Consider the following 72,089-nt stretch of genomic DNA (forward strand, 5'->3'; position numbering starts at 1 on the left):
AATTATTTTATTCTCTAAAGAAATCAAGAAAAAAAGAGACAAGGGAAAGAAATTATCAGTAAAACTATGAAAACTTGTGTTTACTAATAATTATTACCACCATGATAATGAAAGCACCTGTAAGAATCATGACATAAAAATTAACTGAACATAATCTACAATTACTAATGACATGTATCTGAAATAACATTTTATCGTCACAACAACTGAATGAATGATGGAGCTAAAAGAAGAAAGTAAATGTTAATTTTTGTTGAGTACCACCATAGGGAAAAACAAATATTTCTCTCTTTCCTAAACTATCTAGATTTTTTTTTTTAGTATACGATCTTATTTTTATTCTTATATTAGCTTTGATTCAGGCTTATTGAATCTTGAACATTATCAAAATTAGATTAGGATTTTCTTAAATTTTCATTTCCTACTCTAAGCATTCCACTCATCTTGTGGAAAATTATTCATTCTTTATTTAAAATAGCCACTTGTGACTTCCTATACAAATAGGATACATTAGGTAATAGGAAGCCAATACTTCTGCTGATAACAACTAGAAAAAAGCTGGATAAATTTAAAAAATAAATAATTTGAAGGCACCAAAGACTATTTCATACCCACACAGCATCTCTAATTCAGTCCTATCACCTAACAGAAGAAGGATACCTACTCTTGGAATACAGCATCATCTGGAGCCTCTATGATTTTTTTCTAACAAATTTATTGACATAAAGTAAAAAATTATTAGACATGTTAAAATATAAGACAGTAAGACTGATAACCTAGAGAAGGCAACAGACAATAGAGGCAAACCAAAAGGTAATTCAGACATTAGAATTAATAGAAAAAAGTAACAACTGATATGTTCCAGAAAATGCAAAAAAATAGAAAAAAGTATTTGAAATTATGGAAAAATTCATTGGAGAATTGAAATCTATAAGAGAGCATTAAATGAAAGTTTAGGAAGTGGAAAATCAAATACGTGATTGAAAATGTAGCATATGGATTACACAATACATTTGACAGAGCAGAAAACTTAATCATTGTGAAAAGGAACATAGGTGGATAAAAACAGTCAAATTGAAACAGAGAAACAAAGAATGTTAATAGAAAAATAGAGCATAAAATATACATGAGATGCACTGGAAACGTCTAATATATGTCTGCCTTGAGTCCCAGAGACAGAATGGAATGGAGATGAAGCAATATTTGAAGAAATACTTGCCAAGAATTTTTCAAAGCTAATGCAAGACATCAATCCACATATTGAAATGAATCACAAGCAGAACATATATAAAGAAAATTATAACAAAATATATCATAAATGAAACCAAAGGCAAATAGGAAGCCTTTAAAGTAGTTAGTGAAAGAAGACACGTTAATTTCAGAAGAGTAATAAGTCTGAGATCTGACTTCTCAACAAAACTGATTCAAAGACAAGGACTATGGAGTACTATCTTTAACCTGCTGAAAGAAAATAGCTCTAAACTAGAATTCTATACCCAGAAAAAAACTTTAAATAAATTTGAAGATGTATTGTAAAACAAGAAAAAATACTGAGGTAGTTTCTCACTACACAAACCTGCAATAAAAATAACATAAAATTGATTTCTGTAGTCAAAATGGAAAAGTTCAAGATGTAAACATGGAGATACAAGAAAAAACAAGTAACAGTGGAAAGGGGAAAATATGGATAAATATAAATGAATATTGTCCATACAAAACAGTATTTAAAAAGACTTTGTAATTTGAAATAAATTTGGAACCAAAATGCATGACAACATCAATGTAAAAGTCTGGAGGGGGAAGTGGTAATAAAGTCAGTCAGCTATATAGCAGATTCCATGTCTCAGAATATGATTGCTCGACCACTCCCATTAGAAAATCATCCCTTCCATAAAACTCAAGGAGAGAGCAAGAATGTGCAGTTATTTTCATTCTGTACCAATACTGTCTCTTTAATTAACTAAGAAAACTAAGTGATTGGTAGACCCACAGAAAACTAAGCTTCATTACTGTAGAGATGGAGGGACCCAGATTCCCACCATGGTCAGATATCTTCAATAGCTCTGCTCCCTGAGTTACAAAGCTACTCTAAAGAAATGGCCATGTTGAGCATTAGTAGGAGAGTATTATGTAAAATCTGTTTCATTCCATATTCTTCACATAACTACAGTTGTGTTGTCACAAACTAATTGATTAGTTCTTGCGATGGTTAGATTTATGTGGCAACTTAGCAAAACTGAGGTTTCTTTGAGGAAGAAGAAATTCTGCCTCAAGTCCATGGTGTCAACTGTCTGAGTTTCTAGCCTGTGAGCCAGCCATACACATTTCAACTTGCTTAGCTCATTATTGGGTAAGCCAACTTTTTGAAATAAATCTCTGTCTCTCTCTCTCTGTTTCTCTCCTCCCCATATATATGTGTATGTATGTGTATATGTAATATATACATATACACATACATACACATATATAATCTCCTCCTCTTTCTATTCCTATGGAGAATCCTGTGGATATATGTTTCTATTTTATTTTCCTTATGAATTTGATGTAATTTAGCATATGTTCCTATAAGTTCTCTAATAACTGAATGGATATTTTTACATCCAACTCAGATATATTTCCACAATAGTCTATTTGCTTTGTTATAGGTGGTGACAAATTAGAGAAAAATTGTGAATAAGTTCTCAACATAGCTTAAGAATATATCACCTAAATTTTGAGGGCATGGACTACTTAACTCTTGCTTTAAGTGAATCCAATGGTAGTCATGGGCAACTCTGTAAGAAAATGTTGGACTTACCTCCCCAACTATACCATACTTACATACTTACTTTTAAGCAAAAGGTCTACCAGTTATTTTGATGAGTACTGATTGTATTTTCAGTGTTCAGTGGATTTAATAAAAACTCATGATTCTAGTAGAATTAAATGAATTTTAATTCTAATAGAGACGTTTAGTTAATATGATTAGTACAGCATCTAGTGTGGTATAAAACAGGCCTAGAATATAGTTCTAATTGTTCACATTAGAGATCTACTGCAATTTCTCCTCACCACGAATGATGATGCGTTCTTTTAAGACACGTTTTTAAGTTCTACTGCTAAACGAGATACCTAAATTTGTAATCATTTTATGCACTTGGCATAGGTTGAATGCCAAGTGCATAAAAAATATAGGCAAATAAAAAATAGGCAATTGTTTTTATTGGATTACAATGTTTGTTTCTGCTGTACAGCAGAATGAATCAGTTATAAATATACATGTATCCCCTCTTTTTTAGATTCTTTTCCCATATAGGCCATTGCAGAGTATTGAGTAGAGCTCCCTGTGCTATGCAGTAGGTCCTTATTAGTTATCTGTTTTATATATATTGGATTGGCCAAAAAGTTCGTTCGGGTTTTTCCGTAAGATGCTACAGAAAAACCCGAACGAATTTTTGGCCAACCCAATAGTACTGTGTATATGTCAATCCCAATCTCCCAATTTATCCCACCCCTGCTTCCCCCTTGGTAACCATAAGTTTGTTTTCTACATCTGTGACTCAATTTCTGTTTCATACATAAATTCATTTGTACCATTTTTTAGATTCCACATATAAGCAATATCATATGATATTTGTCTTTCTCTGTCTGACTTACTTCACTCAGAATGGCAGTCTCTAGGCCCATCCGTGTCGCTGCAAATGGCATTATTACATTGTTTTTCATAGCTGAGTAATATTCCATTGTATATATGTACCACATCTTCTTTAGCCATTCCTCTGTTGATGGACATTTAGGTTGTTTCCTTGTCCTGGCTATTGTAAATAGTGCTGCAGTGAACACTGGGCGGCATGTATCTTTTCGACTTACGCTTTTCTCCAGATATATACCCAGGAGTGGGATTGCTGGATCATATGGTAGCTCTATATTTTAGTTTTTTTAAGGAACCTCCATACTATTCTCCATAGTGGCTGTACCAATATACGTTCCCACCAACAGTATAAGAGGGTTCCCTTTTCTCCATATCCTCTCCAGCATTTCTTGTTTGTGGATTTTTTGATGATGGCCTTTCTGACAGGTGTGAGGTGATACCTCATTGAGGTTTTCATTTGAATTTCTCTAATAATTAGTGATGTTGAGCATAAATTTAAGTATGTGGGAATGTTTTGTAGGCTTCTTGAAAAAGTGGAAAATCATGTGCTCGAGGCATGATTACACATATGTAGAATATCTTTTCTGCCCTCACATGGAGAAAAACGTGAATAGCTTCCCTTTACAAGATATTATATAATTACTCTTATAGTGAAATTAATCAAAAAGATAATACATTAAATATGGTAAAATATATAAATGGAATATCGTTTTTAGATCATGATAAATGTACCCCCAACATATGTCTAACACATCTATTCAACTTGTTTTTGTTTGGAACTGGTATTTCCCTATGGTGATAAATTTTATACAGAAAGCCATTCTCAAAACCAAATTTATTATATCACTATTAATATCTTCCTGACTTTATTTCTTCTAAAACAGTTACAATTCAGAAAAGCCATTATCCTGAATTTTTCAATGATTACTCCTACAGCGTCTTTCCAATAACTTTTTCTAAAAAGAATATCTCTACACCCTCTTCAATTGCAGCTCTCTGTATAAGAAATATGTTGTTCTTTTGGGATAGCATAACATTAGATTTAGCAATTTTTGCTTGGCACATCTCACCCCTTTCCTGATTTGCTCTGTTGGTATGATTTGTGCTATTTTGGTTTTATTGTCACAACATACTGTCTAAAAGCTTTGCATAATGTCTTTCAAGTGGTTAGATGTAGTAAACACTACAGACTTTTTCTTTTTTGCGGTACGCGGGCCTCTCACTGTTGTGGCCTCTCCCATTGTGGAGCACAGGCTCCGGACGCGCAGGCTCAGCGGCCATGGCTCACAGGCCCAGCCACTCTGCGGCATGTGTGATCCTCCCGGACCAGGGCATGAACCCGTGTCCCCTGCATCGGCAGGTGGACTCTCAACCACAGTGCCACCAGGGAAGCCCAACACTACAGACTTTATTCAAGGTGACTGTATCTAATGGGAGTAAAATTCATTGTCCATTTTTTAAACCCATTTTGTTAAGTAGTTAATAAAAACAAATGCATTTACTTGAACACACTATCTTGGTTTTAAAAGTTAAAAAAATTAAGTCCCCTAAGATGCTGTAGCTTCAAACCATACATTAATAAATTGGGTAATACAGGAAATTCAACAAAAATTCCATTTTCACTGGCACCTAAAAACCAAAGAGTCAAAAGAAAGAATGAATAATATTTCAGAACTTGGATAAATAAATATGTATACAATTATAAATTTATGCCAAAAATTTTAAGCTTTTCATTTTATACAATCAATTAAACTATACTTTTTTCTTAAAAATGTTTTCTTTTATGGATGGGTAACAATAACAAACTTGATTATTAATGTTGAGGTGCTTTCTTTTTTCTTTACTTAATCAGAAAAGAAGCCAGAATTATTAGTCAATAGTCACATGTTCATGCACACATATTTTTATAATCTTCACATATCATGTAACCTTTGGGACAAAAAAGTTAAGTATCATATTATAACAAGAGCTTGAATTGAGGTCTCACAACTCACATTGTAGTCCATTAGTCTCAGATAAAGCTTACAATAGCAGACGTGATTACTTAAACAGTTCAGGAATATATGAGATATTATTCAGTCATCTAGTATAAGTAATCATAAAGACATGCCATAATTTATTACAGTTGGATCAGGCAGTGCATCCTGAAGCACCAGCAAAATTATTCCCCTTTATATGTATACTCAACTAATCTTTACATGCAGAGTCTCATGAAGAAAAGAACCACTGAGAGTAAAGCAGACCAACAGGGGGAGATGACATGGATATCTGCTGCTATATCCATGTAAGCTATAATTTAAGGTCAGCAAAACCAGAGTTGACTTTCTGTTTTCCCCTATGAAGAAGTAAGATGCCAAAACATCTTAGAAGTTGGCTTTGATTCACCTGCAGGTGTGAAGAGTTGAATGTGAGTAGCCATGGTGATTGAATAAATAAAAATGTAATCTGAAAAAAAGTATACCTTTGAGATTAAAAATTTTACATCAGCCAAAATATGCTGTAATATTTTTAAGAGAGATTTTTAAAAAATCAGAATGAAGGATACTAAAACTTACATGTGAAATTGTTTGATTTCACAAAGTAGTAGTTTATATATTTTTTGGTAAATAGTCATGCAAAACCCTTTTATTTTTCTAAAGCCATGAGATTTTTAATGTGCTTTAAAAATTGTGTTTTCTGGGACACTTAAATCCCTGAGCTACATTTATTTTCTAAGTAATAGCTAAGGAATGATGATAGATATTCAAATATTTTCTGCAGAGTGAGATTGCAGACAGTGATTAAAATGCAATGACTGGTTTATAGGAAATTATCTTTATAACCATTTAATCGAGTCCAGTTTATAGAAATCTCTGTTTATTACCAAGTATGAACACATCTAAGTGTAAACCATTATTTCACTGTTGTTTTCCGTATAGTCAACTGCTGATTGCCAGAAAATATAATACCTGTAATATGGATTTTCCTAAACAATTTACATTAAAACATAACTTCTCCTTGCTATCTAATTTGCTTCTAAGGTTTTTCTATCACCAGGGAATTTCTTATGGGATATAAACTTATTTTATTTAAAATTAATACTTCAGATAATAAATTTGCCAGTTATGCATAGTTAAGATAACCCTGCTCTATACTGATCAAATGTTTTCAAACACAAAGAAGGAGGTATAAGTCAACATAACTTTGTATAGAGGGGAATTTAACTCTACAGTTACCTCTTTTTTTTTTTTGGTCTATCTGGGAGTCTTTATTTTGCATTTATTTGTTTATTTATTTATTTATTAACATCTTTATTGGAGTATAACTGCTTTACAATGGTGTGTTATTTTCTGCTTTATAACAAAGTGAATCAGTTATACATATACATATATCTCAATATCTCTTCCCTCTTGCGTCTCCCTCCCTCCCACCCTCCCTATCCCACCCCTCTAGGTGGTCACAAAGCACTGAGCTGATCTCCCTGCACTATGTGGCTGCTTCCCACTAGCTATCTATTTTACGTTTGGTAGTGTATATATGTCCATGCCACTCTCTCACTTTGTCCCAGCTTACCCTTCCCCCTCGCCATATACACAAGTCCATTCTCTAGTAGGTCTGCATCTTTATTCCTGTCTTGGCCCAAGCTTCTTCAGAACTTTCTTTTTTTTATATTCCATATATGTGTGTTAGCATACAGTATTTGTTTTTCTCTTTCTGACTTCACTCTGTATGACAGACTCTACGTCCATCCACCTCACTAAATAACTCAATTTCGTTTCTTTTTATGGCTGAGTAATATTCCATTGTATATATGTGCCACATCTTTTTAATCTATTCTACTGTTGATGGACACTTAGGTTGTTTCCATGTCCTGGCTATTGTAAATAGAGTTTCAATGAACATTGTGGTACATGACTTTTTTTTTTTTTTTTACATCTTTATTGGAGTATAATTGCTTTACAATGGTGTGCTAGTTTCTGCTTTATAACAAAGTGAATCAGTTATACATATACATATGTTCCCATATCTCTTCCCTCTTGCGTCTCCCTCCCTCCCACCCTCCCTATCCCACCCCTCTAGGCGGTCACAAACCACCGAGCTGATCTCCCTGTGCTATGCGGCTGCTTCCCACTAGCTATCTATTTTACATTTGGTAGTGTATATATGTACATATTACTCAGCCATAAAAAGAAATGAAATTGAGCTATTTGTAGTGAGGTGGATGGACCTAGAGTCTGCCATACAGTGTGAAGTAAGTCAGAAAGAGAAAGACAAATACCGTATGGTAACACGTATATATGGAATTTAAGAAAAAACAAATGCCATGAAGAACCGAGGGGTAAGACAGGAATAAAGACACAGACCTACTAGAGAATGGACTTGAGGATATGGGGAGGGGGAAGGGTAAGCTGTGATATGACTCTTTTTGAATTATGGTTTCCTCAGGGTATATGCCCAGTAGTGGGAATTACTGGGTCGTATGGTAGTTCTATTTTTAGTTTTTCAAGGAACCTCCATACTATTCTACATAGTGGCTGTATCAATTTACATTATCACCAAGAGTGCAAGAGGGTTCCCTTTTCTCCCCACCCTCTCCAGCATTTATTGTTTGTAGATTATTTGAAGATGGCTATTCTGACCTGTGTGAGATGATACCTCATTGTAGTTTTGATTTGCATTTCTCTAATGATTAGTGATGCTGAGCATTCTTTCATGTGTTTGTTGGGAATCTGTATATCTACTTTGGAGAAATGTCTATGTAGGTCTTCTGTCCATTTATCGATTGGGTTGTTTGTTCTTTTGATATTCAGCTGCATGAGCTGCTGGTAAATTTTGGAGATTAATCCTTTGTCATTTGCTTCATTTGCAAATATTTTCTCCCATTCTGAGGGTTGTCTTGTCGTCTTGTTTATGGTGTCCTTTGCTGTGCCAAAGCTTTTAAATTTCATTAGGTCCCATTTGTTTATTTTTATTTCCATTTCTCTAGGAGGTGGGTCAAAAAGGATCTTGCTGTGATTTATGTCATAGAGTGTTCTACCTATGTTTTCCTCTAACATTTTTATAGTGTCAGGCCTTACATTTAGGTCTTTAATCCATTTTGAGTTTATTTTTGTGTATGGTATTAGGGAGTGTTCTAATTTCATTATTTTACATGTAACTGTCCAGTTTTCCCAGCACTACCTATTGAAGAGGCTGTCTTTTCCATTGTGTAATCTTGCCTCCTTTATCAAAACTAATATGACCATATGTGCGTGGGTTTACCTCTGGGTTTCTATCCTGTTCCATTGATCTATATTTGTGTTTTTGTGCCAGTACCATACTGTCTTGATTACTGTAGCTTTGCAGTATACACTGAACTCAGGGAGCCTGATTCCTCCAGCTCTGTTCTTTCTCAAGATTGCGTTTGCTATTTGGGGTCTTTTGTGTTTCCGTACAAATTGTGAAATTTTTTGTTCTAGTTCTGTGAAAAATGCCAGTGGTAGTTTGATAGGGATTGCATTGAATCTGTACATTGCTTTGGGTAGTTTGGTCATTTTCACAATGTTGATTCTTCCAATCCAAGAACATGGTATATCTCTCCTATATATCTATTTGTATCATCTTTAATTTCTTTCATCAGTGTCTTATAGTTTTCTGCATACAGGACTTTTGTCTCCTTATGTAGGTTTATTCCTAGATATTTTATTCATTTTGCTGCAGTGGTAAATGGGAGTGTTTTCGTAATTTCTCTTTCAGATTTTTCATCATTGGTGTATAGGAATGAAAGAGATTTCTGTGAATTTATTTTGTATCCTGCTACTTCACCAAACACATTAATTAGCACTAGTACTTTTCTGGTAGCATCTTTAGGATTCTCGATGTACAGTATCATGTCATCTGCAAAGAGTGACAGCTTTACTTCTTCTTTTCCGATTTGGATTCCTTTTATTTCTTTTTCTTCTCTGATTGCTGTGGCTAAAACTTCCAAAACTATGTTGAATAATAGTGGTGAGAGTGGGCAACCTTGTTCCTGATCTTAGTGGAAATGGTTTCAGTTTTTCACCATTGAGGATGATGTTGGCTGTGGGTTTGTCACATATGGCCTTTATTATGTTGAGGAAACTTCCCTCTATGCCCACTTTCCTGAGGGTTTCTATCATAAATGGGTGTTAAATTTTGTCGAAAGCTTTCTCTGCATCTATTGAGATGATCATATGGTTTTTCTCCTTCCATTTGTTAATATGGTGTATCACATTGATTGATTTGCATATATTGAAGAATCCTTGCAGTCCTTGGATAAACCCCACTTGATCAGGGTGTATGATCCTTTTAATGTGCTGTTGGATTCTGTTTGCTAGTATTTTGTTGAGGAGTTTTGCATCTATGTTCATCAGTAATATTGGCCAGTAGTTTTCTTTCTTTGTGACATCTTTGTCTGGTTTTGGTATCAGGGTGACAGTGTCTTCTAGAATGAGTATGGAAGTGTTCTTCCCTCTGCTGTATTTTGGAAGAGTTTGAGAAGGATAGCTGTTAGCTCTTCTCAAAATGTTTGATACAATTTGCCTGTGAAGCCATCTGGTCCTGGGCATTTGATTGTTGGAAGAGTTTTAATCACAGTATCAATTTCATTTCCTGTGATTGGTCTGTTTATATTTTCTATTTCTTCCTGGTTCAGTCTTGGAAAGTTGTGGTTTTCTAAGAATGTGTCCATGTCTTCCTGGTTGTCCATTTCAATGGCATATTGTTGCTTGTAGTAATCTCTCATGATCCTTTGTATCTGTGCAGTGTCAGTTGTTACTTCTCCTTTTTCATTTCTAATTCTATTGATTTGAGTCTTCTCCCTTTCTTTCTTGATGAGTCTGGCTAATGTTTTATCAGTTTTGTTTATCTTCTCAAAGAACCAGCTTTTAGTTTTATTGATCTTAGCTATTGTTTCCTTCATTTCTTTTTCACTTATTTCGGATCTGATCTTTATGATTTCTTTCCTTCAGCTAACTTTGGGGTTTTTTGTTCTTCTTTCTCTAATTGCTTTAGGTGTAAGGTTAGGTTGTTTATTTGAGATGTTTCTTGTTTCTTGAGGTAGGATTGTATTGCTATAAACTTCCCTCTTAGAACTACTTTTGCTGCATCCCATAGGTTTTGGGTTGTAGTGTTTTCATTGTCATTTGTTTCTAGGTATTTTTTGATTTCCTCTTTGATTTCTTCAGTGATCTCTTGGTTATTCAGTAGCATATTGTTTAGCCTCCATGTGTTTGTTTCCTTTACATTTTTTTTCCTGTAATTGCTATCTAGTCTTATAATGTTGTGGTCAGAAAAGATACTTGGTACAACTTCAATTTTCTTAAATTTACCAGTGTTTGATATGTGACCCAAGATATGCTCTATCCTGGAGAGTGTTCTATGATCACTTGAGAAGAAAGTGTATTCTGTTGTGTTTGGATGGAATATCCTAGAAATATCAAATAAGTCCATCTTGTTTAATGTGTCATTTAAAGCTTGTGTTTCCTTATTCATCTTCATTTTGGATGATCTATCCATTGGTGAAAGTGGGCTGTTAAAGTCCCCTACTATGATTGTGTTACTACCAATCTCCCCTTTTATGGTTGTTAGCATTTGCTTTATGTATTGAGGTGTTCCTGTGTTGGGTGCAAAAATATTTACAATGGTTATATCTTCTTGGATTGATCGCTTGATCATTAGATAGTGTCCTTTTTTGTCTCGTGTAATAGTCTTTACCTTAAAGTCTATTTTGTCTGATATGAGAATTGCTACTCCACCTTTCTTTTGATTTCCATTTGCATGGAATATCATTTTTCATCCCCTCACTTTCAGTCTGTATGTGTCCCTAGGTCTGAAGTGGGTGTCTTGTAGACAGCATATATATGGGTGTTGTTTTGTATCCATTCAGCCAGTCTATGTCTTTTGCTTGGAGCATTTAATCCATTTACATTTAACGTAATTATCGATATGTATGTTCCTGTTACCATTTTCTTAATTGTTTTGGTTTTGTTATTGCAGGTCTTTTCCTTCTCTTGTGTTTCCTGCCATAGAAGTGCCTTTAGTATTTGTTGTAAAGCTGGTTTGGTGGTGCTGAATTCTCTTTGTTTTTGCTTGTCTGTAAAGGTTTTAATTTCTCTGTCAAATCTGAATGAGATCCTTGTTGGGTAGAGTAATCTTGGTTGTAGGTTTTTCCCTTTCATCACTTTAAATATGTCTTGCCACTCTCTTCCGGCCTGCAGCAATTCTGCTGAAAGGTCAGTTGTTAACCTTATAGGAGTTCCCTTGTATGTTATTTGTTGTTTTCCCCTTGCTGCTTTTAATATGTTTTCTTTGTATTTAATTTTTGATAGTTTGATTAATATGTGTGTTGGGCGTGTTTCTCCTTGTATTTATCCTGTATGGGACTCTCTGTGTTTCCTAGGCTTGATCAACTATTTCCTTTCCCATATTAGGGAAGTTTTCAACTATAATCTTTTCAAATATTTTCACAGTTCCTTTCTTTTCTTCTTCTTCTTCTGGCACCCCTGTAATTCGAATGTTGGTGCGTTTAATGTTGTCCCAGAGGTCTCTGAGACTGTCTTTAAATCTTTTCATTCTTTTTTCTTTATTCTTCCCTGCAGTAGTTATTTCCACTATTTTATCTTCCAGGTCACTTATCCGTTCTTCTGCCTCAGTTATTCTGCTATTGATTCCTTCTAGAGAATTTTTAATTTCATTTATTGTGTTGTTCATAATTGTTTGTTTGCTCTTTAGTTCTTCTAAGTCCTTGTTATGTTTTTCTTATTTTTTCTGTATTCTATTTCCAAAATTTTGTATCATCTTTACTATCATTACTCTGAATTCTTTTTCAGGTAGTATGCTTATTTCCCCCTCACTACAAAAACTACCATCACTACTTACAACACAAACAGGACTATCATTAATAAGCCCAATTGTGTCGAAAAATTAAGATACTCATAAGAAAAGAAATCCTGTGCTGTTTCTCAACTATCCATCTCTGTTAAGAGGAAATACTTTCTATCGAGGATGTGTTTGGGTAGAGACATAAAAGTTTAGGAAGAAAGCATCGAAAAGATTGCCAGACTAAACAGAGTAGTAAATGTTGTAGGTAATATTGAAGGTAATATTGAAGACTCATTTATTATGCTCTGTTGTAGGATTTTTTTCCTAGCAGTGATCACTAGCATGCTATAAGCATATAGACAGGCTTTATATTTATTCAGAGATTTTTTTTTATTCCAGGATATGAAAAAGAAAAAGGATATTGGTATTTAGAAGATCTGAAAGACAACAGTTCAAAGAATGGGGCTTGCACTTGAAGAAAAGTAAGCTTTGACAGACGACAGTACTGATAAGGAAGAAAATAGAAGAGTCTATAGATTAAATAGCCTGAGAAAATATAGGAGTAAAAAGTAGTAAAACTCAGTGGAATAAGCATCAAAGAAGCAGGGGTTTTATTAAAGGAAAAACCATTTCCTTGAAGCTGCTTCATGGTTGAGGTGAGATAATGTGTGAGCTATAGGAAATGGTTATTCTCAAAGGATACTGTACTGGAGGCTAAGGGCAGGAGATAGCAAGATTATCAATCATGGAATGATTGGAGTTTCAGAGGACGCAATGGGAAAATTTGAAAGAGGGGAGAAAGTGTCAACTTAAGTCACTGGAGAAGAAGCTTACAGTATTATGTGTCTATAGGTAATCAATCAAAGTTTATATAATATTATCATTTTAGGTATGAAGTCAGGGGAATGGTATAACCCTCATGGTGAACGTTATTGACTGATGAGAGGCTATATATTAAATCACATTGGTCCCCGGTGTCACACTGAATGCTGAGAACTAAGTAAATGCCTTCTCCACAGGTCTGATGGCTGTGGTGTGGTCAGAATAAGTCATCACACCAGGTGGCTGAGAGCAAATAATTGAGTTCATCTGGCACTTGTTGCTTTCCCATAGAGCCCTTGAAGTGGGCACAGTGATAGGCAGAGAAGCCTGGGCTGGCACATCAGGATTTGCAGCTTGTGTCAAATCATATCACGTTTTGCATGTGGCCTTCTCTGCTTTTCAGTGCTCTAGGACATTTTCCTTGGAGTAAAATGTCCAAGGATCAAATTTTTTCTTCCAAAATGTGTTAGAATGGTGATAAAGTATTTCTAACAGTTGTATTTTTTACTTTCAAGAGTTTGGATTTGGAAAAATAAAGAACTTATTTCTGTGGTTCTTTATTTGTCACATTATAATGAGTGAAAAAGGGAAAGGAAGTGAGTAGTGGCAAAGTTGACCTCTTTTGCTTGGTTAAGCAACCAAACTCATGTAATAAAGACTTATTTCCTTAATTTAATTTAACTTTCATTAATACTAATATATTATGCCCTGGTGTTTATATCTTTCTACAAAATGCATGCAGACTGTTTATATATCTGGACTAAATTTGAAAGCATTATGACCTCTGGCTCTTCTAGGTACCCAGTGGTTGACAGAATTATTTCTGAAAATTTAAACAGCAGAGCCAGAGAAGACATTGTAAAATCTTCTGAGATTGAGAAGGAGATTATTTCACCATTTGACGATGTCTTAAGGATAGTTACATAAGAGGATTTCTAGAGAATTTCTTTTGTAACCATGATTTAAAATGAATGTTCCCAAGGCACAATTCTGGGAAATTATATTAATAACACCTATTTGTTTGATAATTTAATTGACAAATTTTCATTGACTATTACCAATTCTAAAGTGACTTCTTCAGATTATATGGGAATTGACTTATTTAATTTCCACACTTACCACATGTTTACTAAACCTCTTTTGAAGTGATGAGATTCTGAACTTACAAAGGCTAAGCTGAAAGTATATAGCTCTTATTCTATGAGTACTATTTAGCTGTGCACATAACTTTGTTATTATTCTTTTTCTACCAGACTATATGATTAACAGATTCAACCAGGTATATCTCTCCTATGCTTAGGTTAAAGTGAGACTCGCCCATATCTCAAATTATTGATTTAAAAGGATTTATCAGAAGCCATAAACAAAAAAAGATAAGGGAGAAAACACACACTAAATGACTCCTTTTCTGGCTTCTCACCCCACTCACCTTTCCATTGTAAACATAAAATTTTCTTTCTTACTCCTATAATTCCTATGCTTAAAATCGTTCCACTACCCCCAATTTCCAGGATTATCACTTCTAGTGCAGTGTTTTTGAAACTGAGATAATGGATTAGAGGATCATAACCCATTAGTGGGGTTGTGAAATCAATTTAGGGGTTAAAATTGAATAAAATAGGATTGAAAATATGAGTGCATCAAACACAATAGGGATATGTATGATTTCATGAAACTTTAGTTTCTGTAATTATTATGAGTGTGTGTCTACGTGTTCATATGTGTGTGTGTCTGAGTTATAGGCTGTTTTGTAGTGTAGGTTGTATTTGTAACTCTGGTGCATGTTCAAAAACATTTGATAGCAATATCCTAGAAAACGGATACTCGTCTTTCAGGACATGATTTTTACGAAACCATGACGATGAAGCTTTGTGTGCTACCGGTCACCTTTGCTGGAAAGAACTGATTGCACTATTTAGCACCACATTGTAGCCTGTAATGCCATGTTGCCTTTATTTCTATGCCTGCATTTCTTTGATGAGCTGTATTGTATACTTTGATAAAACAAACTGACTTGTTAATTCATCTTCACAACCACAAACTTGAATTGTCCGGTATATAACAGACACTTAGCTCATGTGTTTGAATAATTGTATAAACTGGTGTGTAATTAATTAAAGCATGTTCAATTTTGAATAAATTATTACTTCTTTAAGTAGATACAATTCATAACTTAAAGTCAAATAGAATTCTGCAGTTATAATCTAAGCTTTATTTACTTTGGACATAGAAAGCATGTTTCCTGGTGCAACTCTACCAAGTGATACTCCTAAAATGAATAGATGCTATTACTTAATTTTAAAAAAAGTTAGGTGAAACAGTTTTAATTGTAATCACCTGGAAACTTTCCAGCCCCAATTAAACTACAAAACGAAGAGAGGACTCATTTGAAATGCAGGTGTAACATATATCTGTGTCACAGTGTCTGCAAACAAGTTAGCTGCCCTGGAGAAGCCTTTATAATATCATTGCTAATATTTGCTCATTTCAGTGATCTGCTGTGTTTTCTCAAGAGGTCAGATGCTAACCTTCACAAAGCCAGTTGCTTAGGTACTACCACACTCTTTCAGCCCTTCTTAGGCCCACTAGCAATTAGTTTTGTGAACAGAGAAATAATGACTTTTTTTTCTGATGTTGCTAAAACAACTTTTACTTGAGCTGCTTCATTGATGTTTTCTTTAATTGTATACCACTAAGTCATAATTATTATGCTCATAAAATAAATGCAAAAACAGAAGATGAAGTCATCTTGAAAATGCCTGCAGTAAATTGGATTGATTTATTGGTATTCTTGTGACCATCTCTTTCTAACAGCCTCACACCCACACAGTGAAACTACTCTCTAGTAATTACTGATGGAATTATGATATTTTATACATTATAAAAGTGCTACATAAAGTTTACATATATAGTAGAAAATATGACATTATAAAATAATACAATTATTTTATTGGGGACAAATATATATTTAAAAATATACACAATATCAAGAAACACTTTTCCCTCTCTAGTACACTATTAATATGAAAGATTATTTTTCAAAGGATGCCAAGAGGAGAGTATATCATTCTTTTGTAATTTCCTATATGTAATTTATAGACTTAAAGAAAGAATTGAGAAAAAGTAATTAATAGTTTTCAAAATTATTAGTTAAATTTTGGAGGAAAAATTACACTAATTTCATTATTTCATTGTCTATAAAACTAGTAACCTTTGTGTAATTACACATATTGCTCATACTTATATAATGATTGCTCAACAATCATAAGATGGTTGGTCATATTTTTATTACTGATATGTTTTTAACAGGGAAAAGTGAAGGCTCCTCCACTGAAACAACTTCACAGGTATAACAAAGAATCCATAATCAGGAAAAAAAAATGATTTAATCTTTTCGGAACATGACACAGTTAAAAATTGTAGTCACAATATTGCCTGCATAATTTCAAACAATCCAAGAGAAGATAGTACTTTCATATGAAGTCGAATGATTCTTTTTAGAGACATCTTGTTCGTTTTGTTCCTTTCTAAAACTAAGATGCAACTTTATTGTTGTTATCTCTAACAAAATAAAATAACATTTATTTTTACATTTTAAGAACTAATTATTTTTTAAAAAATTTGTCCTAAGGATAAAACAATGGTGTCCCTCTTTCAACCTTATCTTTCAGCAGGCATGGAAAAAAACGAAGTGTGTATGTAAAAATTTGTTAATCTTCAGAAGTTAATGCATAAATATTACAAAAAATAACAAGACTTTTTAAATTTTAACTTGGCAACTAACATTATATTTATGTATATATAGCTTCTATTACATTAATCCTAAAATAATCTGGCAAACCATGTTATGTTATTGTCACTAAATTCAACTAGATAGGAGAAAGAATGTCATCAGCAAAGTACAGGCAGATTGCTTTGTTATTTCAAACATGATCAAACTTAGCAAGTTGTACCATCCTTCTCTTTCATCATTTTGGTGGCAAATGGTGAATGCTAAATATCAGTTCTGCCACAATGTTTAGCAAAATCAACAGATGATAAATTAAATCATAGCAAGTAATTCGATAAGTATAGCGTAACTTTACTTCTGAGATTAGAAAGTAATCATTTGTAAATTACACAAAGAAATATCAATTTCTTACTGCCAGTTTTATTTAAAAAATTCAGTTGTACTATGTATAATTATTAATTTTCTAATCCATCCTCCATACCAGGAAAGAAACTAACCAGATTATAGAAGATTTTATTATTGATAAATTTGATTGTAAAAAAAAAATGCAATTCCTTCCCTGAGATAAAAATCTCAGGAATTGTCTTTTCTAGCAGGAGTTTCTAAAACATTGCAAAATCAAAAAAGATGAAACGCTAATTATGTAAGTCCAAGATATGAAGCCAGCTGTGGGAACATAAGTAATTAGACATATTCCAGAGACTGTGGTCAAGCCATAGACAAGCTGTATTTATGAGATATATTTATAAGGTCATTTTTGATATTTGCTAATATTAGCAAGAAATTAAAATAAAAATTAAATTGTTGTTGCTAAAGTTTCTAATAAGAGGCAACTAGTAAATGAATGCAATAATCATTAGCGCTTTTTGCAAAATATTTCTATTATTCACCATTCTAGACATAGGTAAGATCCATACACTAGAATTTTCCTTTTCCTCCAGTGATGTTTATGATCCAATGATGCTGCTTCATCATCAGCTTGGGCCCCTGACCTACCATTAGAAGCAGAAATCCCTTGCATACTTGCAGTGAAGAGAAGGCAAGAGCAAGTAAGAAATATTATTAAATAATATTTTGGAACTTCTGTAGAACCATAATTTTGCCTTTCCTGACTGATACAATGGCAGAAATAATACCCATGAGCTTAGCATTTTACTCCATGTCCAAAGCTTTCTTTTTCTTCACAATTCCATTCTGTCACAGAATGCATGTAGTAATCCTTAGCAGGTCATGAAATCAATAGAGTAGATCATATCCAGTATTTTTTTAAAAAAGAAATTAAAATGAAAATAATGGAAAACAGCTTAAATAATGATTAATTCATCAGACCACTATATATATGTATTTGTGTGTATATGTGTGTATATATATGTATGTATATGATAGAAAGAGAGAAAGGAGTTTTCACTTATATATATGTATAAGGTAAAATGTAGGTAACAGTAAAACATATGATATAAATCATATGCTATTTGACATAGAGGAAAATGAAAACATAATAATATTATAATTTGTGTATTGTAAATAAACCAGTACTCAGGGAAATTTATAGCATTGAATGCATATATTAGAAAATATGAAACATCTAATAAGAAAACCTAGATAATTGACTTACAGATTTACATGAAGGAAATTAATAAAATGCCTTTAACCATTAGAAAAATGCAAATTAGAACTGCAGAGGTACCATTGCACACCCTCTAGAATATCTAAAATTAAAAACAAACAACCTGCCAGCACCAAATGTTAGAAAGAAAATATTACCTAGGTAGCCCTTAAGTATTTACCTAATACAAATTAAAATATATTTCCATGCAGACACTTACACATGAAGGTTTATAATAGCACAGTTCATAATACTAAAATACTGAAAACAAGCCAGGTGTCCATTAAACTGGTTGGTATATACGGTGGAATATTATTAAGTACAAAAAGGGACAAATTAGTGAAACATGCAACAACTTGGATGATCTCAAAAATACTGTGCTGAAAGAAGTCAGATACAAATGACTGCATATTGCATGATGCCATTTATGTGAAATTCTAAGAATGATTGAATTAATTTATATTAGTACAGAAACCAGATGATTGCCTATATTTGGGGGTGGAGATGAGTAGCTAAAAAACGCCGGCAGGGAGATTTTGGCAGTAACAGAAATGTTCTTTGAGATGGTGGTTACATGGGTATGAAGTATACATTTCTCAAAACTCTTCATACTATACATTTTAAATGAGTACATTTCATTGCATATAACTATACCTCAATCAAATTAATACAGTTTTGAAATCCAACAAAATATCAGTTGATACACAGAAAATAGTGTTCATGATGTTATGAAATCTAAAATATTGATATGGCAGAAATGTCTACCTTCCCATGCATTTTTTTCTTCATTTGGGCACATAACTAGACTATATTTCTCATCACTTAGTTAGGCATGGGCATGTGAATGAGTTCTAGCTATTGGACTATTATACTGTGAAAGCACTGCTGTTTACCAGTTCCAGGCCTGGTTCCTGAAAAGCACCTGTATATGAGATCCTCTAGTTCTTTCTTCTTTTGCTAACTGGATGAAAATACTCTAGCAATTTTGGAAGATATGTTTGAATATGGCATAGTCTTCATAAGTTTGAGTCCCTGAATGACTGTATAGGAGCTATCCTTATATTGCCACTTCATATATACACTTACAAACATCTGGAGCTGTTTATATGAATAAATACAAAAAAAATTTTTTTGGGGGCGTCTCTATGGTACACCAGTCAGCCCACTCTAATAGCATTTGATATAAAATTCTGCAGAAAATAATTCTTAAATTTCTAAATTTAATTCTCCAGCAAACTTTCATCACCTTGGGATAAAAACTAAACTATTTGCTTAGGAAGCCCTACATAATTTGGCCTTTGTCAGTCACTTTCTATCACTCTCTTTCTCTTTCAATATATTTCAATCACAATAAGTTTCTTGCCATCACTCAAACATACCAGCGTGTTTTGTATGCTGTTTCTTCTGCCTGGAAAGATATTCCCCAAGATAATAGCATGGCTCATTTTCATTATCTCTTAAGATGACTTGACCACTTAAGCCTACTTCCCATCTACCATTTTCTCCCCTTTTGTCTGGCTTCATTTTTCTTCAGGCAGTTAGCACTACTTTCCAGTATATCATATAATACACTTATTGTTAATTTGTTGCTTTCTTGTTCCTACTACCAGTGTATAAGTTGCGCGAGGACATCAATAGCAGTTACAGGAGTACCTGGTATATACAAATTACTCAATAGATGTTTGATGTAGAAATTAATTTATATATGAATATAATTATTAAGAATTTTGATCTTCTTAGAAATAAATGAGCAAAACAGTCAGGCAAAGAAAGAATATGCTAACATGAGTAATTCATATTTTCATTGTAAGATGCCCACTTTTCCATTGGTCAAAACACAATTATTGTGCTTATCTTATTTGATTTTCATCTGAAAATGGGGGAAAAATCATCCAGACAACTAACATCAAAGAACTACCATTTTCATAAATGTGAACAGCTAAAGGATTTGTCATTCAAAGGAAACTGTCTCTGTTCAGGGTAAAATGTTAGACTAAAAAATGTGCAGATAAATTTTAGATGTTTGCGTACACTGTTCAATGAAAGCAATAGAGCATGTACAAAGAAAGACACACATTAGGGCAAATACATGTGTTTTCTTGGGGAAAAAAACATGTTTTGTCACTTTAATATGCTTTAAACTCTTTGATTACAAAGATGTATTATTTATAGCAGTAAATAAAATGTAAAATACTGTATATTACCATATAAAGTCATATATTAATTAAAGGCCAACAATATTTATCTAAATATTGTTTGACAAAGAATGAGTGTTAGTTAAAACATGAGTCCAAATTAAGAAAAGGGTATCAAAATGGGTTATATGTAGTGATTTGACATAGACATGCCTATGTCTTCTATTAGTTTGTGTCTTAAAAGTAAGAATAGTATTCTGGTCATCATTATATCCACAGTGCCAAATGAAGCTCCTCAATCAGTACATAGTAAGTGCTGAATGGATGTTTGTGAAGTGAGGATAGAATATTAAATGAAAGAATTAATGTAACTAAGGCTTCTGGTACTCTCAGCTTTTGGGGACTCAATTCTAAATTGAAATGTGTGGTCAAAAATATTATGAGAACACATGCATTAAAGTATTGTATTTCTTGGGTCAGGAGTTTTCAAATTTGATATACATAAGAATAACTTAAGGAGCTTAAATATTTTAAGCTTCACCAAACTCAGTAAATCTAGAGTAGGGACCAGAATCTATATCTTCAGTAAGAACTACTGATATTCTACAGTTTGATATAGAAGGCCCTAGAAAGAAATTTTGACGAATCCTATATTAGGTTGTTTTCAAAACTTTAATGGCCATTACTTCCCATATAATACCTAAGAATGTCAGTTATCTGACTTTCTAGCTCAAAGAAAATTAACATTATCAATTCATAAACATCCATAATGCACAGAATTTCTAAAACTCCATTAAGAACATTTAGCTGAGAAATGTGTCCCCTCATAAATATATAATAATTTTATCACAATATTTGAAAGAATGGAATAGGATTATTAAAGAAAACAACCAAGGCCAGATGACATCCTTCTCACTAATACCCACTTGTATAATCTTGGCTAAATCTATAGTTCTGCCAAATTAAATCTTTCAAATTTCCACCTCTATCATTTTGTTTTAATTCAGTAGTTATTTCTCAGATGTTTTAATCACTTGGGAGTTTTCATATTTTGGCAAATCTGGCATCGTATCCATATACTTTTACACTCTCTAAACTATATAGACCCAGCTGCCAATTTAGAGCAAACGAAAAATAAAAATTAATTTGTAAACACAACACTCTTTTCTCTGAAACATGATGAAAAACCTGTAAAGCAGGTAAATAAATGAAATTTACCTTGTGGTCTTATCCTTGTGACTTTGGAGCAAGTAACCAGCTATGGAGGAGTAGAAAGAAGCTCTGATAGAGTCTCCATGTTCTTTACCTGCTTTAACGTCTAGACTCTCTTTTATAATCTGTACTTTAGTAGCAGGAAGTAAGAAATATGATTTTCCTATTTTTTACAGCTATAACCATTATTTTTGATAATTATTCTCAAGTAGACTTCTGAAAATTGCCACATTATATTTTCACATATAAGAAAAAGTAACAGGGGCTTCCCTGGTGGCGCAGTGGTTGAGGGTCCGCCTGCCGATGCAGGGGACGCAGGTTCGTGCCCCGGTCCGGGAGGATCCCACGTGGCGCGGAGCGGCTGGGCCCGTGAGCCATGGCTGCTGAGTTGCGCGTCCGGAGCCTGTGCTCCGCAACGGGAGAGGCCACAACAGTGAGAGGCCCGCGCACCGCAAAAAACAAAAAAAAAACAAAAAAGAAAAGGTAACAGGATATTTTGTTATGCATTTAAAATTTGTATAACTTAGAGCAAGTTCTCTAGCCCTTCTAGAACTTAGTCTCCTCATCGAGAAAAAGAGATGTAGCAAAAATAGCCCTCTTGCGTGGTTATTGTGCAGATTATATAAGATGATAAACAGAAAGTATTTAATACAGTGCCAGGAAATAAAAAGTTCTTATGTTGCTTGTGGTATATTCATTCATATTATGAAAGATTAAACCATATATGTCTATGAATGACAAAATGTAACCAACAGGAAATGAGCAGAAGTCCTTAGTGTCAGGACTGTATCTGTGCAAACTGAAGGTAATGTAAAAATTTGTAGGCAAAGTGGGGAACAGATTATACATAAAAAACAAAAGATTACATATTCTGTTGAACAAAACTTTAGGCGCTAAAAGCAGAGCTATTTTTTCTTTTCTAGTTTCATGTTGGCTTATTTTAACAGACGGAAGTAGTGTTTGTTGAAAGGTGTAGGTAACTTATGTTAACTTCATGGTCTGAAGTGTTTAGCTATCAAGTGGATTCTTTAGTAGCAAATTTTCTGTCACTGAAGTGTTCTGAAGTATATACCTTGATGTTTAAAAGAAAAATACTTGTTAAAGCAACTTTCATCTTCTGGGATTTACTTTTTAAACCTTACATTGCCTGTAGTTGTTGACTGCATGTGCCAGGCCTCTAGAAATTAGAGGAATATACAATTTGAATATATATTCCAGAATATCCTTCACTTCCAGTTCCTTGAATTTAGTTTCACTATATATCTTTAGACTCAGGTTATTTTTACAGATATATTTCATATTTTCATATTATATATATATTTGTATCTTTAAATATACATACAAGTTTGATGATAAAATTTCTGTTGAAAAGCTTTATAGCCAAATATACATTATATGTAATTAGGCCTATACTTAATTTATTAAATATAATGTTTTGTATCTCTTTCATAATAATATTTTTTCTTTAGCCTTTAATAATGATATACAGCTTTCACTCCTATACAAATTGACAGCAGAAAATATTAGCTGTTTTATAATTTTGGCATGTAAATGAAAGGAAGTAGTTTTGCTTGATTTCTGAAATAAATGTAAAATAATTTCTTATTGAGCTGGGAAAAGAAATTGTTGGATCAAGGATGATCCAAATAAAAATGGGATTTTTTTCTGAGCATTCACAAGATGATATCTTTGCATTTTCAAAACAAACAAAATATTGTTTCAGAGAAATAAGTTTAATGTCATAAACTATTAAAGTGATCAATTTTAAAAAACCATTAAATACTAATCAAGAATTATTTTGTGTATTTGATATATGTAAGCCAACCATTATTTGGTTTAAGTTTAAATGTCAGGTGAGTAAACATGGATGTCATATAATTTCCTTAGAATGTGTTTCAGTGAGTGGCTAATTAGAGATTTAACACTGATGAATTGATCACTTTCAGTTGTGCGTGTGTGTGTGTGTGCAATTATTTTTGTATAAATATGTGAAAAATAATCATTATACTTTTATTATCACTAAAACTTCAGGACACAAACTGAGAATTACTTTTCTAAATATCTATTTTCACAAAATTTTCAGATTTTTTTTCAAGTTCTTGACCAGCAAACAATATGTAAAAGCTGTTTATTTGTTTTTAAGAACAACTTTGGAATATCTTTACATCCAGTCTATCATACATAATCGTCTGAACAGTCTTACCCGATCTCAAGTCCATGTGATTAAAATGCACACTGAAGTCCAAAGGGGGATAAATCCTCCCTAGTTTTCTGAGTTTCCTGGGCTTTAATTTGACTATGGCATTTCATTTTTCCAAGAAACGGTCAAATTCTACATGTTTTTTACTACGTTGATATTTGCATCTTTTGCCTAAAGGAGCTGGAGAATTTGGACCAGTCACCTCAATTTTGTCAGTATAAATTTCCATTATTTTATCTTTCACAAGCCTTCCTTCACACAGTCACCACCTAAAAGATGCAACGCTACAGGCAGTGACAATGTGTGGACAAGGCATGAGGAGAATGAGGACTCAATACAAAGGATGAAATGCAAAGGAAGAAATATAGCTGCTCCTTTTCACATTAAATCATACGTATAGAAATGACTTTTGGCTACTCACAAAAATCCATGGTTGTAAATGAGATTAGATGAGATTAGAGTTCTCAAAAGAGCTCTTAACTTGGAGTCATCATATATAAATTCTAAACAAAGTTTTGCCACATTCCAACTTCACTATTTAACATTCATTGTAATATCTCTGTGTCCCAGCCTTAATTTATTTTATATAATCCATTATGTTATTTTAAGGATAAAGTAAAGTGGTATAGTCTATATTTAAACTGCCTTATAAAATATAATGTATTACAAAATCCTTAAGAAAAGATTTGTTGATTTATTCAAGTTAACAGATACTAATGAGAGGTCTAGAGATTTCAGTGCCCTTAAAAACCTTAAGTAAATTGCTCACTATTTCTGGTTTGATATTTTTTTAATCCTAAATGGATGGTGAGCATTATCAAATATGTATTTTTTCATTGATTAACACTATCATATAGTTGTTTTCCTGTTAATACAGTGGATTTTATTAATCACTTTTCCTATTAAATAAACCTTTTATTCCTGGAGTCTCTGATATAAGGTCAGAAGGACCATAAGTGATTACCTTATTTAATATTTTCCTGGATTTAGTTTGTTAACATTTTGTTTATGGTTTTGACACGTATAATTATAAATGTGATTCGGTTGAAATTTAGTTTTCATGCGTTATTATGATCATGTTTTGGTAATAGCCATCCTAGTCTCATAAATGAGTTGGGAAATGATCCCTATTGTTCTGTTCTCTGAAAGTGTTTGTGAATGATTCTAATATTCTGTTCCTTAAATGCTTATGGAAATGACTTTTGGAGCAGGTGGTTTTTTGAGCGGGGTAAGATTTTCAGTTATAAAATAACTTAAAAATTGTTATGAGATATTCACTGTTAAATTTCTTCTTAAAACTCAGATGAAGATGGTTTTTCTTAAGTTGGTTCTTTTCCTCCTTTTAAATATCTGTTTTAGAGCACTTTTAGATCCACAGCAAAATTGAGCAGAAAGAAGAGAATTCTAATGCGTTCCTTACTCCTCACAAACACAGTCTCCCTTACTGTCAACATCCCACACCAGAGTGGTACATTTGTTACAACTGATGAACCTACAATGAAACATCATTATCAACCGAAGTCCATGCTTTACATTAAGCTTCATTCTAGATGTTACATTCTATGTGTTTTCAAAATGTATAATGACAAGTATCCAGCATTATAGATTCATCGAGAATTGTTTCACTGCCCTAAAAATATTCTGTTTTCCTGCTGTTCGTTCCTCTTTCCCTCTCCCTGACAAGCACTGATCTTTTTCTGTCGCCATAGTTTTGCCTTTTCCAGAATGTCGTATAGTTTGAATCATACAGTATGTAGCCTTTTCAGGTTATCTTCTTTCACTTCATAATATAAATTTCTCTCGGTCTTTTCATGGCTTTTTGGATATGGATAATATTCCATTGTCTGGATGTATCACAGTTATTTATCCATTCACCTACTGAGAAAATCTTAGTTGCTTCTAAGTTTTGGCAATTGAAAATAAAACTGCTGTCAACATCATCTGTAGGTTTTTTTGTGGATATAGTTTTCAACTCATTCTGACGAACACCAAGGAGTGTGATTGCTGAATCACATAGTCTGAGTATGTTTACTTTTGTAAAAAACTGACAAACTGTCTTCCAAAGTGGCTCTACCATTTTGTATCTCCACCAAAAATGAATGAGAATTCCTGTTGCTCCACATCTTCACCAGCATTTGATGTTGCCAGTGTTCTGGATTTGGATTATTCTAATAGGTGTTAAGTGGCATCCCATTGTTGTTTTAATCTGCATATCTTTTAATCCACTGACATATGATGTGGAACATCTTTTCATATGCTTATTTGCCATCTGTGTATCTTTTTTTTTTTTTTTTTTTGCGGTACACGGGCCTCCACTTGCTGTGGCCTCTCCCGTTGTGGAGCACAGGCTCCGGATGCACAGGCTCAGTGGCCATGGCTCACAGGCCCAGCCGCTCTGCGGCATGTGGGATCTTCCCGGACCGGGGCACGAACCCGTGTCCCTTGCATCGGCAGGTGGACTCAACCACTGCGCCACCAGGGAAGCCCTGTATATCTTTTTGATGAGGTGTCTGTGTAAGTCCTGTGCCCATTTCCTATTGGGTTGTTTTCTTAATGTTGAGTTTTAAGAGATAATTGTATTGGATACAATACATATTATATATATTAGATAACAGTCCTTTATCACATAGTTTTTTTGCAAATAATTTCTCAAGTCTGATGCTTGTCTTTTCATTGTCTTAACCTTGTCTTTTCCAGAGAAGTTTTTAATTTTAGCGAAGTCCAGATTATCAATTATTTCTTTCATAGATCATGTCTTTGGTATTGTGTCTAAAAAGTTATCAGCATATGTTGCTTCATAACCTACTTGGGAGCTTCCCAGGTGTAATCTGAAACCTGCCCCCGTATGTGGAAGACAGGGAGAGACCAAAGAAAAAAAGCAGTACACAGCAGATTGGTAGCTGGCAGGTTTAATAAGCAAGGGAATTTACTTATGGGACGTGTCTTGCGTGACCACAGAGTGGATTTCAGGACCCGCCCTCCACACTCTTAACTACTGAGTTCTGCTATCAGTTTCTTACTGATTTGCTACCTGTGGGATTTGTCTACTCCAATAGAGGGGTGTTGAAGTCTCCAACTATAATAGGGGATTTATCTTTTTCTTACAGTCTATCAGTTTTTGCCTCATGTATTTTGATGCTCTGTTGTTAGGCATATATACATTAAAAATTGGTAAGTCTTTTTGGAAAATTGATTCCATTTATTATGATATAATGTTCCTTCTGATACCTGATCACTTTTCTTGCTTAGAAATCTGCACTGTCAGAAATTGATATAACTACTCCTGAATTATTTTGAGGAGTGTTAGTTTATTTTTCTCATCCACTTACTTTTAGTCTATATGTGTCTTTGTATTTAATGTGTTTTTCTTATAGACAACATATATTCAGATTTTATTTTGATCCACTTGGACAAGCTTTGTATTTTTTTTTGTTTTTCAATATCTTTATTGGAGTATAATTGCTTTACATTGTTGTTTTAGTTTCTGCTGTATAGCAAAGTGAATTAGTTATACGTATACTTATATCCCCATATCCCCAACCTCTCTTTTCTTTTTTTTATGCGATACGCGGGCCTCTTACTGTTGTGGCCTCTCCCGTTGCGGAGCATAGGCTCCGGATGCGCAGGCTCAGCGGCCATGGCTCACGGGCCTAGCCTCTCCGCGGCATATGGGATCTTCCCGGACCGGGACACGAACCCGTGTCCACTGCATCGGCAGGTGGACTCTCAACCACTGCACCACCAGGGAAGCCCCTCCCCTCCCTCTTGCATCTCCCTCCCACCCTTCCTATCACACCCCTCTAGGTGGTCACAAAGCGCCGAGCTGATCTCCCTGTGCTATGTGGCTGCTTCCCACTAGCTATCTATTTTACATTTGGTAGGGTATATATATCAATGCCACTCTCTCACTTCTTCCCACCTTACTGATCCCCCTCCAATGTCCTTAAGTCGACTCTCTACGTCTGTGTCTTTATTCCTGTCCTGCCCCTATGTTCTTCAGAACAATTTTTTTTTTTTTAGATTCCATATATAGGTGTTAGCGTATGGTATTTGTTTTTCTCTTTCTGACTTACTTCACTCTGTATGACAGATTCCATGTCCATCCACCTCACTACACATAAATCAATTTCATTTATTTTTATGGCTGAGTAATATTCCATTGTATATATGGGCCATATCTTTTTTATCTATTCATCTGTTGAAGGACACTTAGGTTGCTTCCATATCCTGGCTATTGTAAATAGAGCTGCAATGAACATTGTGGTACATGACTCTTTTTGAATTATGGTCTTCTAAGGGTATATGCCCAGTAGTGGGATTGCTGGGTCATACGGTAGTAATATTTTTAGTTTTTTAAGGAACCTCCATACTGTTCTCCATAGTGGCTGGATCAATTTACATTCCCACCAACAGTGCAAGAGGGTTCCCTTTTCTCCACACCCTCTCCAGCATTTATTGTTTGTAGATTTTTTGATGATGGCCATTCTGACTGGTGTGAGGTGATACCTCATTGTCGTTTTGATTTGCATTTTTCTAATGATTAATGATGTTGAGCATTCTTTCATGTGTTTGTTGGTACTCTGTATATCTTCTTTGGAGAAATGTCTATTTCGGTCTTCTGCCCATTTTTGGATTGGGTTGTTTGTTTTTCTGATACTGAGCTGTATGAGCTGCTTGTATATTTTGGAGATTAATCCTTTGTCAGTTGCTTCATTTGCAAATAGTTTCTCCCATTCTGAGGGTTGTCTTTTCTTCTTGTTTATGGTTACCTTTGCTGTGCAAAACCTTTTAAGTTTCATTAGGTCCCATTTGTTTATTTTTGTTTTTACTTCCATTTCTCTAGGACGTTGGTCAAAGAGGATCTTGCTGTGGTGTATGTCATAGAGTGTTCTACCTATGTTTTCCTTTAAGAGTTTTATAGTGTCTGTCCTTACATTGAGGTCTTTAATCCATTTTGAGTTTATTTTTGTGTATGGTGTTAGGGAGTGTTCTAATTTCATTCTTTTACATGTAGTTGTCCAGTTCTCCCAGCACCACTTATTGAAGAGGCTGTCTTTTCTCCATTGTATATTCTTGTCTCCTTTATCAAAGATAAGGTGACCATATGTTTGTGGGTTTATCTCTGGGCTTTCTATCCTATTCCATTGACCTATATTTCTGTTTTTGAGCCAGTACCATACTGTCTTGATTACTGCAGCTTTGTAGTATAATCTGAAGTCAGGAAGCCTGTGTCCTACAGCTCTGTTTTTCTTTCTCAAGATTGCCTTAGCTATTCGGGTTTTTTTTGTGTTTCCATACATATTATGAAATTTTTTGTTCTAGTTCTGTGAATCATGTTATTTGTAGTTTGATAGGGATTGCACTGAATCTGTAGATTACTTTGGGTAGTATACTCATTTTTACAATGTTGATTCTTCCAATTCAACAACATGGTATATCTCTCCAACTCTTAGTATCATCTTTAATTTCTTTCATCAGTGTCTTATAGTTTTCTGCATACAGGTCTTTTGTCTCCTTAGGTAGGTTTATTCCTAGGTATTTTATTCTTTTTGTTGCAGTGGTAATTGGGAGTGTTTCCTTAATTTCTCTTTCAGATTATTCATCATTAGTGTGTAGGAATGCAAGAGCTTTCTGTGCATTAATTTTGTATCCAGCTACTGTACCAAATTCATTTATTAGCTCTAGTAGTTTTCTGGTTGCATCTTTAGGATTCTTTATATATAATATCATGTCATCTGCAAACAGAGACAGTTTTACTACTTCTTTTCCGATTTGGATTCCTTTTATTTCTTTTCCTTCTCTGATTGCTGTGGCTAAAACTTCCAAAAGAATGTTGAATAATAGTGGTGAAAGTGGGCAACCTTGTCTTTTTCCTGATCTTAGTGGAAATGGTTTCAGTTTTCACCATTGAGGACGATGTTGGCTGTGGGTTTGTGATATATGGCCTTCCTTATGTTGAGGTAAGTTCCCTCTATGCCTACTTTCTGGAGAGTTTTTATCATAAATGGGTGTTGAATTTTGTTGAAAGCTTTTTCTGCATCTGTTGAGATGATCATATGGATTTTATTCTTCAATTTGTTAATATGGTGTATCACATTGATTGATTTGCATATATTGAAGAATCCTTGCATTCCTGGGATAAACCCCACTTGATCATGGTGTATGATCCTTTTAATGTGCTGTTGGATTCTGTTTGCTAGTATTTTGTTGAGGATTTTTACATCTGTGTTCATCAGTGATGTTGGCCTGTAGTTTTCTATTTTGGTCAAATCTTTGTCTGGTTTTGGTATCAGGGTGATGGTGGCCTCGTAGAATGAGTTTGGGAGCATGCCTCCCTCTGCTATATTCTGGAAGAGTTTGAGAAGGATAGGTGTTAGCTCTTCTCTAAATGTTTGATAGAATTCGCCTGTGAAGCTATCTGGTCCTGAGCTTTTGTTTGTTGAAAGATTTGTAATCACAGTTTCAATTTTGGTGCTTGCAATTGGTCTGTTTATATTTTCTACTTCTTCCTGATTCAGTCTTGGAAGGTTGTGCTTTTCTAGAGTTTGTCCATTTCTTCCAGGTTGTCATTTTATGGCAGATATTTGCTTGTAGTAATCTCCCATGATCTTTTGTACTTCTGCAGTGTCAGTTGTTACTTCTCCTTTTTCATTTCTAATTCTGTTGATTTGAGTCTTCTCCCTTTTTTTCTTGATGAGTCTGGCTAATGGTTTATCAATTTTGTTTATCTTCTCAAAAAGAACCAGCTTTTAGGTTTATTGATCTTAGGTATTGTTTCCTTCATTTCTTTCTGATTTATTTCTGATCTTATCTTTATGATTTCTTTCCTTCTGCTATATTTGGGTTTTTTCTTTTTGTTCTTTCTCTAATTGCTTTAGCTGTAAGGTTACGTTGTTTATTTGAGATGTTTCTTGTTTCTTAAGGTAGGATTGTATTGCTATAAACTTCTCTCTTAGAACTGCTTTTGCTGCATCCCATAGGTTTTGGGTCATCGTGATTTCATTGTCATTTGTTTCTAGGTATTTTTTGATTTTCTCTTTGATTTCTTCAGTGATCTCTTGGTTATTTAGTTGCATATTTTTAGCCTCCATCTGTTTGTATTTTTTACAGATTTTTTTCCTGTTATTGACTTCTAGTCTCATAGCATTGTGGTCAGAAAAGATACCTGATATGATTCCAGTTTTCTTAAATTTACGAAGGCTTGACTTGTGACCCAGGATATGATCTATCCTGGAGAATGTTCTATAAGCACTTGAGAAGAAAGTGTATTCTGTTGTTTTTGGATGTAATGTCCTTTAAATATCAATTAAATCTGCCTTGTTTCATGTGTCATTTAAAGCTTGTGTTTCCTTATTTATTTTCATTTTACTTCATCTGTCCATTGGGGAAAGAAGTGTGTTAAAATCCCCTACTATTTTTGTGTTACTGTTGATTTCCCCTTTTCTTGCTGTTAGCATTTGCCTTATGTATTGAGGTGCTCCTATGTTGGGTGCATAAATATTTACAGTTGTTATATCTCTGTGGATTGATCCATTGATCATTATGTAGCATCCTTTTTTATCTCTTGTAATAGTCTTTACCTTAAAGTCTATTTTGTGTGATATGAGAATTGCTACTCCAGCTTTCTTTTGATTTCCATTTGCATGGAATATCTTTTTCCTTCCCCTCACTTTCAGTCTGTATGTGTCCCTAGGTATGAAGTGGCTGTCTTGTAGATAGCATATATACAGGTCTTGTTTTATAACCATTCAGCCAGTCTATGTCTTTTGGTTGGAGCATGTAATGCATTTACATTTAAGGTAATTATCAATATGTATGTTCCTATTACCATTTTCTTAATTGTTTCTGGTTTGTTATTGTAGGTCATTTCCTTCTTTTGTGTTTGCTGCCTAGAGAAGTTCCTTTAGTATTTGTTGAAAAGCTGGTTTGGTGGTGCTGAATTCTCTTTGCCTTTGCTTGTCTGTAAAGGTTTTCATTTCTCCGTCAAATTTGAATGAGATCCTTGCTGGGTAGAGTAATCTTGGTTGTAGGATTTTCCCTTTCACCACTTTAAATATATCCTGCCACTCCCTTCTGGCTTGCAGCAATTCTGCTGAAATATCGGCTTTTAATTTTATGGGGGTTCCCTTGTATGTTACTTGTTGCTTTTCCCTTGCTACTTTCAATATTTTTTGTTTGTATTTAATTTTTGATAGTTTGATTAATATGTGTCTTGGTGTGTTTTTCCTTGGATTTATTCTGTATGGGAGTCTCTGCATTTCCTGAACTTGATCAACTATTACCTTTCCCATATTAGGGAAGTTTTCAACTGTAATCTCTTCAAATATTTTTTCAGTCCCTTTCTTTTTCTCTTCTTCTTCTGGGACCCCTATAATTTGAATGTTTGTGTGTTTAATTTTGTCCTAGATGTCTCTGAGACTGTCCTCAATTCTTTTCATTCTTTTTTCTTTATTCTGCTTTGCAGTAGTTATTTCCACTATTTTATCTTCCAGGTCACTTATCCGTTCTTCTGCCTCTGTTATTCTGCTGTTGATTCCTTCTAGAGAATTTTTAATTTCACTTATTGTGTTGCTCATCATTGTTCGTTTGCTCTTTAGCTCTTCAAGGTCCTTATTAAACGTTTCCTGTATTTTCTCCATTCTACTTCTAAGATTTTGGATCATCTTTACTATCAATACTCTGAATTCTTTTTCAGTTAAACTGCCTATTTCCTCTTCATTTGTTTGGTCTGGTGGATTTTTACCTTGCTCCTTCATCTGCTGTGTGTTTTTCTGTCTTCATTTTGCTTAACTTACTGTGTTTGGGGTCTCCTTTTTGCAGGCTTCAGGGTCATAGTTCCCATTGTTTTTGGTGTCTGCCCCCAGTTGGTAAGGTTGGTTCAGTGGGTTTTATAGGCTTCCAGTTGGCAGGCACTGGTGCCTGTGTTCTGGTGGATGAAGTTGGAGCTTGTGTTTCTGGTGAGCAGGACTGCATCCTGTGGTGTTTTTTGAGGTTTCTCTGAAGTTATTATGATTTTAGGCAGCCTCTCTGCTAATGGGTGGGGTTGTCTTCATCTCTTGTTTGTTGTTTGGCATGGGGTGTCCAGCACTGGAGCTTGCTGGTCATTGAGTGGAGCTGGGTCGTGAGATTGAGATGGAGATCTCTGGGAGAGCTCTTGCCGATTGATAGTACGTCGGGCTCGGAGGTCTCTGGTGGTCCAATGTCCTGAACTCGACTCTCCCACCTCAGAAGCTCAGGCCTGACACCTGGCTGGAGCACCAAGACCCTGTCAGCCACACGGCTTGTGGGAAATTCGAGGTCTTCTGACAGCATTCACTAAGTGTTCCATAGGAGTTGTTCCCCATGAAGATGTATTTTTGATGTATTTGTGGGGAGGAAGGTGATGTCTACGTCTTACTCCTCTGCCATCTTGAAGGTCCTCTCTCTTCACACCTCCTGTTGCTAGAGGATCCACATTTCATCAGGGCTGCCAGCCAGCAGATCCCACTGGGCCATCTGCTTCTTGGTCAGTAGCTCCCTGCACAACTGGTACCCAGAGCCCAATTCTAGTGAGCCCCTGAAACTGCTCCAATCTTTGTTTTTTATTGGTGTATTTAGACCATTTCTTTCACAGTGGTTATTGATATAGTTGGAGTAATATCTGTTATATTTTTTTTTACTATTTTTAACTGTTGCCCTTTTTCTTTGACCCTATTTTTCTCTTCCAGTTTTCTTGCATTTTGCTTTTACATTTTAAGCAATTTAAATGATTTCATTTTCTCTCCTTCGTTAGCATATAGGTTATTCTTTTTTTTAGTTACTTTTTTGGTGGTTGCCGTAGAGTTTGCAATATACATTTACAACTTATGCAAGTGCACTTTCCAATAACACTATACTACTTCACAGGCAGTGCCAGTACCTTATAATAAATAAAAAAAAAATAATCCTAATTCCATTTTCTTATCTCTTTTGTCATTGCTGACTTTCTTTTCATTTATACATAAGCATACAGAAGGATATATATATACATAACATAAGCATACATAATTGTATTCATTGTTGCATTTATTATTTCAAACAAATTGTTATGTGTTAGATCAATTGAGAATAAGAAAAATAAAAGTGTTTATTTTATCTTCACTTATTTCTTTTCCAATATTATTTCTTTCTTTATGTGGATCCAAGTTTCTGATGTATATCATTTCCTTCTCTTTGAATAACTCCTTTTAATATTTCTTGCAGTTCAGGTCTATTGGACACAAATTCATTCAATTTTAGTTTGCTGAGGTAGTTTTATTTCATATTCTGTTTTGAAGGATGATTTCACAGGGTACAGAATTCTAAGTTGGTAGGTATTTTCTCTCAACTTTTAAAATATTTCACTTCACTCTCTTGCTTGCATGGTTTCTGAGAAGTCAGATATAATTTTTATCCTTACTCTTCTACAGGTTAGGTGATTTCTTTTTTACCTTGGCATCTTTTAAGATTTTTTTTTTCTTTATCTTTGATTTTCTGTAGTTTGAAACTGATATCCTTAGGTGTAATTTTTTTTGCATTTATCTCTACTTGCTGTACTCTGAATTTTCTTGATCTGTGTTTTTGGTGTCTGACATTAATTTGGAGAAATTCTCAATCATTATTGCTTCAAATATTGCTCTTGTTTCTTTCTCACTTTCTTCTACTTCTGGTGTTCCCATTATGTATGTTTTACAATTTTCACAGTTATCCCATAGTTTTTGAATATTCTGTTCAATTTTTTTCAGCCTGTTTTTTTTTTTTTTCTACTTTTCAGTTTTGGAAGTGTCTATTGAAAGAATCTCAAGTTCAAAGATTCTTTCCTCAGTTGTGTCTAGTCTACTAATATGCCCAATAAAGGCATTCCTCATTTCTCCTACACTTATTTTGAGCCCTGGAATTTTTTAAATTTGTTCTTAAAATATCTATGTCTCTGCTTATGTTACCGATATGTTCTTGCATGTTGTCTATCTTCTCCGTTAGAGTTCTACCATATTAACCACAGCTATTTTAAATTCAGAGTCTGATAATTCCTTCATCCCTGTCACATCTAAATTTGGTGCTAATGCTCGTTCCGTCTCTTCAAACGATGTGTGTGTGTTTTTTCCTCTTAGTATGTCATATTTTTTTTGTTAAAAGCCAGATATGATGTACTGAGTAACAGGAGCTATGGCAAAAAGGCCTTTAGTGATGTGGTGGTAAGGTGTGGGCAAGGTGTGTATTCTGTAGTTCTATGATTAGGTCTCAATCTTTTAGTTACCCTGTGCCCCCGGGCTGTAAACTTCACAACTACCCCTCATTTATTTTGCCCCCACCTTAAGAGGGACATGATGGCTGGAGGGGCCCAGAGTGGTATGTTTCCCTTCCCCAAGGTCAGTCTCTGATATAACCTCCATAGATTACATTCTATTAAAATAGTTTCTCTTGAGGGCAGGCCTTCTAAAGAAGTAAAGAAAAGTTCTGGCCATTTCAAACTTGTTAATTTTTCCCTCTCCTTGCCAGAAGTCTAAGGGGCTTTTTCTCTGAATTTTATGTGAGAACCAGGTAGAGCTACAAGAGGTAAAACTCACAAAATGGTGGGGGTCTCCTTTTAACTCTCGACCTTATCTACACTGAGCCTTCAGCAACTCATCAGTTACAGTACATGTTTTCCTATTCCAGTATTGATTCCCAGGGATGTTTTTGCTAGTTGGTTTTTGCTTCAGTAAGTTGTCATTGTCTGTATTCCATTTGTGTGTCTCCTATTTTGGGGGGCAATGGTTTGCCCTGTGGCCTCAATTCTCTGAAGGATTTAAGAAGAGTTATTGATTTTTCAGTTTGTTCAACTTTTTATTTATTATTAGAATGGATTACCAACTTTCAAAATCCTTACATGCCAGACTGGACACATAATGTCATAAGTAAATTTTGATATGTTGAATTTTATGAGAGATTTACCCATTTCCTCTCAGTTTTCAACTAATTTTTTAATAAAATTGACTGTGTACTCTTTAAAATCATAGTATTTTTGTATTCTGATATGAATGCCCTTTCTTTTTTTTCCAATGAATGTTACCAAAGTTTTGTTCATTTTATTAGAAAAAGAAGCATTATATTAGAAGACAGGGATGGAGGGAGGTATGGGAATGGTGGAGGACTAAATCATTTTTCAGGCTATTCAGGTGACTTCAGTTTTTACTCTGAGGGAAACAGGGAGCCAGTGAAGGCTTCAGAAGAGTCTTTATCAAGTTCACTCAAGCTGCTCTCTTGTAGACTGAGGAGGTGGCAATGCTGGAAACAAGAATATTGTTAGGAGGAAATAGCTGCTATCATCATAAGAGATATTGGGTGCTGTAACCATACTGCTAGCAGTGAAAGTGATAAGATGGGGTTGGAGTCTAAATATAATTTGAAGACAGAATCAAACGTTATAGGCAGGTTGGATGTGTGGTGTGAGAGCACGTAAAGACTAAACCAGGGTTTTGTGCCTGAGCAAAAAGAATGTGGGAGTTAGCTGGGACGAGGACACTGCTTGGGGGAGCAATTTTGGTGACCATCATGGCGGTTAGATTAGGAATTTAGTTACAAAAAGTATATACCAGATTTGTATCCTAATGAATACATTCTACAAAAATGCATTTTTTTCTTTTGGGGATAATTTTTGTCTCCCTGTCCACATGATAACCAAATTTTTTCCTGGACATGAGTGCCTCATGATCTTAAAATTGTCTTTACACTGCATTTTGACCTGTTACTTTCTCCCTCTTTTAGCATATTTTATCCAGAAGAGTTAATATTCACGTTTTGATCTAAATTGAAATGAATTCACCTCATCGAGAAAAGATGCATGATATTTCTTATTTTATACCATTAAGTGAATCTCCTGGCTACTACTATTTTTTTGGTATGGTTTAACCACGTTTACCCAACTGTCATCTATCTCTTCTATCACACGCCTTAGCAAAACATTTATTTTTCATCTAGCACTAATCCACACATCCAAATAGTCTCTTTCAGTTTCCCATGTTCCACTTGGATCCAGGAGAACAGTATTAAACTCAGAGTAAGTTGATTAGTTTTACTGTGTGACGGCAATTGCTTTAAACACAGGATTAACTCCAGCCTCATACTCTTTTCCTTATTCAATAAATACAGATTTCCTGACCCTATGAGACATGAAAAATTTAGGTAGCACTTATAACTTACATAGTTTGGCATCGCTAAGGAGAACGTTTTCCTATATACCCTGTGGCATTTCTAAAACCACTTCCCCAAAACACTAGCTAGTTTCAATTCAGCTCTTTTCCTGTTAACCTCTTGCCGGCATGGGCACTTGACTTGGCCATTCAGTGAGCCTTCCCTCATTTCCGTTTCCACCTCCTTCACAGATGCAGAAATTCAGCTACAAGGCATGGAAGCACTATTCTGCAGCCTCCATTATTTCTCAAAAGGCTATATATCACAACATATGTCCCCACATTTCTATCCATTTTACCTCTAGTGTCTCTTCGCAAAATTCTCTTCTCTTTTTCTAATCATTTCCAACAAACTGCACATTCATTCCCCAGACTGGGGAGTATTATACAGATAATCTCTCTATGGAAATCCTAAACCAAAATTCAGTGCTATCAGGAACAGGGAATTATTTCAATTGGATATCTGAATAAAATTATTCCTCAGGTGATTCAAACGTTTAGTCTTATGGTTTCAGGCAGACACAGTGAAGTGTTCTGACAGTTTTAAGTAGAAATGGGAATAAAACTATTTTCCTGGATCAGATCAGTCTCAAGTTAACCATGCCAACTTTCATTAATAAATGTTCTCCAAGTTTTGCTACCTAAGCTATTTCCATTGTTTTTATTTCCTTTTTCAGGCAATATTCATTAAACAGGTGGGATTTTGAAATATAAACCCTATGAGATTTTAAAATTGTCTCAGGAGAATAAGAATACAACATTATTATAATGTCTCCAAACTAGGCCCTTCATTATTATAAATACTTAAACAACTTTGTAGATTTTCAATAAAATTTTTGGTGAATCCTAATTTTAATAAAAGCCTTATATTATTAATATTGAAAATAAAGGTAGAAGAACTAACTCAGATTATTTGAAAGAAATTATGAGCAGGTGTCTTTATTACACAGTTTTATTAAGTGTTTAATCAATGAATTATTAAAACAGTACAGTTTGTAATGCCACCTAGTGGAATTCTGAGTGAAAAAAGTCCCCTGAGTATAACTGATTTATAATACGAAACATAGGCAAAAAGAATGTTAATCCAATCTTCCTATATGTTAACACTGAACTCTCTCTCTCTCTCTGTATATATATATATAAGCACATATATGCGTATATATATAACCACTTCCCCAGTGCATATCTCTCACTTGACTTGGCTGTCTCAATGTGACTTCTCTTCCTTCTGTAGAGAAGAGAAATATATATATATATATTTTTTTATTTATTTATTTCTGTATGTTACCTTGAGATATAAAGCATTAAACATTTAAAAACATTAAATTGGAACAGAAAGAGAAGACAATGTATGTCTTAGAAGTTTCTCTTCAAGTTTTTTATAGGTGTAGAATGTTTGAATTGAATCTCAGAGACAATAGGTAAATACTTGGCACAATAAGTTATAAATAGCTGCTTATAAAGATAATTAAAATAACTAAATAGCAAGGTATATACAGAATTTATGGTAATATATAACATCTTTTTAATATATTAGCACAGATTAAGCCACTATCAGTTAAACCTTTACATTTTAACTCCATGTAAAATTACTTGGATAAGTATGAAGCTGTGATTTATAAAACTGGCAGTATATAAAAAATTTTCTCATTAAAAGTTTTGAGGGATAAGGCCCAAGAATGTCTATTTCTGAAACCTCCACAAGTTATTACGACACATAATAATGGCTGATATCTGCTGGTGTAAATTATTATCTAGACTCAGAGTCTAGTGTCCAGATCACCAAAAATGACAAATAAAACCAAATACAGAATATTGTCTTACGATGGTTTCTTTGTGCTTGGGTAAATAGGTATCATGGCAATACTCACTACTTCCACTTCTCTGTCAGTTTTCAGTACTGGTATACCCTATGATTCTTTGTCTCATCTCCTCTCCCGTCTTTACAATCTCCCTGGATCACACAATTCATTTCTATGGTTTCAGATACCATATATATGCTGATAGCTTCAAAATGTATGGAGCAAATTCATATCTTATCTGGACTCTCAAATCTGTAAACAACTACCTCCTGACTATCCCTATAGTTTCACACCAATTTCAGAGTACCCAAAGCTAAAGTCATCCTATTCCATCTCTAACCCCCAAAGAAATTTATCAAAACTTTCACTTTCCCTATTTTAAGTAATGTAACCAGCATCCACCAAGATAAGAAAATAAATGTTCAAATGTGATTCTTCTATCTACTAACCTCTCACCACTTAACAGTCCTTAAAGCTCATCAGTTATATTTCTTAGTCTTAAACCTCCTTAATTCCATCTCTCTTTGCTGTGATTATCTTAGCTCAGTCCTTCTTATTTCTTTCTCTGATATTGGACTCAGTTATGTTTCCCTCCAGTCCATCTCTTCTCTTCACTCTATAGAGTGATACCAAAGTGAGCATTCTGAAATGTAATACTTTAACCTGTCATTGATATCCTGAAGACCTTTTAAATGGTTTTTGAAATAAATTTTGTACATATTAACAGCAGTATTTCTCAGAGGCTCTTCAGTGATCCAACTGCCACAGAATCACCAATGGGTGGACTTGTGAAAATATAGATTCCAGAGTTTGATCCTAAACCATGGGGTGCAAGGAAAACTTTAAGGGAACACTCACTGCAGAACCACTGAATGCTGAAAGACACATTTTTTGAGGCATTGCTGGTATATTAAGCATTAGGAAATTTCTGCAAGAGCACTCCACCTAGAATAAAAAAAAAAAATCAAATTGGTGCCGACCTAGAAACCCAGTTACATATTTCTGGAAGTATTACAGGAATTGGTTAAGCAGACAATCACTGATATTGGGTTAGTGAGCTTTGGGCCAGTTTCTGAGCCTCATAGTCTTGTATTGAGACAAGAAATTTGAGGAGAGCTGAAATATGCTCATATCGGGTACATCTCCTTGTAAAAAGATACAAATCACCACAATGTTCATTGCAGCACTGTTTACAATAGCCAGGACATGGAAGCAACCTAAGTGTCCATCAACAGAGGAATGGATAAAGAAGATGTGGCACATATATACAATGGAATATTACTCAGCCATAAAAAGAAATGAAATTGAGTTATTTGTAGTGAGGTGGATGGACCTAGAGTCTGTCATACAGAGTGAAGTAAGTCAGAAAGAGAAAAATACCGTATGCCAACACATATATAGGGAATCTAAAAAAAAAACAAAAAACAAAAGGTTCTGAAGAACCTAGGGGCAGGACAGGAATAAAGACGAAGACATAGAGAATGGACTTGAGGACATGGGGAGGGGGATGGATAAGCTGGGACAAAGTGAGAGTGTGGCATTGACATATTATACACTACCAAATGTAAAATAGATAGCAGGAAGCAGCCACATAGCACAGGGAAATCAGCTCGGTGCTTTGTGACCACTAGAGGGGTAGGTTAGGGAGAGTGGGAGGGAGATGCAAGAGGGAGGGGATATGGAGATATACTTATGTGTATAGCTGATTCACTTTGTCATTCAGCAGAAACTAACACAACATTGTAAAGCAATTATACTCCAATAAAGATGTTAAAAAAATATATGAATCCATTTTGGACAAACATTATGCCAGTTTAGTCTCACAGGGATCTGCCAGATGACAACATGGCAATGGTCGTATAATAAACATCATCAAGCACACAAATACTTACGTGTGAAAAAAATGATTTTAATTATCTGCTGGGACATAAGTTATTGAAATTGCCAGAAACACAATATTAGGGAGCCAAATACCTGTATAAGATTTTCAAGAAAATTTTTTTAAAATGTAGTTCTAGAAATAAAACATAATTTTTTAAAAATGTAAAGGTGAACAGACAGATGAAAGAGCAAAAATGATACAATGGAAAAGAGAAATAAAGAACTAGAAGATGTATCCAAAGAACACACTCAGCATAGAGTGACAGAAAGATAGAAAATACCAAAAAAAGTGAAAAAAGTAACAAAACATTTTAATGTGTATTTGATAAGATTCTCACAAAAAATAGAATGAAAGGGAAAATTTTAAGTAATAATTGCAGAACAATTTTAATGATTAAAGCAAAAATTGAATGTAATTCAGGAATTAAAAACAAAGAAGTTGAACAAAATAACATATATCCATAATTAAAGAGGTTACAATTCTGAATGTCAGGGTAACGTAGCTTTTTCTGTGCCTTTATGCTATATTTATTTATTTGGCTGCTTTGGGTGTTCGTTGCTGCACGTGGGCTTTCCCTAGCTGTGGCGGGCAGGGGCTACTCTTCATTGCAGTGCGCGTGCTTCTCATTGCAGTGGCCTCTCCCGCTGCGGAGCATAGACTCCAGGCGTGCAGGCTTCAGTAGTTGTGGCACATGGGCTCAGTAGTTGTGGCCAGTAGGGGTACGCGGGCTTCAGTAGTTGTAGCACGCGGGCTCAGTAGTTGTGGCCTGTGGGCTCCAGAGCACAGGCTCAGCAGTTGTGGTGCACGGCCCAGTTTCTCCGTGGCATGTGGGATCTTCCTGAACCAGGGATCGAACCCGTGTCCGCTGCATGGCAGGCGGATTCTTAACCACTGTGCCACCTGGAAAGTCCCAGTGCCTTTATTCTTATAAGTTACTCCAAATTATTCTCTATCAGGTAAAAGTTATTCATTAATTTACTAAACATTGCATCATGAATTTGAAACTACAAGATAATAAAGATTTATAAAATTATGAATAAATAATTATGAATAAAAACATTTCCTATTAAATACTACAGGTAATTGAGTGTCATTCAAGTTTGGTTATATCTAGCAGGAAAATCTAGCTTATTTTGAAGTAACAGACAGCTCCCAAATATCAGTGGCAAGAATCATGGTTTATGTTTTGTTCATACTCAGTGTCTATTTTGAGTTATCTGTGCAAGCTACCTATTGTCATCATCATCCTCACCATGGAAACCAGGCTGGTACTGCCATTATCTGCTATTGTGAGTTGTTACAGTAGAGGGACAGGAGTAGGGGAGGGCACTCACTGGCTCTTCAAATGTCTACCTAGGAGTAACACACACCCCCTCCTGTCCTATTTCACTAGCCAAAACATATCACATGGCCACCACTAAATTCAGGTGGGAGGACAAAATGCAATATAAGCCAGAGTATCTGGAAGAAGAGGCAGGTGGAATATTTGTGATCTCTCTAATGTCTACCATCCATAGTACACTAATATAGTTTATGGAAAATAGAAACTTGGAGAATTTAATTATGACCATAATTACAATCAACTAAAAACCCCATGGGCTTCCCTGGTGGCGCAGTGGTTGAGAGTCCTCCTGCCGACGCAGGGGACACGGGTTCGTGACCCAGTCCGGGAAGATCCCACATGCCACGGAGCGGCTGGGCCCATGAGCCATGGCTGCTGAGCCTGCGCGTCCGGAGCCTGTGCTCCACAACGGGAGAGGCCACAACAGTGAGAGGCCCACGTACGGCAAAAAAAACAAACAAACAAAAAACAGCCCTGTATTCCTCTCTCTTCTCATTCTCTCTCTTTCTCTCTCTCTCTCTCTCTCTCTTGCACACTTTCATTCCTATGTAATATTTTAGTGTTTGAGGAATATGTTTACCAGTCTATCTCTTTCTGGAACTGGACACCCAGCCCCTATTACCCTATGAGTGGAAGAAAGCACTTTTACATAATACCACCCACTTGCTGTGTCCCTAGATAAATGGAGCTTATTTATCAATTAGAGTAGAATAAAATAAAACTATATCATCAGTATTAAAGAAATCCCGAAAGAGAAAGAAAGGACTGTAGAACAGACCTTGTAGAGAGTAAAAAAAATTAGAAAAGGGAATTTAGATCCATAAGTTGTACTGGAACAAGATAATCCTTAAAATGTTGAGAGCAGTTTTGAAATCATTCCAGTATAAATAAAGCTTCAGGGGAATTGTCTGAATAGGATGAGAGTGTTGAGTGTTGAGAGGATGAGCGTTCTTGTTTCCTTATCCTACTTCGGGCAGAAATGCACAGCCAGAAAAAATATTGTCAATCCAAGCATTAAATGTCACTAATAAATATAGCATAGACTGATCTAAAATGCAAAAGAATAGAAACAATTGTCAGTATTTGTGCACAATGAACTTCTCTATCCTACCAATATCTATTATCCTAACATTATAACTTCCTGTATATCTTTAATCAGTGTCAGTTTTTTTTTGTTTTTTTTTTAAGAATGTGTTAGCAGTAAGTTTTCAATACAATGTAATTATCTGGGAAAAACAGGCCATATTTAACTATAATTTTGGTTTACTTTTGAATAATATTTTATTGTTAAATAATATATCCTCTCCAGGAAGTAATTTAGCCAGAAGAGAAGACAGTTAATCACAATTAATTAATTTTTTGAACTTACGTAAAGTTCTTAAGTTGTTTTTGTTTCCTAGTATGATAGGTTCAACTTTATGGGACAATACATATGTATTTTCATGCAAGTTCACCTTTTAATTCATTGAATTATAAAGGATAATTCAATTTTTTTGCATTTGGCATTGGTAAAGATTATGAACATAAATTAATATTTATGTGTAACTAAAGATAACGGAGGCATGATAATCCTCAGATCATCAAATCTCTCAAAATAAGAATATGGCACGGGCTTTCCTGGTGGCGCAGTGGTTGAGAGTCCACCTGCCGATGCAGGGGACACAGGTTCATACCCCGGTCTGGGAAGATCCCACATGCCGTGGAGCGGCTGGGCCCGTGAGCCATGGCCGCTGAGCCTGCGCGTCCAGAGCCTGTGCTCCGCAACGGGAGAAGCCGCAAGAGAGAGAGGACCGCGCGCCCCCCGCAAAAAAAAAAAAAAAAAAAGAATATGGCACAACTAAATCAAATTTTAAATTTATAAAAAACAGTGAATATTTATTCTGTTTTCCCCACTGAACGTAAAATAATGGTAGTTTCACTTGCCATAGAAGATGTTCCAGGGTTAATAACCTTTTAGAGTTAACTGCCCTTAGTTCTGGAAAATTACCATGGATCATCTCTCCATCTCATCCTTTCTGTTCTTTCCCAGTGAACTTTGTACTCTTCACTCTTTTCTCCACATGAACTATAGTCACTGATAGCTTCTAAAACTCTTCTATCAAGGTTAGTACTACCAGAGGAGGATCCGCCTGCTCTTTGCTATGGGTTGGGAAATCTAGTAAAGATTTCTAGATGGCTTAATTTGATTCATGTGCACAGCTATGACTCATACAGGGGTAGTCAGGAAGATATGACTAACGTGATTGGCTCAGCTTGGGTCAGATTATGCTTCATGTTGGGCTTAGAATGCTTGGAGCTAGAATGCTGTTAGCACAGGAAAAGCTTACAGCCCAATAACATGGATTAAGACCAATCTTAGAAAAGGAGCAATCACTGAACCAGGTACCATCTCAAGTGTTTCATCTTTCTGATAGGCAATTCCACATTTTCTCCATCTCCAAACATTTCTTGATGTTAGGAATCAAAAATAGGGTACTCATGTTCTAAGGAAAGTGAATATATTTCCCTAATACACATTAGAAAGCCTAATTTTAAATCAATGAACGTATTAACTAACCTGATTCTGATAGTCTGTTCACAATAGATATGTATTATCAAATCATCACACTGTACACCTTAAACTTACTCAGTGTAATATGGTAATTATATTTCAAAAAAACTGGGGGAAAAAAGAACTCACAATTCAATAATCAGATAAACAGTACAATGTTAAAGTCTGGAAAGGATTTGAACAGAAATTTCACCAAAGAAGATATGAATGGCCCATAAACACATAAAAGATGCTCAATAGCATTAGTTTTCAGAGAATTGCAAACTCAAACTACAAAAATACATCCACTCATATGCAAATGGTAAACAGGCTACCAAGTTTTGGCAAAAATGGGGAACGAATAGGCTCATGTTGCTGGTGGTATTGTAAGATGTTACAACCACTCTGGAAGGAGTTTGGTAATTCCTAATAAAGACAAATGTACCATTACCATATGACCTAACAATTCCACTTTTATATAGTTACCTAAAAGGTAACATATTCCACAAGAAGATTTGTATGCAAATGCCCTTAGCAACTAATTACTCATACACACAATAACATGGATTATGCTGAACAACAAAAAGCCAGACGCAAAAGCATCCATAATATATAATTTTTATTGTATCTTTTTGGATTTATATGTCCTAAAATTGTTAAAACTGTAAAAAAATAAGTTCCAATATTTTACAAATCTAATGTAGGCGAGTTAATGAAATCCCAGCAAGATCTTCTACTAAAGCTTTCATTCACAGCTTGTACTCAAACATTTCATTTAGGTTAAGATAACACATCATTTTATATAATACATATGTCACCAATTTCAAGCAAAAGGAAGCCAGAGAAAAATGGTTTCTTACTTTTTTCAGAACTTTTTCTAACTTTCTGACTGATTCAAAACAAGAAAACAAATGAAGAATATTAGAAAAAAAGGCCTGGAGAAAATAAGAGAATAATTGTGGGGTTTTCTTCTTTTTTAACAATTTATTATTAAGAGGAGGAATGTGTAATCCTGAAAAAAATATCTGGTTTTCTTCCCACTTCTGTGATGCACGTCACAAAATCCTCAATGAATAATACACACTGATGGGTCTAAATATTTTAACTGTGTAAAATTGTGTGAAATAATGAATATGAAAGAACTTCCTATTTGAATGTATTCCCTGTACTCTTGTTAAAGAATCAGCTTTTGTTTGTAGTGGTTATGACAAGGATTATAAAACATGAAATTGTCATTTAAGAAAAAAGGTAAAGAAAAATGTTCTTTCAATAGACAAGTAACCCAAGGTCTGCAAATAATTATTGTAAGAAATATGTCTGCTGGTGATACATTTGTTCCATACTATCATTCCATTTTTTTCTGTGAGGTATACTTAAAATTACACAGTTAGTTGTTGTCTCAAAAGTTGGAAACAAGAAGATGTTTGCTCAGCTTTTCTAATCTCAACAGCTGCAATTCTGATAGAAAATGCCAATCTATTACCTAATGACATATTTCCACGACACCAACACATCTAAGTATTTTGAATGATTAGTTCTCAGTTAACTGAATAGTTATCTGGGTGTTTCAGAGGCAGGGAATGCTAATGTAAACCGATTTTTTTTTTTCAAAAATACTGACTCATTCTTTGCCACTAATGTAGGTATAGATATAACAGTATCTACTGATACGAAATACAGAATGTAAAATTAGATCTTTTTTAAATTTCTTCATTTTAGAATTACTAGATTTGGGACCATCATTTTTTTTTTGGGGGGGGGAATCACGTTTTTACAGTAATTTGGATTTTTTTTTAATTTTTAATTTTTGGCTGCGCTGCACAGCATGTGGAATCCTAGGTCCCTGACCAGGGATCGAACCCAAACCTCCTGTGTTGGAAGCATGGAGTCTTAACCACCGGACCACCAGGGAAATTCCTGGAATTTTTAACACAGCATTTTTTAACCTTATTTTATTTCATGCCTCAACAGCTGAGCTAAGTTTGTCAAGCTTTAATTTCTAGAATTTATGCTGCAAAATATATACTCCTTAATTTCTTAAATATTAATTCATTTTACAATATAGTATTTGATGTAAGTTCTCAAAGTCCAGTGTTCTGCCTCCCATCCCCAGAAAATGTTTATTTGTTCCCTTAGAAGAGTAGTTTCTCCAAGTCATGGGGAAAAGACCATGGACTTTGGGGTCGAGTGAATTAGAGTCTATCTTTAGCTCTATAGTTTACCAGCACCGTGGTAATTTATTTGCCCTAATCCTGATAACCTGTTTTCCTGTTAAATGAGAATAGTACTTACCCTCAAGGTTTGCTGTGATTACAGGACAATAACTGGCATAGAAGTCACTAAATAATAATCATTCAGTGTTTTCCAATTATTGTTGAAATGAATTCCTAGGATTATTCAATAAATATTTCTATATACATGTCAACAATTATTTTGACAAGCAAAAATATAAATATTAAAATTAAATTATTTATGCAGTGTAAACTCCCAAGATTTTAAGTATGGGTGATTTCTTAAGCACTCATTATACTTGAGTAAGCTGTTATAGGAAATACTATACTCTCAACACTGGATTTGTTGATATGACAATAGAAACCATCCAGAATGAAACACAGTCAAAAATAAATAACGGGCTTCCCTGGTGGCGCAGTGGTTGAGAGTCCGCCTGCCGATGCAGGGGACACGGGTTCGTGCCCTGGTCCGGGAGGATCCCATGTGCTGCGGAGCGGCTGGGCCCATGAGCCGTGGCTGCTGGGCCTGCGCGTCCGGGGCCTGTGCTCCGCAGCGGGAGAGGCCACAGCAGTGAGAGGCCCGCGTACTGCAAACAAAAACCACAAACAAAAACCACAAAAAAAATAAATAAATAAGAGCAGAGCACCAAGAAGTTTGAGATGAAATAATCTCCAACAGCCTAATATATGTAGTATGTGTAACATATGTAATTGTAGCCCTCAAAAAAAAAGGGTAATCATAGGAAATATTTGGTGAAATACTGGTCACAATTTTCTAAAATTTGAAGACAATATAAACTAAGATTAAAAAATCTTAGTGAACCCCTGACTTAGTGATATAGTGGCAAGGCAGAAGGAAGAATAATTGCAAGGCAAGTTTGCTTATTTTAATTTGTTAATGAAGTTCATTTGAGGCAGTGTCTCACATGGGGTTAACAGTTGTCAGCATGTCAAAAATATTCAAGTAATTAGGTTTGCATTTTGAGGAAAATGCAGATAAAAATTATTGACCACTTATTTAGTTTTGGTTTATGCAAGATTTAGTACATAATCCATTTTAACAATTTTATATTTCTATACTAAAATAGTGATTTTTATTTGATATTGTGTTATCAGAAGATGAAATTTAAATTTGTCTCTCTCTGGCAATCAACAGTTGAAAAGTAACAAAGTATCCTCTTGGTTTTTTTTTTTGCGGTACACGGGCCTCTCACTGTTGTGGCCTCTCCCGTTGCGGAGCACAGGCTCCGGACGCGTAGGCTCAGTGGCCATGGCTCACGGGCCCAGCCGCTCCGCGGCATCTGGGATCCTCCCAGACCGGGGCACGAACCCACGTCCCCTGCATCTGCAGGCGGACTCTCAATCACTGCGCCACCAGGGAAGCCCAAGTATCGTCATCTTAATTTAAATGTTCCAGGTGATTTTTTTCAAGTCCCTAAACAGTAGTCGCTCTACCAAGTAGAGATGCTATGATAGAAGAAAGGATACCAGCAAAATAGGTCTGTTATTCTCAAACAAGAAAACATACACTTGGCCAGAGAGAATTACCTCTTTCTAGCTGTGGGATTCTTCCTAAGCCAGAAGATTTCTCTGAGATATTACTAGAGAAATCATTATGGCTATGTAAGCCTGAGAAATAATAAAGTTTTATTTAAGTGCACTCTAGAAGAGAAGGATATCTGTAACATTAACTATATTAAGAGAAGAAAGGATCATTTTTTTCCATTTGTTTATTATTTTAAAGTAACATTTGTGATTATCTCAACCAAAATTCTGTGTCTAAGTTGCATTTCTAAAAAGGAAAAAGGGAGAGACAGAATCTTTTCAGGCCCAAATATGCTTTTGTAAACATAAAGATGGTATTATTAACAGACTTGTTTAAATACATAGTTAAATCACTTTCTTTAGGAGTGTGAATGAACTAAAACATTCCCTTCATAAAGCAAACCATATAAGAAGAATTATTTTCCAAGTCCAATACTTTCATTCTCAAGTTCAAGTTACATAATCGATCCTCAGTTATTATGAATATAAACTCTGTTGTGGCCAATAATATTTTAATAGTGTCAAAACCCCCAGAATATTACACATTGTAAGGATTATATATACCATTCCATGCCATACTGTGTTTGGGAAGTGCTCTGTTGAGGGTGAGATATCAGGGTCCAAGCTTCCCAAGATTTTTGCTTTGTCCCTAGAGTGAGGAGATTTGTGAAAGGGGATTAGGACTCAAGTGACCCCAGGGAGCATCTGCCTTATAGTCATTCAATTCTTAGAGTCATGCTTCTTGGTAAATTGCTGTTTATGTTACAGCTCTTCACTTCCATGTGGAGGAATTCACTAAAATAATACTTCAAGCTCTTTCCCCACTGGGTACCCATTTCTTTCTGTGGGAGGAGTGAGTTTTCTGATTAGAAATCTAACAAAACTAGCCGGATATGCTCAGCTTAGCTCTTTCCTCTTTTAGAGTCAGGGGTCTCTTCATGTTATAAATTTTACGAGGGTAACCTCAGTAGAGGAAGTCTGTGGTTTTCCAGCTATGTCTGTACCTGGGTAAATAAGTGTACTTCTTCAATGCACTGTTAGCAAGCCGTGTCTTCCAACCTAGCTTTTGTCATAAATAAAGATGGTATATTAATCTCCATCTGTCTCCTTCATCTAAGCCACACTTTTTGTGTACATTTATGAAGGCTCTTGTTTCTTTCTACTTCACTTTAAATTTATCCACCTCTTTCACAAGGCTGTCATTTCCATTATAGGCAGAGGATGTCAATTCCATTGCCCCATTTTAATTGCCTAAAAGGTTTAAACATAGGAAATAGGCAATGAATGTTCATGGAGTAAATGGATGAAAAGGGCAGTAAGAATTCCATAAAATAAAGTTTATCTTGGATTTGTTTTACATAACAAGTTCTAAAATAAAGTTCCAGTACCCTTATTCAGTAGTGTTGCTGCTGTTTACTAGAATACAAAACATAAAGGTGATAGATTTGTTCTAAAAAGGGGCCATAACAGGGAGCCAATGTCCATCCTTAGCCTGCTGACTTCTGAAGAATCAAGGGGGCTTTTCCAGGCAATTAAACATCCTCTGAAACACATACAGCTAAGTTTTCTGTTTCTCCTGTTGGATAATTCATCTTATACCTGTGGTTCTTTGTGTGATTCTTTCCACCTAGATCAAGTAAAAGAAGTAGAAGTTTGATTGAGGGTGAAAGAGAGCCCACTGGCACAATGACAGGGGAAAGCCTTTGAAAACACATGTATTTCTTATTCTTCTAGCAGAGCAGTCTTTCCGTTTCAAACCAGCTGTTTGATTCTCTAAAGTCCTGTTACTTAATTAGACTATCTCAACTTTGAAAACATTGTGGCATAAAGTTTTTAAAAGATGTATTCCAATATTGGTTTAGAACTATTCTTTTAGATCAAAATCTAGGATGCAGAAATTTAGCATGCAGGTAGACAAAAATGCATTACTGGAGTAGGGAATGTAAAAAAATGTTATTAATATTTATTTGCTGAAATATTAGCTTATGAAATAAAGAATAACCAGGATTTAATAAGTATTAAGTAAAAGGTAGAACTCTCCCAGGCCATATTATAATGTCTCAAAAATCAGGCAAGAATTTTTCCATTTCCTTTCTTTTCCAAGAGGAAAATAATAGTAATAACTATGATACTGAACCTCCTCTGGGAGTTAGTAAAACATTATAAAAACTCCAACCTGTGCATTTTTGGTTTTCATGACCTGAACTGAATATGACCTTATCCCATATTTCCAACTTCCTTTCCAAAACTGAGAAATTAGTGATTTATAACATCATGTCATTTTTGGCTGAGGTTACATATCATAAATGATGTTGTGCGTTGTTACAACATGCAGAGTGTTGAACAAATATTTCTCTTGTCTTTCCTCTTTCTCTGTTGTTTATTCACTTGTATTCCTAGGAGATGCCAACTCAACACAAAACTTTCTGGCATAGAAATCTTTAAATGAGTGGAAATACCCAGTGACATTTTTGGTTTAGGACTTGTGCTAGCTATAGACTCCCTCAAGCCTACAGGAAGAAGCTATTAAAATGGATTCCCTACATGTTCATTTTAAATGGGTCAGAAGGTTACATGACAATATAAAACAGCACACTAGAGCTTTAAAAATGATTTATACTTTGTTTCATTTATTAATGCTAATAACTGTGAAAATTTTATATAGAAAAAATACTCTTAAAAAACATCATGTCTGTCTGTGGACGTAATGGTGTTTGTAAAGTGTCTTTATTTATACCTTTGTATCCTCATTTGTAAATTTTCTATGAAGTTTGGTTTTGTCTCAAATTTAGGCTTTTCTTCTTTTTCCTAGAAGAAACTATTCTTGGCATTAGTAAAAAATAAATTAAAAGGTATATTTCATACAAATGCATTATATATTATCAAGAACATATGTGCAGTTACCTTGAAGAACACATTTAAAGAAAAAAAGAATAGGCATGTTTTATAATTCCTATTTATTTCTATAAAGGGCTTTACCCTTTTATTTTATTTAACTTTCATGTCATTTAATCCATGCCAAGCATTGGTATGAATTCTTTTTACATATTAACTGAGGTAATTCCAATCATACTCGTATGCGGTAGCTACTACTAGTATCCCTGTTTTATGGGTAAGTAGATTGGGCCAAGCTGTGCTAAAGAAATTGCTCAGGTGACTCAGCTAGTGTGACAGAGCCAGATTCAGAGTCTGAGCTCCAGAGTCTGGACTCCAGAGCCTGTGCTCTTACCCTTTATGCAGTTACTGAAACTTCAGAATATTGAGTAGAAAAAAAAACCTAAAAAAACCAAAACATCCAAAATGCTGCAAAATATTCTTACTTATTTACTTTTGTCCATATGTTTATGCCTAGGAAGTAAATTTATGTTTTCATTTACGTTTACAGAACACCCACAATGGCTATACAAAAATTTACCTCAAGTTTAACCTATAATTTTAATCATAAATTTTAGTCTGTTATTATATTGTGAATTTAACTATCAGTTTGAAAAAATACATAAAATACTACTATATTTTTATATACCTGTCCTTTATTTATGGAGGTTTAAATTCATAATATTTTCTCTTACAGATATGAAAATGAATACTATTAATTATGGTTAATATTTGGAGAATGTGGCTAAGCCTTTTTACAATAGTCACAACAGCATTATGAGCAGGTACAGTTATCCCTATTTTAATGAGGAGGAAACTAAACACAGGATGATCAAATAGGTAAATGGATGTTACACAACTCTACAGACTAATGCAGGATGCAAATAGGCAGTTTGACTAGAATCTCTGCTCTTATATATACTACATTCCCTCCCATTGAATAAACCATTGTTCATAGAGAGTGCTCCAGGATCAAAGGCAAATTGTAAGGACTATAAATGCAGTTAGACAATTTGATGTATGAAAGGGTTGTATTATTTCCTTATTTGACTGGACTGGAGGTGTTGTTCCTCTACCTCTGCCAGCATTGGGAGCTCTCTCTCCCTCTGGATTCATCTATCTTTATATCTCTATACAAAGGTGGAAATATATGTAGAAATATATTTGCTTATTTTAAAAGGAAAAATATAAATTCTTTAAATATGCAAATAATGTATTTATTTAGTGATCAAAGTTAAAAGTCCTACGTGTGTGTATATATGTATAACTTTAATTTCCTTTTTTGCATATTTTTCAATAATTTTGGCATTTTTAGGTTACTTTTAATGCATGGGATATCTTAGTGTCATAAAATATTACCCTTTTTCTACCTTATTTGTCTGTTTTCTCCATTTGAAAGAGGTTCTTCAGCTATGTTGACACAATGGCTGAAGAATTTTCTATGTCATACGTTCACAATTTTAATCCAGAAGAGGAAGGATGTTTACCCATTAATTTCAACCAAGTACCAAACTGAGACTCAATTGCTCTGATTTGCCCAACTTGAGCCAGAATTCATCTTCAGAAATAGTCCTTGTGGCAAGCTAGTGAAATGTATCCACGTGCCCAGTCCTAGTGTACAAACTTCAAGTTGAACCAGGAATTAGAGCTGTTCATGAAAAAAGCACGGGTTGAGAGTTGGTGAGTTGTGGTTCCCCAAATGAGTATCAGGAACAGTTAATATAAGTAAGGATAAAGGAATGCTGACTGGACAAAATCAGTAACTGTAGCCTATATGAGTAAAAAAAAAAAAAAAAAATTATCACTGGTCTCTTGGAGTTTATATTCTTGTGGATGAAGACAAGTAAATGAATATATATATAAAGCAGGTAAAGGTGACAGTTGATGTATTATAAATGAATTTATAGTGTAATACAATGGCAAATTTGCTATCAGATTGTACTTTATAAGCTTTCCAACTTTTCTATGAACTAGAGCATTTCATAAAATTTAGAACTTCTTTTAGTCAATCAAAATCATTAATATTAAGAAATGAATTACTCATACTGATCTTTAGGACATATATAGTCAAATAGATGAGATAAATAAATACATATATTTTTCAATATTTTTCCACTTATATCTTTTTAAAGTTGGAATGACAAATTATAATCACCATTAGATGCAAGATGTTTAAAGCTCCAATAGCTCAGGAAAATTCCCTATGAGATGAAATAGATGAATAGTATAGATTTTTTAATGAGAATATGATGTACCAGCTCAGCACAGACTAAACAACCCAAGTGAAGAATTTTGGACAATTTGGCATAAACATAACAGAATGATAACTTAATCCTGTGCTTATATAAGCAGTGTGTATCTGGAGAAGGTATTTGACAGTGTACAGTGGAATAGTTGTAGCATTTCAATAATTATTAATGTATATCTTACTTTAAACAATCTTGATCAGATTCCCCAATGATTCCCTAATCATTTTAATTTATATTTATACTTGAACAAAAATTCTTGGTTTTAAAATAGTTGTTTCTTTGTATAGTATCTCCATTTTATGTAACATATACAAAAACAATTGTATAGAAGTGATGTGAAGTTTTTACTTTTTCTTACTTTATGATAAAACTCGGCTTTATGTTAGGTTGGCCCAGAAGTTCGTTCGGGTTTTTATGGAAAAACCCGAACGAACTTCTGGGCCAACCCAATATAATGGAAGTAAAACAATTATAGTGATTTCAGAGGATACAAATGGCATCACATTTAAGAGGAATATTATTTTTATTGGCTAAAAACCTATATTTGATACAAGTGACACAAACATTTTATCACTTCAGTGAACAATTTTTGGTTACCTCTTTATTGATTTATAAAATTTGTGGCCAACCTTCAGAATTTACCTTGTTCTCAAGCTTTTTGATTTTTGTACCCTTTTCTCTTTTCAGAGCCATGTGTTCTTTTATAAGAACTTAAAAGCTCAAAGTTCTTTGTTTATCATATTTACAGAAAGTAGAGAGAACCTGGACTTCCTTTTCTACTAATATGCCAAGACAGAAAAAAATTCCTGATAAAAAAAAATGCCTATAAATGCTGGGAAAATGTAGCAAACATTTGTTAATGCAACACTGTGCTTGCAGGAGAATAACAAAAATCCCCTGAGGCAAAGAAAAAAAGCTGAACCCCAAATTTGCAACCTAACCTTCAAGCTATAGTCACACTTAAGCCATTTACTAATTGTGATAATGAAGAATACTGGGTTTTAATGCTGAACCTCAGAACATCTACAGCCTCCATGAAAATGTTGACAGAAATCCCCTTAGCTAGCAAAAGTAGCTGAAAAGGAAAATTGTTTATTTGGGTATTTACAACATGGTCGAGGAAGTTCATACTGAGAAAATGTTATTAAATAGTTCCAAGTTTGGTAGCAGCCAGGAGTACTGACTAAAGTAAATGCCAAGGGCTACCATAGATAAAATTAGAGAAAACCTCACTAGATTAAAAACCCAGCTAAATTACAAAACACCCAAGAAAACAAAAAACCATGATGGATATTCCCCAGAAGTGAACCTCATGGAACTTCGTATGATGTAAAGATTGAGTGAAATATACAGTCTAGCCGAATAAGCAAATAATACTACCCTTCCATATGTCAAACTGGCAAAATATATCTATAGCCTTGAACATTCTCATATCCCTTGAGCTTGGAGAACTTTCTATGCACACTGGTTTACTCAATGGGAGGGAATGTAATATATATAAGAGCAGATATTCTAGTCACACTGTGATTCACATCTTGCATTTGTCCATAGAGCTGTGTGGAATTCAATTATTTATCTGTTTCCTCTTCATTAAAATAGGAACAATTAAATGAATTGTACCTGCTCATAAGGCGATTCTGAGCATAAAGTGAGATTTTAAATGAGAAAGCTTGGCCATATTCTCTAAATATTAACCATAATTAATAGTATTATTTATGTCTATAAGGGAAATATTATTAGTTTTCTAGTAAAGCTAAAAATAGTAATCGACTGACTTTTACTCTTCTGAGTCAGTTTCAGAATGTTAAGGCAAAGATCAAAGAGAAGAATATTATTTACCTCTAATCTTTGTGGCAACCATGTGATTTAAACACAATTTTTGGTATGTCAGTGTTATGGATTGAATTGTGTCCTCCCCCCATATTTATATGTTAAAGTCTTATCTTCCAGTGTCTCAGAATGTGATCTTATTTGGAGATAGGTCTTTAGAGAGGTAAAATGAGGTCATTAGGGTAGGCTCCAATCCAATATAACTGGTGTCCTTATAAAAAGGGGAAATTTTAACAAAGAGAAATACCTAGAGGAAAGATGGCATGAAGAAACAGTAGGGAGATGATTGCCATTTACCAATCAAGGAGAAACACCCAGAACAGATCCTTCCCTCACAACCCTCAGAAGGAACCAACCCTGCCTATACATTGATCTTGGACTTCTAGATTCCATAACTTTGAGACAATAATTTTTATTACTTAAGTCACCCAGTGGGTTACTTCTTTATAGCAAACTAATAGTATACAGGGTAACATGATTAATTTGGTTTAAAAAGAAGAGAGATTTAAATTAATAATAAACCTAAAGTTAAAGTAAGCTTAAAGTTTTTGCAAAAATGGAAAGATTTTTAACACATTTTTACTTTATATTTCAAAATGATAACTGCATGTGTTATGCTGCTTTATCCCATATGCTTACATATAGCAACATACTGAAACCTCATAGGGCACAAATATTGGTATCTAATAGCATTTTCACTTTAATAAACAAAGCTTCATCTTGTTGTTTTGAATCTTTCTTTTGAGAAACAACTATCATTTTGAAAGACATCAGAAGTTGGTCAAAAGGAGTCAGCTTGAAGAGACTCCTTTTTGCCAAACTGTGACAGTTTAGCTTAATTTTTTATGTAAAGATGACAGTTAATTGAAAATAAGTTATCTTGTTCTAAGCCACAAATCCATGCAGATACTCAATTAAAATAAAATTTATGGAAGTCAAATCTCTCCTGTAAGTCAACTGACTTGTTTCTAATTTTCACATAAAAGAGGGAGAATAATTCAATTGATAAAGGAAAGTTTAATAAATGAATTTTATGAATGCAATTTCATCTCCCAAATAGTTCAAAGAGTTGTTGGAGTAATAGTGATAGGTCTAGGTTTTGTTTTATTTCCCAGAAAAGAAAAATAGACAGTAAAGGAAAAAAAGCTTAAGGAAGCAGGAACAATTTGAGGCCAAATCTATGAATTTGATAAGGTGAGTCTATCTTGGTTCAGGGGTGGATTTCAGAACTCTGCCTCAAGCAATACTCAGGTTTTTCCTACTAGGAAGCATTCACTCTGTGCTGATATGTTGCCCTGGGGAAGGGCAGTTTGACTGATGTGGATGAATAATTGCTCAGACTACTGAGTCCTTAAAAGAGAATGCTGGCTGGACACTACCCCAACTAGACTAGGATGAGGCCAAACCCGTTAACAGATAGAATTATGTCATATAACCTGCTGGTGAGAGTAATCCAGTTGTCGAGAAACTGATGAATGTTGACTACTTTACAGGAGGAATATTGTGACACCTTTTAATATGTCATTAGAAATATTTTATAGCCTTTAAAATCTTCTAATCTACGAATTTAAGAGAAATGGAGACAACATGGATAACTCTGTTTTGTTTTGTTTTACCCCTTTACTCTGTGACTATTATTAGATACTGGTTATGTGTTGGCCACTTTATTTGGTGCAAAAGCCTGGTACCAGCCAATCCCAAAACATTTCCCAGTGTTTCCTGGATGTCTCATTGTTTCATAAATGAATTTTCTAAGCAGTTTACCCTTTTAGGTAATACAACACAATCATAATGAAAGCAGACTCTTAAGAACTTTTTTCTTACTTGTCATTAATTTCCCACCTTTTTTGTTCTCTTCATGGGAAATTCTGATTCAAACAATATCTCAGGTATGATGTTTTTAAAGTGAAAATGGTATTGCTTTTTAAAAATTTTAGTAAAATACACATAAAATAAAATTTACCATTTTTAGGTGTACACTTCAGTAGCATTAAGGACATTCTCATTGTTGTGTGACCATCCAAATCCATCCCCATAATTATTTTCATCTTGAAAAATGAAACTCTATCTGTTAAACAATAATTCTGCATTCCCCCACCCTTGGAACCCATCATTATAGTCTCTGTTTTCATGATTTTGCCTACTCTAGTTATGACATATAGGTGAAATCATACTATATTTGTCTTTATGTGACTGGCTTATTTCACTTAGCATAATGTCCTCAAGATTTATCCACATTGTCACCTATGTCCGAACTTCCCTCCTTTTTAAGGTTGCATAATATTCTATTGTATGTATATGCCACATTTTGCTTGTCCATTCATCCCTCCATGGGTACTTGTGTTGCTTCCACATTTTAACTATTGTGAAAAACTGATGCTATGAACATGTGTGTACAAATGTCTCTTCGAGACCCTACTTTCAGTTCTTTTGGGTATAAACCCAGAAGAGGGATTGCTGGATCATATGGTAATTCTATTTTTAATTTTTTGAGAAACCACCCTACTGTTTCCTCAGCAGGTCTACCATTTTTCATTTCCACAGCAATGTACAATGATTTCAATTTCTCCACCTTCTTGCCAATGCTTGTTATGTTTTCTTTTTGTTTTTGATAGTGTGACTTAGTATCTCCTTGTAGTTTTGATTTGCATATCCCTAATGATTAGTGATTTTCAGCATCTTTTCATGTGTAATAGGCCATGCATATATCTTCTTTGGAGAAATACTTATTCAAGTTTCTTGCACATTTTAAAAAATTAATTTATTTAATTAATTTTTTGGCTGCTTTGGGTCTTTGTTGCTGCATGCGGGCTTTCTCTAGTTGCGGCGAGCACGGGCTACTCTTCATTGTATTGTGCAGGCTTCTCATTGCGGTGGCTACTCTTGTTGCAGAACAGATGCTCTAGGCACATGGGCTTCAGTAGTTGTGGCATACAGGCTTAGTAGTTGTGGCTCGCAGGCTTTAGAGTGCAGGCTCAGTAGTTGTGGCACGTGGGCTTAGTTGCTCCATGGCATGTGGGATCTTCTCGGACCAGGGCTCAAATCTGTGTCCCCTTCATTGGCAGGTGGATTCTTAACCACTGCACCACCAGGGAAGTCCCTCTTGCACATTTTTGAATCATGTTTGTTGTTGTTGTTGTTAGTGAGTTTTAGGAGTTCCCTATATATTCTAGATATTAATCCTTATCAGATATATAATCCTTATCAGATATATGATTTGAAAATAATTTCTTCTATTCTATAGGTTGCTTATTTACTCTGCTGATGGTATCTTTTAATCCACAAATTTTAAAAAGTTTTATAAAGTCCAGTTTGTCTTTTTGTTTTGTTTTTGTTAACTGTGCCTTTGGTGTCATATCTAAGAAATTGTTGGCAAATTCAATAGCATGAAGATTTTGTCCTGTGTTGTCTTCTAAGACTTTTATTGCTTTAGTTCTTACATTTAGGTTCTTGATGTGTTTTGAATTAAGTTTTGTACATGGTGTCAGTTAAGGCTCCAAAGTCATTACTTTGCATGTGGATATCCAGTTTTTGTGCACCATTTGTTGAAAAGACTACTTTTCCCATTGAATGGTCTTGTCAAAAGTCATTTGACCATATACATGAGGGTTCATTTCTGGACTGTCTTGTTTATACCATTAGTCTATGTGTCTGTCTTTACACCAATACCATACTATTTTAATTACTGTAACTTTGTACTAAGTTTTGAAATCAGGAAGTGTCAGTCCTCCCATTTTGTTCTTCATTTTCAAGATTGTTTTAGCTATTTGGGGCCCTTGAGATTCCATATCAATTTTTGAATGAGTTTTTCTGTTTTTTCAAAAAAATGTCATTGTGGTTTTGATAGTGATTACATTGACTCTGTAGATTGCTTTGGCATTTTAAAAATTGACATTTAATATTGACATTTTAACAATATTAAGACTTCAAATCCATGAACATGAGATGTATTTCCATTCATTTATATCTTTAATTTATTTCAGTAGTGTTTTGTAGCTTTCATTGTACATGTCTTCCATCTCCTTAGGTAATTCCTAAGTATTTTCTTCTTTTTGATGGTATTATGAATGAAATTTTTTTGAATTTTCTTTTCAGATTGCTCATGCATAGAAGTGCAACTCATTTTTGTGTGTTGACATTGTATCCTGCTACTTTGATGACTTCATTTAGTGGTTCTAACAGGTTTTTTTTGTGTGTGTGTGTGGAATCTTTAGGGTTTTCTACATATAAGATCATATCATCTGCAAAAAAGTAGCTTTATTTATTGCTTTACAATTTGAATGTATTTTATTTCTTTACCTTGCTTAATTGTTCTAGATGGAACTTTCAGTAGTTGAATACATGTGGTTTTTCCTTGTTACTGATCTTAGAGGAAATGCTTTTAGTCCTTCACCGTTAACTCTGATATTCACTGTGTGTTTTTCATATATGATTTCTGTTATGTTGAGGTAGTTTTCTTCTATTACTTCTATTACTTCTTACTACTTTCTACTATTTCTTCTAGTTTGTTGAATGTTTTTATCTTGAAAGGGTGTTGAATTTTGTCACATGATTTTTCTACATCAGTTGAGATGACCGTGTAGTTTTTTCCCTTCATTCTGTTTATGTAGCATTTTGTGTGCATCAGTTTTTATGTGTTGAACTATCCTTGCACAACAGGAATAAATCCCACTTGGTCATAGTGTAAAATTATTTTAATATGCTGCTGAATTCTATTTGCTACTATTTTGTTGAGGATTTTTACATCTGTGTTCATAAGGGATATTGGTCTTTAGTTTCCCAGGGGAAAGTTGGCCTCATAGAATAAGTTAGGAAGAGTTCCTTCCTTTTCAATTTTTTTGGAAATGTTTGAGAAAGATTGGTGTTAGTCATTAAATGTGTCATAGAATTCACCAGTGAAGCTATCTGGTCTTGGACTTTTATTGTTTGGTAAGTTTTTGATTACTCATTTGAACTCTTTATTAGTTCTATGTCTATTAATATTTTCTGTTTTATTGTTTGTTTGTTTTGCGGTATGCGGGCCTCTCACTGTTGTAGCCTCTCCCGTTGCGGAGCACAGGCTCTGGACATGCAGGCTCAGCGGCCATGGCTCATGGGCCCAGCCACTCCGCAGCATGTGGGATCTTCCCGGACCAGGGCACAAACCCGCGTCCCCTGAATCGGCAGGCAGACTCTCAACCACTGCGCCACCAGGGAAGCCCAATATTTTCTGTTTTGTGATTTAGTCTTGGTAAACTTCTGTGTTTCTAGGAATTTGTTCATTTCATCTAGGTTATCTTATTTGTTGATATATACAATTATATTCATTTTTTATTTCTGTAGAATTGGTAGTAATGTCCTCACTTTCATTCCTGATTTTAGTAATTTGAATGCTTGCTCTTTTTTTCTTAATCCATCTAGCTAAAGTTTTGTCAATTTTGTTGATCTTTTTGAAGAAACAACATTGATTTCATTGATTTTCTCTATTGCTTTTCTACTGTCTATTTCATTTATCTCTGCTGTAATCTTTATTATTTCCTTCCTTTTTCTAGCTCTGGGTTTTAGTTTGTTCTTTTTCTAGTTCCTTAAGTTGTAAAGTTACGTTGTTGATTTGAGATCTTTCTTGTTTTCATTTTCTTCACACATCATTTCCTTGACTTTCTCCATATCTTACTTTAGTTCTTGAGCATCTTTAAGATATATTTTTTAAAGACTTTGTGTAGTAGATCTGCCTTTAGGTCGCTTTCATGGACAGTTTCTGTTGATTTCTTTTTTTCATTTGAATGAGCCATACTTCCTGTTTCTTTGTATACTTTTGATGATTTATTTTGTTTGGGTACTTGAATCTTGTAATATAGATTCTGAAAATCAGATGGTTTGTCTCCCCAGGGTTAGCTACTGTTTCTTATTGCTTTATTTCTTGTTTTTATTTTTATTTTTTTGCTTGCTGTAAGCTGTCTCTGTGCCAAAGATCAGCCTGAATGTCTTTGCACTGGCACTGAAGTGTCTTTCCCATTGTGCAGGCTACATAGCTTATCCATCTTATGAACAAAGGCATATCAGCCAATATCACCACCTACACTAAATGAGAATCCTAAGAGCTTGGAAATGCTTGCATTTGTCATTCTATGCATAGTTAGACACTCATGTCCCTGCACCAGACAGTCCAAAAATCTCCACTTATATACCTAATCAGCTGACATTATCCTGTATAAGTTTCATTTATTTTTATGTTTTTAGTTTAATTTAATTTAATTTTTTAATACCGCAGGTCTTATTAGTTATCTATTTTATACATATTAGTGTTTATACATCAGTCCCAATCTCCCAATTCATCCCACCTCTGCCCCCCTCCCCACCACTTTCCCCCCTTGGTGTCCATACATTTGTTCTCTACATCTGTGTCTATTTCTGCCTTGCAAACCAGTTCATCTGTACCATTTTTCTAGATTCCACACATATGTGTTAATATACGATATTTGTTTTTCTCTTTCTGACTTATTTCACTCTCTATGACAGTCTCTGTGTCCATCCATGTCTCTACAAATGACCCAGTTTTGTTCACTTTTATGGCTGAGTAACATTCCAACGTATATATGTACCGCATCTTCTTTATCCATTTATCTTTCATTGAGCATATAGGTTGCTTCTATGACCTGGCTATTGTAAATAGTGCTGCAATGAACATTGGGGTGCCTATGTCTTTTTGAATTATGTTTTTTTCTGGGTATATGTCCATTACTGGGATTGTTGGGTCATATGGTAATTCTATTTTTAGTTTTCCAAGGAACTTCCATACTGTTCTCTATAGTGGCTATATCAATTTACATTCCCACCAATAGTGCAAGAGGCTTTCCTTTTCTTCACACCCTCTCCAGCATTTGTTGTTTGTAGATTTTCTGATGATGCCCATTCTAACCAGTGTGAGGTGATACCTCACTGTAGTTTTGATTTGCATTTCTCTAATAATTAATGATGTTGAGCAGCTTTTCATGTGCCTCTTGACCATCTGTATGTCTTCTTTGGAGAAATGTCTTTTTAGGTCATTTTTTGATTGGGTTGTTTGTTTTTTTAATATTGAGCTGCATGAGCTGTTTATATATTTTGGAGATTCATTCTTTGTCCTTTGATTCGTTTGCAAATATTTTCTCCCATTCTGAAGGTTGTCTTTTTGTCTTGTTTATAGTTTCCTTTGCTGTGTAAAAGCTTTTAAGTTTCATTAGGTCCCATTTGTTTATTTTTGTTTTTATTTCCATTACCCTAGGAGGTGGTTCAAAAAAGATCTTGCTGTGATTTATGTCAAAGAGTGTTCTCCCTATGTTTTCCTCTAAGAGTTTTATAGTGTCTGGTCTTACATTTAGGTCTTTAATCCATTTTGAGTTTATTTTTGTATGTGGTGATAGGGAGTGTTCTAATTTCATTCTTTTACATGTAGCTGTCTGGTTTTCCCAGCATAATTTATTGAAGAGACTGCCCTTTCTCCATTATATATCCTTGCCTCCTTTGTCATAGATTAGTTGACCATAGTTGCGTGGGTTTATCTCTGGGCTTTCTATCCTTTTCCATAAATCTATATTTCTGTTTCTGTGCCAGTACCATACTCTTTTGATTACTGTAGCTTTGTAGTACAGTCTGAAGCGCAGGAGCCTGATTCCTCCAGCTCCGTTTTTCTTTCTCAAGATTTCTTTGGCTATTCAGGGTCTTTGTGGCTTCATACAAATTTTAAGATTTTTTTTTCTAGTTATGTGAAAAATGCCATTGGTAATTTGATAGGGATTGCATTGAATCTATAGATTGCTTTGAGTAGTATAGTCATTTTCACAATATTGATTCTTCCAAGCTGAGAGCATGGTATATCTCTCCATCTGTTTGTGTCATCTTTGATTTCTTTCATCAATGATTTCTTTCATTGTCTTATAGTTTTCTGCATACAGGACTTTCATCTCCTTAGGTAAGTTTATTCCTAGGTATTCTATTCTTTTTGTTGCAATGGTGAATGGGATTGTTTTCTTAATTTTTCTTTCTGATATTTCATTGTTAGTGTATAGGAATGCAAATGATTTCTGTACATTAATTTTGTATCTGGCAACTTTACCAAATTCATTGATGAGCTCTAGTGGTTTTCTGGTGGCATCTTTAGGATTCTCTATATATAGTGTCATGTCACCTGCAAACAGTGACAGTTTTACTTCTTCTTTTCCAATTTGGATTCCTTTTATTTCTTTTTCTTCTCTGAATGCTATTGCTAGGACTTCCAAAACTACGTTGAATAACAATGGAAAGTGTGGACATCCTTGTCTTGTTCCTGATCTTAGAGGAAATGCTTTCAGTTTTTCACCATTGAGAATGATGTTTGCTGTGGCTTTGTCATATATGGCCTTCAATTTACTGAGGCTTGATTTGTGACCCAAGATGTTATCGATCCTGGAGAGTGTTCTGTGTGCACTTGAGAAGAAAGTGTAATCTGCTGTTTTTGGATGGAATGTCATATAGATATCAATTAAATCTATCTGGTCTGTTGTGTCATTTAAAGCTTGTGTTTCCTTATTAATTTTCTGTTTGGATGATCTGTCCATTGGTGTAAGTGAGGTGTTAAAGTTCCCCACTATTATTGTGTTACTGTCAAGTTCCTCTTTTATAGTTGTTAGCAGTTGCCTTATGTATTGAGGTGCTCCTATGTTGGGTGTATATATACTTATAATTTTTATTTCTTCTTCTTGGATTGATCCCTTGATCATTATGTAGTGTCCTTCCTTGTCTCTTTTAACATTCTTTAATTTAAAGTCCATTTTATCTGATACGAGTATTGCTACTGCAGCTTTCTTTTGATTTCCATTTGTATGGAATATCTTTTTCCATCCCCTCACCTTCAGTCTTTATGTGTCCCTAGGTCTGAAGTGGGTCTCTTGTAGACAGCATATATATGGGTCTTGTTTTTGTATCCATTCAGCCAGTTTATATCTTTTGGTTGGAGCATTTAATCCATTTACATTTAAGGTAATTATTGATATGTATGTTCCTATTACCATTTTCTTAATTGTTTTGGGTTTCTTATTGTAGGTCTTTTCCTTCTCTTGTGTTTCCTGCCTAGAGAAGTGCCTTTAGCATTTGTTGTAGAGCTGGTTTGGTGGTGCTAAATTCTCTTACCTTTTACTTGTCTGTAAAGCTTTTGATTTCTCCATCTAATCTGAATGAGATCCTTGCCAGCTAGAGTAATCTTGGTTGTCGGTTCTTCCCTTTCATCACTTTAAATATATCATGCCACTCCCTTCTGGCTTGTAGAGTTTCTGCTGAGAAATCAGCTGTTAACCTTATGGGTGTTCCCTTGTATGTTATTTGTCATTCTTCCCTTGTTGCTTTTAATAAATTTTCTTTGTCTTTAATTTTTGTCAGTTTGATTACTAGGTGTCTCAGCCTTTTTCTCCTTGGGTTTATCCTGCCTGGGACTCTCTGTGCTTCCTGGATTTGGGTGGCTATTTCCTTTCCCATGTTAGGGAAGTTTCTGACTAATCTCTTCAAATATTTTCTTGGATCCTTTCTCTCTTCTTCTCCTTCTGGGAACCCTATAATGAGAATACCAGTGCATTTAATGTTGTCCCAAAGGTCTCTTAGTCTGTCTTCATTTCTTTTCATTCTTTTTTCTTTATTCTGTTCCATGGCAGTGAACTTCACCGTTCTGTCTTCCAGGTCACTTATCCGTTCTTTTGCCTCAGTTATTCTGCTACTGATTCCTTCTAGTGTATTTTTCATTTCGGTTATTGTATTGTTCATCTCTGTTTATTTTTTCTTTAATTCCTCTAGGTCTTTGTTAAGCATTTCTTGCATTTTCTTGATCTTTGCCTCCATTCTTCTTTTTCCGAGGTCCTGGATCATCTTTACTATCATTATTCTGAATTCTTTTTCTGGAAGGTTGCCTATATCCACATCATTCATTGTTTCTCTGAGGTTTAATCTTGTTCCTTCATCTGGTACATAGTCCTCTGCATTTTCATCTTGTCTATCTTTCTGTGAATGTGTTTTTCGTTCCCCAGGCTGTAGGATTGTAGTTCTTCTTGCTTCTGCTGTCTGCCCTCTGGTAGATGAGGCTATTTAAGAGGCTTGTGCAAGCTTCCTGATGGGAGGGACTGGTGGTGGGTAGAGTTGGGTGTTGCTCTGGTGGTCAGAGCTCAGTAAAACTTTAATCTGCTTTTCTGCTGATGAGTGGGGCTGAGCTCCCTCCCTGTTGGTTTTTTGGCCTGAAGCAATCCAGCACTGGAACCTACAGGCTCTTTGGTGAGTCTAGTGGTGGACTCTGGGAGGGCTAGTGCCAAGGAGTACTTCCCAGAGCTTCTGCTGCCAGTGTCCTTGTCCCCGCAGTGAGCTACAGCCACCCCCCACCCTTGCACGAGACCCTCCAACACTAGCAGGTAGGTCTGGTTGAGTCTCCTATGGGGTCACAGCCACTTCCTCCTGGGTCCTGATGTGCACACTACTTTGTATGTGCCCTCCAAGAGTGGAGTCTCTTTCCCCCAGTCCTGTCAAAGTCCTGCAATGAAAACCCTCTAGCCTTCAAATTCTGATTCTCTGGAATTCCTCCTCCCCTTGCCAGACCCCCAGATTAGGAAGCCTGACTTGGGGCTCAGAACCTTCACTCCAGTGTGTGGACATCTGTGGTATAATTGTTCTCCAGTTTGTGAGTCCACCACCCAGAAGTTATGGGACTTGACTGTATTGTGATTGAGCCCCTCCTACCATCTCACTGCAGCTTCTCCTTTGTCTTTGGATGTGGGATATCTTTTCTGGTGAGTTCCAGTGTCTTCCTGTTGATTGTTCAGCAGTTAATTGTGATTCCTGTGTTCTCACAAGAGGGAGTGAGCACACATCCTTCTACTCTTCCACCTTGAACCACTCTACCTATGTAAGTTTTTTTTTTTTAACATCTTTATTGGAGTATAATTGCTTTACAATGGTGTGTTAGTTTCTGCTTTACCACAAAATGAATCAGTTATATATATACATATGTTCCCATATCTCTTCCCTTTTGCATCTCCCTTCCTCCCACCCTCCCTATCCCACCCATCCAGGCAGTCACAAAGGATGGAGCTGATCTCCCTGTGTTATGCGGCTGCTTCCCACTAGCTATCTACCTTATGTTTGGTAGTGTATATATGTCCATGCCTCTCTCTCGCTTTGTCACAGCTTACCCTTCCCCCTCCCCATATCCTCAAGTCCGTTCTCTAGTAGGTCTGTGTCTTTATTCCTGTCTTACCCCTAGGTTCTTCATGACATTTTTTTTTCTTAAATTCCATATATATGTGTTAGCATATGGTATTTGTCTCTCTCTTTCTGACTTACTTCACTCTGTATGACAGACTCTAGGTCTATCCACCTCATTACAAATTGCTCAATTTCATTTCTTTTTATGGCTGAGTAATATTCCATTGTATATATGTGCCAGATCTTCTTTATCCATTCATCCGATGATGGACACTTAGGTTGTTTCCATCTCCGGACTATTGTAAATAGAGCTGCAATGAACATTTTGGTACATGACTCTTTTTGAATTATGGTTTTTCTCAGGGTTTCTGCCCAGTAGTGGGATTGCTGGGTTATATGGTAGTTCTATTTGTAGTTTTTTAAGGAACCTCCATACTGTTCTCCACAGTGGGTGTATCAAATTACATCAGTTTACATTCCCTTTTCTCCACACCCTCTCCAGCATTTATTGTTTCTAGATTTTTTGATGATGGCCATTCTGACTGGTGTGAGATGATATCTCATTGTAGTTTTGATTTGCATTTCTCTAATGATTAGTGATGTTGAGCATTCTTTCATGTGTTTGTTGGCACTCTGTATATCTTCTTTGGAGAAATGTCTATTTAGGTCTTCTGCCCATTTTTGGATTGGGTTGTTTGTTATTAAGCTGCATAAGCTGCTTATAAATTTTGGAGATTAATCCTTTGTCAGTCGCTTCATTTGCAAATATTTTCTCCCATTCTGAGGGTTGTCTTTTGGTCTTGTTTATGGTTTCCTTTGCTGTGCAAAAGCTTTGAAGTTTCCTTTGCTGTGCAAAAGCTTTGAAGTTTCATTAGGTCCCATTTGTTTATTTTTGTTTTTATTTCAATTTCTCTAGGAGGTGGGTCAAAAAGGATCTTGCTGTGATTTATGTCATAGAGTGTCCTGCCTATATTTTCCTCAAAGAGTTTAATAGTTTCTGGCCTTACATTTAGGTCTTTAATCCATTTTGAACTTATTTTTGTGTATGGTGTTAGGGAGTGATCTAATCTCATACTTTTACATGTTCCTGTCCAGTTTTCCCAGCACCACTTATTGAAGAGGCTGTCCTTTCTCCACTGTACATTTCTGCCTCCTTTATCAAAGATAAGGTGACCATATGTGCATGGGTTTATCTCTGGGCTTTCTATCCTGTTCCATTGATCTATCTTTCTGTTTTTGTGCCAGTATCATACTCTCTTGATTACTGTAGCTTTGTAGTATAGTCTGAAGTCAGGGAGCCTGATTCCTCCAACTCCATTTTTCGTTCTCAGGATTGCTTTGGCTATTCGGGGTCTTTTGTGTTTCCAAACATATTGTGAACTTTTTGTTCTAGTTCTGTGAAAAATGCCAGCGGTAGTTTGATAGGGATTGCATTGAATCTGTAGATTGCTTTGGGTAGTAGAGTCATTTTCACAATGTTGATTCTTCCAATCCAAGAACACGGTATATCTCTCCATCTATTTGTATCATCTTTAATTTCTTTCATCAGTGTCTTATAATTTTCTGCACACAGGTCTTTTTTCTCCTTAGGTAGGTTTATTCCTAGATATTTTATTCTTTTTGTTGCAATGGTAAATGGGAGTGTTTTCTTGATTTCACTTTCAGATTTTTCATCATTAGTGTATAGGAATGCCAGAGATTTCTGTGCATTAATTTTGTGTCCTGCTACTTTACCAAATTCATTGATTAGGTCTAGTAGTTTTCTAGTAGCATATTTAGGATTCTCTATGTAGAGTATCATGTCATCCTCAAACAGTGACAGCTTTACTTCTTCTTTTCCGATTTGGATTCCTTTTATTTCCTTTTCTTCTCTGATTGCTGTGGCTAAAACTTCCAAAACTATGTTTTAATAATAGTGGTGAGAGTGGGCCACCTTGTCTTGTTCCTGATCTTAGTGGAAATGCTTTCAGTTTTTCACCATTGAGGATGATGTTGACTGTGGGTTTGTCACATATGGCCTTTATTATGTTGAGGAAAGTTCCCTCTATGCCTACTTTCTGCAGGGTTTTTATCATAAATGCTGTTGAATTTTGTCGAAAGCTTTCTCTGCATCTATTGAGATGATCATATGGTTTTTCTCCTTCAATTTGTTAATGGTGTATCACGTTGATTGATTTGTGTATATTGAAGAATCCTTGCATTCCTGGAATAAACCCCACTTGATCATGGTGTATGATCAGTTTAATGTGCTGTTGGATTCTGTTTGCTAGTATTTTGTTGAGGATTTTTGCATCTGTGTTCATCAGTGATATTGGCCTATAGTTTTCTTTCTTTGTGACAGCCTTGTCTGGTTTTGGTATCAGGGTGATGGTGGCCTCATAGAATGAGTTTGGGAGTGTTCCTCTCTCTGCTATATTTTGGAAGAGCTTGAGAAGTATAGGTGTTAGCTCTTCTCTAAATGTTTGATAGAATTTGTCTGTGAAGCCATCTGGTCTTGGGCTTTTGTTTGTTGGAAGATATTTAATCAAGTTTCAAGTTCAGTGCTTTTGATTGATCTGTTCATATTTTCTATTTCTTCCTGATTCAGTCTTTGCAGCTTGTGCATTTCTAAGAATTTGTCCATTTCTTCTAGGTTGTCCATTTTATTGGCATAGAGTTGCTTGTAGTAATCTCTCATGATCTTTTGTATTTCTGCAGTGTCAGTTGTTACTTCTCCTTTTTCATTTCTAATTCTATTGATTTGAGTCTTCTCCCTTTTTTTCTTGATGAGTCTGGCTAATGTTTTATCAGTTTTGTTTATCTTCTCAAAGAACCAGCTTTTAGTTTTATTGATCTTTGCTATAGTTTCCTTCATTTCTTTTTCATTTATCTCTGATCTGATCTTGATGATTTCTTTCCTTCTGCTAACTTTGGGGTTTTTTTGTTCTTCTTTCTCTAATTGCTTTAGGTGCAAGTTTAGGTTGTTTATTCGAGATGTTTCCTGTTTCTTAATGTAGGATTGTATTGCTATAAACTTCCCTCTTAAAACTGCTTTTGCTGCATCCCATACATTTTGTGTCGCCGTGTCTCCATTGTCATTTGTTTCTAGGTATTTTTTTTATTTCCTCTTTGATTTCTTCAGTGATCACTTCATTGTTAAGTAGTTTATTGTTTAGCCTCCATGTGTTTGTATTTTTTACAGATCTTTTCCTGTAATTGATATCTAGTCTCATAGCCTTGTGGTTGGAAGGATACTTGATACAATTTCAATTTTCTTAAATTTACCAAGGCTTGATTTGTGACCCAAGATATGATCTGTCCTGGAGAATGTTCCATAAGCACTTGAGAAAAATGTGTATTCTGTTGTTTTTGGATGGAATGTCCTATAAATATCAATTAACTCCATCTCGTTTAATGTATCATTTAAAGCTTGTGTTTCCTTATTTATTTTCATTTTGGATGATCTGTCCATTGGTGAAAGTGGGGTGTTAAGGTCCCCTACTATGAATGTGTTACTGTCAATTTCCCCTTTTATGGCTGTTAGTATTTGCCTTATGTATTGAGGTGCTCCTTTGTTGGGTGTATAAATATTTACAATTGTTATATCTTCTTCTTGGATCGATCCCTTGATCATTATGTAGTGTCCCTCTTTGTCTCTTGTAATAGTCTTTATTTTACAGTCTATTTTGTCTGATTTGAGAATTGCTACTCCAGCTTCTTTTGGTTTCCATTTGCATGAAATATATTTTTCCATCCCCTTACTTTCAGTCTGTATGTGTCTCTAGGTCTGAAGTGGGTCTCTTGTAGACAGCAAATATATGGGTCTTGTTTTTGTATCCATTCAGCCAATCTGTGTCTTTTGGTGGGAGCATTTAATCCATTTACATTTAAGGTAATTATCGATATGTATGTTCCTATTCCCATTTTCTTAATTGTTTTGGGTTCATTATTGTATATCTTTTCCTTCTCTTGTGTTTCTTGCCTAGAGAAGTTCCTTTAGCAGTTGTTGTAGAGCTGGTTTGGTTGTGCTGAACTCTCTTAACTGTTGCTTGTTTGTAAAGGTTTTAATTTCTCCATCAAATCTGAATGAGATCCTTGCTGGGTAGAGTAATCTTGATTGCAGGTTTTTCTCCTTCATCACTTTAAATATGTCCTGCCAGTCCCTTCTGGCTTGCAAAGTTTCTGCTGAAAGGTCAGCTGTTAACCTTATGGGGATTCCCTTGTGTGTTATTTGTTGTTTTTCCCTTGCTGCTTTTAATATGTTTTCTTTGTATTTAATTTTTGACAGTTTGATTAATATGTGTCTTGGCGTATAATAATAAATTTACAACTCAAAGAGTAAGTCAAAATAATGTTAATAGGGCTTCCCTGGTGGCGCAGTGGTTGAGTCCACCTGCCGACACAGGGGACACCGGTTCGTGCCCCGGTCCGGGAAGATCCCACATGCCACAAAGCGACTGTGTAAGGTTTAAGTTATCAGTATTGCATCAGTGAGGAGTTTGGAATAGAGTGGCATAGAGGAGGAAATAAAGAGAACGTTGTGATTATTCTCTCTATACAGGCATGTGCTGATAGTGAACTGACTGGTCTGTAGAAGGAAATATTCCATGATTGATTGTTAGGAACTCTGTGACACTGGAGTAGAATTGCCTAAGTTCAAATCTTAGCAGTATTCCTTATGAGCTAAGTAATAATGAGCCATATCAGTAAATTCTCTGAGTATCATTTTCATCATTTGTAAATGCGGAAAGTAATGCCACTTCGTTTGCAGTCGTTATTCAATTTAAAGATACAGTGATTGGCATAGGAAGCACTCAATAAATTTGTGGGTATTTAGCTACTTCCAAATATGTGTGTATATGTATGAGTGTGTGTGCATGTGTGTGTGTGTGGGGGGGGGGGCAGTAGTTGTGTAGTAGTCATGGTGGAAAGAAAGTTATGGATTTTAAATACGCTTTGAGTTAACATTGTCAGAATTCTTAAGAGATCAAACAGGTGGCCTAAGGAAGGACCCAAGAATGTCCCCTAGATTTCAAGCTTATGTAACTGATAGTGTTATTACTCAAGATGTGAAAGCATGGGAGAATGTACAGTAATGGGATCAAGTGAGGAAAAACAAACTGAAGCCATGTTTGTCTGTCTCCAAAGTCCATACTTTAAACAATTCCTACTACCCTTCTTTTCTGTTTGCTATGGAAAGAGTTCACTCTTCTTTATAGTCTCCTCCACTGAATGTGGAAACACTATTCATATAATAAATAGGCCAATGATAATTGTGATTCTCCCACATTCTCTGGTTTATATTCATTTTGAATATTTGAGGCTCATACTTGATAGTGACTT

The sequence above is a fragment of the Aethalodelphis obliquidens genome, unplaced genomic scaffold (genome assembly GCF_003676395.1).
Source record: "Aethalodelphis obliquidens isolate GAN/ISIS:26980383/991018 unplaced genomic scaffold, ASM367639v1 scaffold8, whole genome shotgun sequence".
In the NCBI taxonomy this organism is placed as follows: Eukaryota; Metazoa; Chordata; class Mammalia; order Artiodactyla; family Delphinidae; genus Aethalodelphis; species Aethalodelphis obliquidens.